Source organism: Ictidomys tridecemlineatus, chromosome 3 (genome assembly GCF_052094955.1).
Source record: "Ictidomys tridecemlineatus isolate mIctTri1 chromosome 3, mIctTri1.hap1, whole genome shotgun sequence".
Lineage (NCBI taxonomy): Eukaryota > Metazoa > Chordata > Mammalia > Rodentia > Sciuridae > Ictidomys > Ictidomys tridecemlineatus.
In genome coordinates, this window is record NC_135479.1 from 208,377,513 (window position 1) to 208,440,511 (window position 62,999).

General features: G+C 43.9%; 1 protein-coding gene across 6 annotated transcripts; it reads right to left on the bottom strand.

The window, feature by feature from the left end:
* Positions 1-29,407: 29,407 nt before the first annotated feature.
* Positions 29,408-53,209, bottom strand: Setd4 (SET domain containing 4). Of its 6 annotated transcripts, none has more exons than XM_078044603.1 (11): positions 53,128-53,209; positions 50,727-50,831; positions 45,759-45,854; positions 43,896-43,933; positions 41,508-41,596; positions 39,569-39,998; positions 38,145-38,319; positions 36,417-36,498; positions 35,195-35,275; positions 31,736-31,859; positions 29,408-29,627 (listed from the first exon to the last, which is right to left on the bottom strand). In XM_078044603.1, the coding sequence occupies exons 2-11, from the start codon at positions 50,797-50,799 to the stop codon at positions 29,448-29,450; spliced, it is 1,368 nt and encodes a 455-aa protein (XP_077900729.1). In that variant the 5' UTR covers positions 50,800-50,831; positions 53,128-53,209; the 3' UTR covers positions 29,408-29,447. The 6 variants fall into 6 exon arrangements, with proteins under 6 accessions (XP_077900729.1, XP_077900724.1, XP_077900727.1 ...); XM_078044598.1 differs by lacking the exon at positions 53,128-53,209 and adding an exon at positions 52,540-52,705; XM_078044601.1 differs by lacking the exon at positions 53,128-53,209 and adding an exon at positions 52,364-52,495.
* Positions 53,210-62,999: the final 9,790 nt, after the last annotated feature.

Genomic DNA, 62,999 nt, shown 5'->3' on the forward strand with positions numbered 1-62,999 from the left:
TCAAATAACACATCCAAGGTCATACAGCTACTCACATGGCAGAATTGGAAATCCAACCCAGGTTTGACTGATCTCAAAACCTTTCCCACCTCTCACATCCCTCTGCTCCCTCACCTCACCCTCAAACCTCCTCCTCTGCCATGGTGCCTCTTCCATCCTGCAAAGGCGTTAAGTCAATTGTGAAGATTTGAGAACTGGTGCAAGGATCTTTGAAAAATGCATTAATTGCATATTAGACATCCACGTGTAAGAATTCAGGAACTACTTTGAGTGCAACTGGAATAGAGAGATGAGAACTAGCAACCAGGAAGGTGTGAGGGAAGGCTTCTTGCCTGTGAATACCATTGGCATCTCTGGGCTTGTGAAAATGGCACCTCCTTGGTCTTCATCCCCAGAGATTCCAATCCTCTGCTTCTGGGGTGAGACTCAAGACTCAGCTTCAACCAGCACCAGCTGATTCCCAGGTAGGCATACCCTAGTAAGAAACGAGGGCAAACTAATGATGGGAGGGTGGCTGAGTCAGGTTTTTGTAACCGTAACAAAAATACCTGACACAAACTACTTAAAGGAGAAAAGATTCATTTTGGCTCCCAGTTTCAGAGTTTTCAGTCCACAGTCGGCCACCTCCATTGCTTTGGGCCTGAGGTCAGGCAAACAACATGGCAGAAGGGCATGGCAGATGAATGCGGCTTACCTCATGGCAGCCAGAAAGCTGTTGGGGGGGGAGGGGACACCAGACATGGTCCCCAAGGGCACACCCCCAGTGATCTATTTCCTCCAACCATGTCCCACCTGCCCATAGTCTCCACCACCTCCCAGTGACTAGTCCCTTCAGTTCTCAATGGATTAATCCACAGATGAGGTCAGACCCCGAGATCCAGTCACTCCCCCAAAGCCCCACCTCTGGCCATCATTGCACTGAGAAACAAAACTTCAACAACACATGAGATTTGGGGGGAATATTCCAGCTCCAAACCACAACAGAGGGGTTTAATAAATGTAGGAGAGGGCTGGGGATGTGGCTCAGTGGCAGAGCGCTTGCCTGGCATGTGTGAGGCCCTGGGTTTGATTCTCAGCACCACATATGAATAAATAAAGGTCCTTCAACAACTAATAAAAATATTTTTTAAGTAGGAGAAAGATGCTTGTGTTCTAATGTTATGAGAAATGGAAGAGAAGACAATGAAGTGTGTCCAGGGTGACTGCTAAATCTACTTCTCTGTTTTTGAAGATGTCTTTGTCACAGGAAGAGAATATTCTGGAAGAGCTAGGCAGCTGGTAAAGGGAAGGGGAAGGGGGAGGGTGCCTCCCGCATCACTAAGTGGCAAAGTACCAAACTGAGGCTAAGGCTTAAAATAATTATTAATACTTGATCTAAGGTAAGAGTAAGGAATGAAAATAAGAGGAAAGAATGCACTAAGTCAATGTTATTGATTTACACTCTGAAAGAAATGCCAGAACTATTATTTAGATGTCAAAATAACTCCAAGAAGAGGACAAGGCTGTTTTGATAATTTGAAACCAAATACCTGCCTTCTTTGAGATGAGGCTTTCAGACACAGAGCCTCCGTAAATCCCACTGCGATGCTCTGAGCAGGTCATATTTCCTCTTCAAAGGTTACACCATGTTAAATTATATGCAATTTCAAAAAGAACAAGTCCTTGTCCTGCTTTGAGTTCCCTTCTCTTAAAAGCATGTTTTGACTCAGATTAATTTATAGCCCAAGGAGATTTGGAGAAAGGAAAAAGCCTTGAAATTGCAAGTAAAAATAAGTAAGAATTCCGGTGGCTTCTTAAATATCAAGGAACTTTGTTTTGGAACTAGGACCGGATTAGCAGAGTTTCAGGTAAATGGATGGACTGTGGGATTTGCAGTGACCAGCAAACACTTCAGGGGGAAAAGTCGAGCTGGGCATGTGGAGTGGCCTTAATGGAGCTCACCAGGAGATAAACTAAGTTGCTGACCAGGGGAGGGTGAGGCGGGAGAAAAGAAAACGAGACGTTTAGTGGTGGCACATATAATGAGGCTAAGGAGCGGACACTCAGAACCATGGAGGGTCAGCAGGACCCCGGGAGGCCTTTACTGCAGGTTTGTGGACCGAGCTGTCGCCCAGGCGCACCCTCCTCTTGTCAGCTCCTGTCATGATATTGGCAGACATTCTCATCTGGAGTATTGTTTCTACACTAAATAAGACTTTAAAATGTGGACTGGGGATCCAGCTCAGTCGGTAGAGTGCTTGTCTTGCATGCACAAGGCCCTGGGTTCGATTCCCGAGCACCAATAAATAAATACATAAAACTTAAAAATAGACTAAAAGCATAAGAAAGTCATCACTTATGATAGCCAAGAGGTGGAAACAACTCCAGTGTACATCAAATGATAGGTAACTATAATGTTATATATGAACACAATGGGATATGTGCAGTCATACACGTACCTAGGGTAATGATGTCCATCTCATTCCACCATCTTTTGAGCCCCCATACCCCCTCCATGCCTCTCCCTTCCCTTTGCCCAATCACAGTTCCTCCATTTTTCCCATTCCTGCACACCCCCCCCATTATGGATCAGCATTCACTTATCAGAGAGAACATTCGCCCTTTGGTTTTGGGGGATTGGCTTACTTTGTTTAGCATGATATTGTGTACAACGAATCAAAACGTATTTTATTGTCATATATACCTAATTAGAATTAATTAATTAATTTTTTTAAAAAAGAAGTGCTAGGGCTAGGGCTGTAGCTCGGTGGTAGAGGGCTTGCCTCACACGTGTGAGGCACTGGGTTTGATCCTCAGCACTACTTAAAAATAGAAATAAATAAAGATATTGTATCCATCTACAACTAAAAAAATATATTTAAAAAAAGAAGAAGAAGAAGAGGATCCAGTCAATGCTACAGTGTGGTGGTTCTGGTTTTGGTTTGGTTTGGGTTTTGGGTCTGGGCATGCATGGAACTCAGGGCCTCCCAAGCACGTCCCTTACAACTGAGCTGAACCCCCAACCTTCTAATTTTTCTCTGTCTGTTAGGAATCATCATCATTTAAGAGCACTTCTTTATCTGATCAACACAGCTGTTACTAAGGACCGCTGGGGACCCCGGGAGAGTCTTGGAGGCTAAGAGTACTAGAGTTGATTCACCTGCCTTAGAAGCCAAAAGTCTTCTTGACCTTCACAGACTCACTTTGATAATTCAATTTCTAGCAACATTTTATTATTCAGATACAAATTACTAAAAGGAAAAGATGTTTTCAGTGGGATAAGTGTTGAGTATTTGCAAAGTGGCTTTGATCTGTTGGGGGCATTTTCTGAGTCCTTGAATTTTAAGCCCAGGTCCAACACTTATTGTCTTAGGACATCTGTTAGTTTGTGAGGGCCACCACAGCCAGATGTCATGGGGTTGGGCAGTTTAACAACAGTCACCGACTTTCTCATAGCTCTGAGGAGTGAAGTCCAAGATCAAGGTGTTGGCAGTGTTGGCTTCTCCCAAGGATGCTCTCCAGGGCTTGCAGGTGGCCACCTTCCCACTGTGTCTTCACAAGGGCATCCCTCTGCGCCTGTGCACCTGGTGTCTCTCCCTTGTGACCAGTCATATATGAATAAGAGCCCCACCCATTTAATAAGTTAAATGAGGTCACAAGGGTGACCTCATTTAACTTATTATCTCAGTATGTCTCCAACCCCAAATACAGTCACATTGGGGATTTAGGACTTCAACATGTAAGTTTTGGGGACAACACAATGCAGCCCATAATAAAGAACATCCCAGAAACATTACAGAATCAAGCATTAGAACTCTGTAGAATGGGGGAGGAGTTTAAATTACCCTGTTATAACCTGAACTATAACATCAAGATATGCAAATGACCCTGAAATAATGAACTATAAACTGAATATGTAAAAGACACTGCATTCATGGGAAGGACTGATGCTATCTCTAATCTCTACTTTCTAGTATAATTAAAAGGGACTTCCACACAATCAGAAACTCTTAGACATGCATTTCATATCCAGATGATAAAATATGTACCTTTGAAACCACCTGTAGTTAGCTTCTGATGGGGAACAATGTAGATATAGCATTTAATAAATAAGAAACGAGGGTTTTTCACTTTAACATCCTTATGATCTGAAAAAACCACTGCTGCTGCTAAACTTAATAACAGTTACTATTTAAATAAACAATGAGCCCATAATTCGGAAGGCACTTAATCCAAGATGTATAAGATGTGTCCAATTCATCAAATGGGACCAGCTGATGGGGATTTATGGTTTCTGGTGCTAAAACATTATTGGCCTTGGTACTCCTCATTTTTCTTCGTCAAGGTATTTGTATGAAACTCCAGGAGGGCTGGCAAATATCTGTTTTGCAAATAGGATCATGTAGCCAAGAGACAGTTTTAAAGGAATGGTCCTGGAAACAATCCTAAATTGTGTTAAACTATATGGATGCTACCAATTCAGACAGATTAATTAACCCCGACTGATAGATTTTTTCTGAACTTCAACGTGCCCAGCGTTTTTGGCAGCTCACAACATTTCTGTCAGCCACCCCAGATCTGACACCATCAAAGTGAAAATGTGCTGGTGTCTTCTTAGCCTAAATAATACCATCGGCTCAGATTTCCGTTCATCTTTTCACTATTAGTTTCTCTTTCCTTCTAGTATCAGGCTACTTTCTTTTCTTTTTTTTAATTTTTAAAATTTGTGCTAATTATACATGACAGTAGAATGTACTTTGTTACATCATATATAAAAGGAGTATAATTTCTCACTCTTCTGGTTGTACGTGATGTAGAAGCCCACGGTTGTGGGATTTTGTACAACTATGCTTTAACCCAACATGTCCAACCTCTGTGAAGGTCTTCTTTCTGAACTTCTCCAGTGCTGGAGAGCTATGGTGATGGTCTGCTAGCAATTATAAGCAGAGTGGGATGAGAGGGGGAAAGTGTCCAGCCGGGAGGGAAACAGAAGAAGGAACCCCAGCAAAAGCTGTCTGTAGAAAAGATTTGCATACTTAGGATGTTTTTACCACCAAGTGCCTAATTTGGCTGATCATGGCTTCAGAACTTGGAAAACACTCACTTTTAACACTCCTCTCAAGGGAAGAACCATGGCGGAGTGCTTCCCGCCAGTGACACTGAGGGATGGAAGGACTTCCACCGACCCTACACTCTCCAGGGTCTTTTCTGATTACTGTTCCCAAATGATTGACCTGCAGAGCAAAATATAGAAACATCAGCTACGGTCTCCTATGACTAATGCCATGGTAGGTAACTTCAGAAAGGAAGTAAATATGTAAAAGACACTGCATTCATGGGAAGGACTGATGCTATCTCTAATCTCTACTTTCTAATATAATTAAAAGGGGCTTCCACACAATCAGAAACTCTTAGACATGCATTTCATATACAGATGATAAAATATGTACCTTTACAGGTAGTAGTGGGCAGTGTGAAACTCTGTATTCATACCAAACTCGAGAGAGGAAGCCACATGTTCATTTGATGTCGAGTGACCATGACAGGGTTAAGAGTGCCCCAGCCTGAACAGACTTCAGACAGGCTCATTCCTAACTCCTGTCCCCAATCTCTGTTTCTTAGAACATGTCCTTTAGAAAACTTACAATTGTAAATTCTCTGTCATTTTGAAATATGCAAATCTTTTTTTTTTTTTGGAGCCTCTAGACAATTTTACAACCCAGCGATTCTTTATCAAGTCAATGGAAGCCATCCCTTTTGAAATGTAATTATCAAGGAAAATAATGCCCTACCTTCTGGTCTTTCTGGGAAGGCAAGAAAACCTTATGGGTGCCAATTAGCAAACACAATGGCCTGAACATGGAGAAAAACATTTGCAAACTCAGGAAATAACACTGTATTCTATGCATCCTATTGGTCAACCTGCCCACCACCATCCTCTTGTTGTTTTTCACAAGTTCACCCTATTCCTTCAAAACCGCTCCTGCTCTTTGTTTCAGCAGAGTCTCCCCAGTACTGGCCTCTCTCTCCTATGGCAGGAACCTATGGCAATACAATTTTTGCTTTGACTGAGTATTTATTCCTCTAACTTTGATCTTCTTGAAGAAAAGTGGAAAGCTCTTTTCTCTCGGCTTCAAAGAGTTACTTACTTCACAACTAACAAAGGTTTTACAATTTCTTCATGGAAAAAATATCCATTTGATATCCATTGTGAATTGCTGGTAAGCTGTTTGAGGTATACATAGAGTCATGTGTGTCACTTGATGATGGGGAATGGAAGAAATGTGTCATTACTCAATTCCATCATTGGGTGAACTTCATAGGAATGCACTTAGACAAACTGAGACGGCTATGATGTCACTATGTGATATAGTCTTCTGAGATCACCATCAATACACGGTCCATCCATTATTGACCAAAATGTTGTTATGTGACACATGACTGTGCATATTAGTTTATAGAGAACTCTGAGGATGTCAATCATCATCACTGATTACCGATGTTCACTGGGTTTTGAACTGAAACTGTGCTGGGTCCTGGGGATACATTGCCACATTACAAAGCTTTTTCTTTTGATTTTCTCCTTGTGGTGATCCTGGAGACATCCTTCTGCCAAGGAGACAGGTGAGGATTAAAGGGTGAGGAATGTGAGGACACAGACCCAGGGGATATTTACCTTCCTGCATTTAAGAGAATGATTTTGCAGCAAGAGCTGTCCACCTGAGGAAGGCTGCCCAGCCTTCCTCATCCTCCCTGTTGAACACCAGGTTTGTTAGGACTAAACCATGAGTTTTCACAAGGGAGGCCCTGCCTCTTTCCGGTACCGAGTGAAGTGTGGTAAGGAAAAGGAAACTCAGAGCCAGGTCAAGATGACCCAGTTTCCAGGTGAAGATATCCAGGACAGAGTTCTCTGGCCTTAATACCTGTGTCAGGCTATGGAAACAGCCACCTGACAGGCTGCCCATATTCCAAACCAGCAGGAACACATCCTAGTAGATCTGGAAGCTCAAAAACCATGTCCATTTCAAAGGAAGACTCGAAGGTCAGCTGTCCTGGACCTCTCCAGGTGATCCCCTGGGGCTGAGAGCCAGCAGGCCGAGGAACTCCCCAGCGGTGCGGCCCCCTGGCCTGGGGCCAGGTGAGAAGGAGGTTCAGGGGTATTCTGGCAGCAAACAGCACCAAGGGAGAGAGAGCAGACCTGACCCAGGAATAGTTCCTAAACCCAAAGAACCCACTACAGCAGTGTCCCTCTTAGCCAAGTTTTCGCATCCTGCATCCCGTCATCAGTCACAGTCCAGAAATAATAAATGGAAAATTCCAGAACTAAACAATTTGTAAGTTTTAAATGGCACACCAATCCTAGTGTATGATGCCATCTCTTAACATCCCACTCTGTCCTACCCAGGACAGGAACCGTCCCCTGTCCAGAGTAGCCACACTGTTTGGCTGTGACTCAGTTAGTAGATATCTCGACTTTGGCAGTATCTGCAGCGGTGCTTCTCTTCAGAGGACCTCATTTTACCTAATAATGGAAGAGAGGACACATTCACATAACTTACTCCAGGATATGGTTATAATTGTTCTCTTTTGCTGTACCTAATTTGTGAAGCAGATTTTATCATGGGTATATATGCATAAGAAAAACAGCACATGCAGGTGGGGTTCTGGCCATGTGCTTCAGGCCTCCACTGGGGAGAACAGCCCTCCAGGAAAAGGGGAGGCGGCTGTGGCAGGGGAGGCAGCCTGGGGAAGACGAGCAAACACACAACCCGCTGCTCACACCCCAAAAAGCCACACAGGGACGACACCAGGCAAGGCCATTGGAGCAAATTTCTCTTTAAATTTGTCTGAAGGAACGAATTTAATTCTGTTGGGTTTTTTTAACTTAAATTGAATAAGACTAAAATTTAAACTGGATGAGACTAAAAGCCACATATTCCTCCAATCCCCAGTGGGAATTACATTTTCTCATTAGTGTAGGTTAAACCGAGGACCCTGCAAAGCTGTCAGCATCGACTGGGCACTGATCTCCCTGCAGTCCCCACTACAGGACTCTGTCACCGCTGTCTGTGTGTCCCTGCTCTACAGATGAGGAGGTGGGAGCACAGGGTGCATATTCCATGGACAGAACTAATAAGAACTAATAAGTGGGGCACCAGGACCCAAGGCCAGGGGACCACTCTAGACCCATGCTTGCCATCCACACTTCACATGGCCGTGGTCAGACACAGCTATGGGAAAGGCTGCCCGTGAAGATTTCCACAGCAAGTGAAGCTGCCTGATTTCTAAGTGGCTTGTGCCCAGCGACACAAACTGCCCTCGATACTAAAAACGATTTTAAAAATGCCTAAGAGCAGCAGCAATAATTAAAGATGAGATGAGAACTATTAAGAGAAAAAGAAAGTTGGAAGAGATCTCCCATGAGAGTTGTATTTTTAGGGAAAGAAAGAGAAGGAGAAGAATGATTTTTGCTTCCAATGACTATATCCAACTCTGAGGTTTGATTAAAGAAATGACCTTGAACCACAGCAGAGAATAATAAAAGACAATTTCCAGTAAGAATGCCAGTTTGAATTAATGATTTACTTTTTATTTTTAAGCTGAATTCAGTAGAGATTTACATGCATTAGGTTAAAATGATTAACATTTGAAATTTGACCTTGAAATAATCTTTACATTGTAAATTCTTAATGATCAAAACAATGTTCTCAGTGATTAAAACATATTAGTAATTAATTATTAAAGGAGAATAATTGCAAGTACATAGTCCTAAAATCTCAAGGCTTTTAAACCATTTGTACAAATGACTGGACATTTTTTTTAAATTTGAAAAAAAAAAAAAAACTCCATCTGATTCTCATTTTCGTTGTCAATGCAACAACAACAAAAAAAGTGCGTCTTGTTTTTCTTTGTCTCCCAAGCTAGAAACATAAGCAACTATCTCTGATCCCATCAAAAGCCAAAGAAAGAAAAATAAAATTGTTCTGTATAAATCAGTAACATTAAAAAACAGCTCAGAAACTTCTTAAATAAGGTTAATAAGAGGTCAGCAGTTTAGATCATTTTTTAAATCACTTTGTAAAAATAGTTTAATAATCTATAGATAAGACATGATCTCTATACTAACAACTTGAATTATGTTCAAACTTCTAACAGGACAGGAGGCTCTACCCAGCAGACAGGATCTGCCTGAATCCTTTCCTGGAGCAATAAGGTTTCAAGAAATAGTTACCACACATGCTGTAGAAGAAAAAAATACCAAACAGATATAGGTTTCATTTTTCAAAGCAATCTCTCCCAACACCATGGCTCTCCTTACCTTGATGTTGTCTGGAATAGATGTTTCAACAGAAGGAACTCAGAATCCATACAAGGCAGGGGCAATTGTGGTTTCCACTGACCAAGGTTGTCCCAGGACCAGAGCAAGGACCCATGAGACATGCACTGGCCTCCCAAGGGCTGACCACATGTGGCCAACTGTCAGGAGGAAGACAAACATGCATCCCTTAACTCTCCCAATCCAGCCCTTGTCCATGAGAAAGTGTCCATCTGAAGTGTCGAAATGTAGCAGGGAACAATGGTTCACACCTGTAATTCCAGCTACTTGAGAGGCTGAGGCAAGAGGATCACAAAAACAAAACCAACAGCAACAACAAAAAGTTGGGAATGTAGCTCTCATGGGGAAAAGAGAAAAGGCAATTTGCTGGGGGCATTTGATCTGTCATTTCCTGAGCTATCAAACATGACTTCTCACAATTTCTTTTCTAATTATTATCATATTTTTCTAATATAAAGGAGCAATACTTGAAATATTACTGCATTCATTTGCTACTAACAGCTTAAAGCAACCCCCATTGTTCCCTCCCCGTTTCTGTAGGCCAGGATCCCGCACATTTGAACTGAGTTCTCTGCTCAGAATCTCAAAGGGCTGAAACCAACTCACCATCCAGGTGCATCTCCATTTGGAGGCTCAACTTGGGACAGATCCATGGTTGTTGGCAGGATTCACTTCCCTGAAACCATGTGACTCAGGTCCTCATTTTAGTGCCAGCTGGTAGCTTGGGACCCTGGTCAGCCAGAGACCACACTCAGTTCCTAGAGGTTGCTCTCAAGTGCCCGGCTCCTGGTCCCCTCAGCAGGCCCCTCAAACTTCAAGTCTATCTGCAGGGAGGATCGAGTCCAGCTAAGGGCCCACCTGGTAGGCCAGGCCCGTGCAGGATCATCTTTCTCTTGATTAAAGCCAGGTGACTTAGAACCTTAATCAGACCTGAAAAGCTGCTTTATTTTTATCCCACAATAGATTCATAGTTCCATCCACACTTAAGATGAGAGGGGGATTATACAGTTGGCCCTCGGGATCTGTGAGTTCCACATACAAGGATCCAGATAAACATGCATCAAAGTATTTGAAACAAAAATCGCATCTGCACTGAATAGAGACAGACCTTTTCTTGTCATTATTTCCTAAGCGATACAGCATAACAAGTATTTACACAGCATTTACGTGGTCTAAAATATTATAAATCATCTAGAGATGACTTAAAGTATACAGGAGGATACCTGATATGTAAGTGTCTCACCATCTTATAGAAGAGACTTGAGCGTGCAGGATTTTGGTGTTCACGGGGCGTCCTGTAACCAATTTCTTGCAGAGAGCGAGGGAGGACTGTAGAGGGTGTGCCCACGAGAGCAGAAATAGGGAGCCATCTCAGAATCCTACTGGTTCTGTCCCTCTGGAGACCCTGGACTAAGCCACAAGGTTTCCGTGTCAGTTATGATTCAGGCTCTCTGTCCCTGTCTATCCTTCATTTTAGCCTCCTTCACACAGGGCCAAGACCTTAACCCACAGAGGGTTTTCAGTGCTTGGGGCAGCCTGAAGGGCGCCAGCAAGCTGTGTCCCATGTCACCTTGAGGCTGTGCTTGGTTTACTTTACATAGGCGCTAGCAGCCATTGAGCCCCTGCAGGATGCTTTTCCGCAGGCACAATTGGCGACCTCAGGCCAGATGCCATGAAAAGAGAAGAGGACGAAGACGACAGGGTGCTTCTACAGCAAAGGAGCTGGTGACGACAACCACCGGATGTCTGCCTTCAGCTGCATGTACCTGAAAACCTAACCAAAGAGTGTTCAAGCACTAAAGAGGCACAGTACCTCCCAAAAGAAGTCTGGAGCCAGGCATGGTGGCCCACACTGTCATCCCAGTGACCGAAGAGGCTGAGGCAGGAAGATCGCAAGTTCAAGGCCACCCTCAGCAACTAGGTGAGACCCTGTTTCACAATTTAAAAATAAATTAAAAAGGACTGGGGTTAATGTAACTCAGTGCTAAAGTACCCCGAGGTTCAATCTCCAGACCTCCAAAAAGGAAGAAAAGACGAAAGGAGGAGGAGGAAGAGAAGAAAAAAGGGGAGGAGGAAGAGGAGGAGTGAGGAGGGATGGATGAAGAATAAGAAGTCTGGAGACGGAAAGGTTGAAGAGTTATTGAATTTCTCACAAAGAACATGGGTCCTTTCCTTCTTTCTGCTTTGCCATCCTTTTGTTGTTGACTTGGAATCGCTGCCCTCCTATGCCCAAGGAGGCTGCCATAAACCCAGGCATCACATGAGCATAACAACATCTAGAAGAACAGATGAGAAAAGTTCCTTCTCACTTGCCTCTTTATATTTTAGTTAAATTTTTCTGCAAACTATAGTGAAAAACACCAGTACTTCACAAATTGCACAAAAAAAATAAGAGGAAACACTTCCAAATCTAGGCTAAGGTCAGTATTTCCCTGATATCAAGACAAAAGATATTGCCAGAAAAGAAAAATTATACAACCAATACCTCTTATGAATATAGATTTTTAAATACTCAACAAAATACCAGCAAACTGAATCCAAAGCAGTATATGTAAAGGATTAGGCACCACAACCAAGTGAATTTACCCCGGGAGCACAGGGCTGATTGACAGGAAAGTCAGTCAATGTAAAACACCTATTAACAGCGTAAAGTACCCAAACCACATGGTCAGACACAGATAAAACACTTAACAAAATCCAACAGTCTTTCATGATAGAGACACTGAACAAACAGGAATAGAAAGGAGCTTTCTTTACCTGATGAAGGTCTTCTACAAAAATCCATAGTTTATGTCATATTTTTCAGTGTAAATCGACAAATTACAAGTGTATTTTTCTATGGATGCAAAGCAATGTTATGATATGTATATAAAATGGAGGATGATTAAATCAAGCTAATAATCATATCCGTCATCTCAAATACTTATTTTTATGGTAAGAATATTTGAAATCTACTCTTAGCAATTTTAAAATATACAGCATTCCGTTGACCAGTTTGCCGTATTTTACAATCCCGAACCTATTCCTTCCATCTAACTGAAGCTCTGCACCCTCACTACACGCCCCACCCCTCCAGACCCTGCTAACGGCCCTCCTAGTCCTGCTTCCAGGAAGCCAAGGGTTTTGGAGTCCACATCCAGGCAGGAGCTGTGGCCTTTGTCTTTCCGTGCCTGGCTTCTTTCACTTAGCATAATGTCCTCCCTGCTTCTGCAAATGATGGAATTTCCCTCTGTTTTAAGACAGTATTCCACTGTGTGTACCTCCCACATTTTCTTAATCTGCCCGTCCACTGGTGGACACTTAGGTTGTCTGCTACTTGGCTCTTGTGCATGGTGCTACAGGCAACGTGGAAGTGCAGATGTCCCTTTGACCTGCTGACTTTGGATCCTTGGGATATTCACCCAGGATTGCCCATCCCAAGACAGCTGTGTTTAGTTTGGGGGGCATCCTGTAATCTGTGGCTGACAATGGCTGCACTAACACAGTCCCACCATGGTGTGCCAGGGTTCCCTCTTCCCACCTCCCGGCCACCACTAGTCACCTTTCACCTTTTGAGGACCGCCCCTCTGACACAAGTGAGGTGACATTTCATGGTGGTTTGAACTTGCATTTCTCTAATGACGACTGGTGCAGAGCCTTTTTTATCTATCTTCTGGCCACTTGGATGTCTTCTTTCAGGAGGTCTACCCAGTCCATTGCCCAGTTTTAACAGGGCTGTTTACCTGTTTTGAGTTCTTTATGTGTTTTGCATATTAACCCCTTACCAAATGTGTGACTTGCAGATATTTTTCTGCCAAACTCGACACTGTCTCCTCACTCTGTTCATCGTTTCTTTAATTAATTGATGAAATGACATTTGTCCATTTTTGCTTTTGTGGCCAGAGTGGTTGGGGTCAAATCCAAAGATCAATTCAAAATGGATCAAAAGTCCTAAATGTCCACATTAATACAGTGAAACTCTTAAAAGAAAGCATAGATGTAAACTTTTGTGACCTCCAATTAGGCAATGGTATCTTTGACATGACACCAAAAAAACAAGTCATCAAGGAAAAACAGATAAATTGAACTTCATCAAAATCAAAACCTTTTGTGCTTCAAAAGGACACTCTCAGGAAAGCGCAAAGTTAACCCACCGAATGGAGAAGATACTCGCACATCCGCATCCTACGTGTCTGTCGCCCAGAACACGGGTGGAACTCTTGCAACTGAAGAACAAAAAGACAAGTAATCCAATTTTTAAATGAGCAAATGACTTAGACATTTCTCTAAGGAAGATTCACAAATGGCTGATAAGCAAATAAAAATGTGCAGGTTATCATTAATCATCAGGGAAGTGCAAATCAAAACCTCAGGGAGGTGGTACTTCACACCCACTAAGAAGGGGTGATGACAAACGAGTGCAGTGAGGTCGTGCACACAGCATACTGCAGGAGAGGATAGATGAAGATCAGCTGCTTTTAAAAACCATGTGGCAGCTCCTCAGAACTCCTCCCCGAGTTTACACCCAAGAGGACGGAAGACACACATTCACACAAAAACTGGCGTAGAAATGTTCATAGCAGCGTCATTCACAACTAAAAAATAGACACAACCCAAATGTCCACCCTGAGTAAATAAAAGATGCCCATGTCATAGAATACTGTCCCACAGAAACATTAGTGAAGTTCTGGTATAGTTTGCAATAAACATTGTGCTGAGCAGGAGGGTCCAGCCGCAGGGGGCCATACACTGTGTGATTGCATTTCTATGAAAGATCCAGAACGGGCCAATCCAGAGAGACGGAAGGTAGATCTGTGCTTACCAGGGGCTGAAGGAGGGTGCAGTGGGTCAAAGCGGCTCAGGATAAGGTCATTTCTTTGGGGCTGATGAAAATGTCCTGGGATTTGATAGCAGAGAGAATGGGACAATTGGTGAATATACTAAAAACCACCTTGTTGGACACTTTTAAATGGTAGATTTCGTGACATGTGAATTACATCCCAATACTGGAAAATCCAATGAGAATTTGAAGTTCCCAAGAATGTTCTCAGAAGGAAATGGTGGGGATGAGAGGGGACAGCGAGAAGGGGCAAGGGGGTGAGAAGCAGGGACTCCCAGGGAGGCGCAGTTTCACAAGGATCCAAAGGACCTGAACACAGAGCCACAACTTGAAGCTGATGCTGCTTAAAGGGGTCCCTGCTGTTCCCGTCATGAGACTGAAGACACAACAAGCTCAGGGGACATGAGGGAGCCTGCAGCCATCCAACCTAGTGTGAGCATGTCACAGGAGGCTACCCAGGCCTTAACACCCTCGGCAGCTTAGAGCCTTAGAGACACGGGGTCGTGGGGCCTGCGAGGAGATGATGTCCTGCCCGTGCACACGCCTCTGAACTCCACAGTTGTCGGGGGAGGAGGGGATGGAAGGAGGATCATGGGAAGGAAGCCCCCATCACAGCGGGGGCAAGGGGCAGCTGAGAGGGGCCCTGGCAGAACATGGGAGGAGTGTAGAGGCTTAATAGGAACTGAGACCCAGAAGACAGGAGAAGGCAGTGGTCAGGGCTCCACCGAGGGAGAGGGACCTGGGGAGAGGTTGTGGCCAGAGAGACGCAGGTTGATGGGAAGACGCTGGAGGAAGAGAGTTCTGGGCAAGAGAGCACAAGAAGCAGACTTCTTTACACAGCACCGCCACCAACAGCACGGCCGTTAGTTCAGAAACCCACAGGGGTGATGGGGGATGAAGAAAAGACAGACAGACACACAGAGAGAGAAAAAGCTAGGGCCAGGTGGGTAGCCAAACCCTGGTGGAGTCTGACTGACTCGGAGGTAGCTCAGCACGTTTATTACACAGGTTTTGTCATCCAAAGGTTATTTGGGAGAAAGTTTCAAAAAAGTAGACAGACTTGAAGGCCAAAGTGAAACTTGGGAGACATGGAGGTCATCTTGTTATGCCCAGGATCCTCTGTCCCTGGAAGCTGGTGCCTGAGCTCAAGGGCTTGACTGACACAGCTGCACGCCTTAGCACACAGCCTTCTCAGGCTGACATCACCATAGCAACCGGGCCATCTTCACACAGGAAGTTCCCAATGCAACACGGCCACGAGACAATCGGAAGACACGATTCAAACCACCACTCTCCACACACCACCATGAAGTATGGCCACTTAAAGACAGGGATGTGGGGGCTGGGGTTGTGGCTCAGCAGTAAAGCACTCGCCTAGCACGTGGGAGGCCTGGGTTTGATCCTCAGCACCATATGGAAATAAATAAAATAAAGGTACCGTGTCCAACTACAACTGAAGGAAAAAAAAAAAGACAGGAACGTGTTCTGAGTAAAGTTTCATTGGGCAATTTGGTCACTGTGTGAACATCACAGAATGCACAAACACAAACTGAGATGTCACTAGGCAGCAGTATCTTATGGGATCCTCATCTACATGCTGTCATTGAATGAAATGTCATTACACAGCACATTCTTGGGTCCCTTTAATACTCTTGGGGAAGAGAGCTCGGTGGTAGAACCCTTGCCTATGTGCAAGGCCCTGGGTCCCCTCCCCAGCACCTCAAAGCAAAACAAAATTCTCATAAAGATGGAAACCCTGTTGGCACTGAGCTCCTTCACAGCTCACTGCTGCCCAGTGAGCCACACTGCATCAAAGATGTGAAGGCAAAACTCCCAGATGTGCCTCACCTAACCCACTACAAGGGCGAGAAATCAATCTGACTTCCCAGATGTGTCAGGTGGACAAAACAGCACAAAAAAGACAGGTGGAATGAGTTCCTGGTGGGCCAGAATGGAAATGAATCCATTACTTCTCAATCCTAACTGCATTTTGTTTCAATTCAATGTTTCTTTACAGTCGCTGAAAAAATGTCAGACTCTTTACACATCCAAAAGTCTCCATGTCGTATACCTTCAACATCAACTTAAAGAATATACAGGACATTGAGTTTTTCTTCTGTTGTCAAAATATAAAGCCTTATGCTTCATATGGAAAAAAAAAACAAACGTGATGCTATTTCATGTTTCCATGAAGGCTTCCCATCCTAATTCTAGCACATTCTCCGTTTCTCAATGGGCCGCTACAGAAAGCTCACCTCAAAAGACCAAGAGGGTGCAAGCTGCCCCACTCCTACCCGCACAGACCTGGTAGACCCCAGAACTGCTGTCTATACCACCAGCTGTCACAGGAAAGGCCCTCTCTGCCTCATCTGCCTCCCTGACATCTCCTCCCCAGAAAGAGCAGCCCTGGCCCTCTTCCACTGCGGGTCGTCACCACCATGCTCTGACTGCGGAAGGCCCTAGATTTTCAACATGGAAATAATCTTGCATATTGAGATGGATCGTAACACCATCCTGGGTATCTATGATATGTATAGCACAGAACAATGTGTTATGATAAAAATTTAACATCACTGATATAAAATCAAATTTTTCCTTCTGTAACTTAGCATGTATTAAATATTATCTCCAAGATAATGTCACTTCTGACAAGCTTTCTTGAGTTATAAAAAGAAAATTTGGGTTATAATGAGGAGATAATTAGCCAGCTTTCCATCCTTTTCTTCCCAGCCCCAAAATCCTTGATACACAGATAATAGGGGTGGGAGCTACAAGTTGTTCACTGCTTATGAAGTGAGCTTTTATCGTTGATGCTGTTTGGCTTTTAGATTTATTCTGAGATACAGTCTTTTTAAAAAATTTTTTGTAGTTATACATGGACATAATGCCTTTATTTTATCTTTTTTTTTAATGGGGTTCTAAGGATTGAACCCAGTGCCTCATAAGTGTTAGGCAAGTGCACTGCCAATGAGCTACAGCCCCAGCCCCTCTAAGATACATTCTTAATGAGAAAGACATCAAGGAATGGACAAAGAATGTGTAAATACTGCATCACTCCTGAGCAAAGTCAGTATGTGCATCAGCCAGCTTTCCATTACTATAAATGAATGCCTGAGATAGTCAACTTAAAAAGAGGAAAGGTTTGTGTAAGCTCACAGTTTCAGTCCATAGTCAGTTGGCACCATTGCTGTTGAGGCTGTGTGAGGCAGAACATTGTGGGAGGAAGTGCCTAGCAGAGTGAACTGTCTCCTCATGGCAGGACTCAAATGACAGAAAGAGAACTGGTGTCCTGCAGTCCCTTCCTGGACACACCACCAAAGAACTCAGACCTCCCACGAGACCCGCCTCTTCAATGTTGCCCCACCTCCAGGTCTTGTCACACCAACATCCAGGCTTTAAGGTCACGGGCCCACTGGGGCCATTCCAGATCCAGACTATAACCATGTGCTGGGAACTGCTCAGTCAGACTCCCACAACTCTTTACTGTTTCCCCAAAATCACCATTTAGATTTCCTATCATACATACATCACAAGAAAAATCAGACCGTTTGAATTTGACAATGTTCCTTTTGAGCCACGGCAGCCATCTGCAGCTCTGGAGAATCAAGGTGTCCTACTGTGTCCCTTCATTCTCAGAAAGCTAAAAAAAAATCTGTGGATTCCGCCTGAGGTAATATTTATTGGAGTGCATGCTTACTTCATTATCTGTGGACTGCAGAACTATCCTAACCCTAGCGCTCTCCACTTCTCAGTGTGTGAGTGTATGTGTGTGAGTGTGTGTGTGTGTGTGAGTGTGTGTGTGTGTGTGAGTGTATGTGTGTGTGTGAGTGTGTGTGAGTGTATGTGTGTGTGAGTGTGTGTGAGTGTATGTGTGTGTGAGTGTGTGTGTGAGTGTGTGTGAGTGTGTGTGTGTGTGTGTGTATGTGTGAGTGTATGTGAGTGTGTGTGAGAGTGTGTGTGAGAGTGTGTGTGTGTGTGTGTGAGTGTGTGTGAGTGTGTGTGTGTGTGTGTGTGTGTGTGTGTGTACTAGTTATTGAACCCAGGGATGCTCTACCACTAACCTACACCCCATCCATTTTATTTTTTATTTTGAGGCAGAGTCTTGCTAAATTGCCCATCTGGCCTCAAACTTGGCATCATCTTGCCTCAGCCTCCCAAGTAACTGGGATTAAAGGCAGGTACCACCACACAGAGCTTTCCAATATTTTTTTTTAAAAAAACAACAACATGTTTTTAAATAATCAATATTTTTTTAAGAAAACTATTCCTTAAATACATTTTTAAAATAATTTTCAATGATGACATTAGCAACATCAGCCTTTTGCCTAAAAAGGACTAGTTTTTTACATCATTACATGGCTGCCTTACTCAAAATGGGGATAAATGTGTTCATGAATGTTAACTGGAAAAAAGCAGTATCATTTCCTTTATTTCCCTCCCCTCACCCTGAAAAAAAAAAATCTAAGTCCTAACTCCTAGTACCTAGGAGTACAAGTTCTTTTGGAAATAGGGTCTTTGCAGATGTAACTAATAGACCTTGAAGTGAGATCGTCATCCTGAGTGAACCCCAACCCAGTGACAAGCTGTTGCAGGAAAAAAGAAGGAGAAGCAGATACAGAGACAGAGAGAAGGTGATGCGACCACAGAAGGAGAAACGGGAGTGACGTACCAACCAGCCAAGGAACACTAAGGACTGATTCCGGCGACCACCAGCAGCTCCAAGACGGGCACAGAACAGATTCCCCCCCGAGCTTCCAGAGGGAGGGTGTCCCTGCCCACATCTGCATTTCAGACTTCTGGCTGCCGAGATTGTGAGAGAATAGGATTCTCTTGCTTTAAGCATCAAGTTTGGGGGGTTTCTTAGCCAGCCCTAGGAAACTAATAAATGCGTGTTGGCAGAGAGAAAAGTGCCTCCTGGTGTAGGTCATACTTGCTCTGGGTTTCACGAGAACCAAGGGCAGCATCTCTTGAGCAGCAGCCAAGCACATCCACGCGATGATCCAAAAGAGGTTGTTGGCCACTTGGAGCATGCGCAGTGTACTCACCTGTGGCCACCAAACACAGGCAAAGACCAGCTGGGTCCAACCCAGAGACCAAGAGAAGGAGCTCTCCAATGGCTGTGCTCTGGCCCCAAGCAGACAACAGGAGCTACCCAGTAGAGTGTAAGGCCACTGCTGTAGGGTCCAGTCCTCACTTACTGCATGATGTCGAATTCTTTCTGCTCTCTGGGCCTCAGTGGAATCAGATGGGTCTAACCTGCTGGCTATATGGTGTCTGCACCACAAAAGCAGGTAGCTTACAATCGAGATGGCAGGAGAGGGCATTGCACTGGCTACCACCATCTTCAGGCATATTTCCACCCAGAAAAATAGATATTTTTTTATTGGTTGCTCAGAAGAATAAATATTGTCATAGAAATGCACATAAAATGCTAAGCTTGAAGTCATAACTCAATAGACAACAACCTGAAAACCCATGAAAATTTATCAGAGAGCCAATAAAAATAAATTACGGTCATGTGTTGAAAATGGCTATTCATGGGCTGGGGTTGTGGCTCAGTGGTACAGTGCTCGCCTGGCATGCATGAGGCATTAGGTTCGATCCTCAGCACCATATAAAGATATTGTGTCCACCTAAAACTAAAAAAAAAAAAAAAATAGATATTAAGAAGAAAAAAATGGTTATTCATGTGCTGTGGTTACTTCTCAGGTGCAGTCTAAATTTCCCGTGAAGTCCTACTTCCTGCAGGGACCCCCCTCCCCCAAACAGAAAGGGGTTGGAAGGCTAAAGAATGCAGACATATCATGTCTGCAGGAATCATTTTTTCAAAGATCAAATGTAAGATCTTCTTTCAACACAGACAACTGCTTTGAGAGTTTGCATTTGGGCAGCCTCAGCACAGCCCCCTGTGCGGGCCACACACTCCTGACAAGCACCACGTGGGTGTGAGTGGTTGTAAGAAATAAAACAGTGGGGGAAACAGGGCAGGATGAAAGGGATTTTTTTTTTCTTTTGGTCTGCTGAGAACTGACTGTAAGTTACACGTGCAGGAGGGAAGGCCCTGCTTCCTGACAGCGCGGAGCCCGTGCGGTCTGGACTTCTAAGGTGACTTTTGTTTGACAGTAACAGGAAGGAGAGACAAAACTCAGTTTTCACTTCTCTTGAAAAGGGAGTCCATTCTTTCTTCCCCCTTCACACACACACAAAAAAATGTACATAAACAAAGGAAGGGACACTGGGTCCTGTTCCCCATCATTCTGCACAAGATGAGCTAATGGGTGGACACGGGTCTGTGAAATCGGCCAGCCAGCCCGCTGCAGCTGCCCGCAGCTCCCTGGCCTCTGCGTGAGCCGTGGGCAGGTCAGAACTAGCTGTGGTTCCCTCCTCTCCTGGGGCCCTCCTGTCCCTGAACCCCAGATGCCTAAGACAAAGCAGAGGCAGAGTGGGTCCCTGCCGTGTTCCCAGCTTCCTTCCCCACACCTCGCACCCTAAGACTCCAGGGAAACTCCTCCCTGGACTCGGCCTCCGTGCCTGAATGGGGACAAAATGCCCAGGACTCAGAGCAGGTCTGCCTCCTTCCAGCCAGTGGCATTGGGCAAAGAAGAGGCGTTGCCTACTGACCCACTGATCTGGACTTTTCTCATCTACGGGGAGGACAGCCGCTTTGCCAGAGGATGGAATTGACTCCTGGATGGTAGGCATCGCAGACGGTGCTGGCACTGCCAAGCACTGCCAAGTAAACACCACAGCCAAGTCTGCTGGCCTGGGGCCCTGCAGCCAGGGTTGGGCAGTGCTGACACCTGCGGCAGCCCCAAGGCTTTCTACCCACCCTGCACCTGCAGATCTGCTTCTTCCCGATGGCTGTGAAACTCATAAGTGTGTCTTGGGCCAAAGGGGGTTCGGTAGCCCAACACCCCTGAGGCTCCCAGCATGCCAGGTCCCACCACCTCACCTGGCACTGCCAGAGATTGTTTGGAACAGTCACATCCCTGAGTAAAGGGGCAAACCAGTCACATCTCTGAAATCCAGGCCTCGTGGGTCCTTCGACCAGAGCACAGGCCCACGTCACCCTTAGGAGATGCCATCTCCAGCAGCCCCTTCTGTCATGGGAGGCACCCCCAGTGGGGCCATGCAGATTGCTAATCATCTCACTCAATGGCCAAGATACTAGTAGGGTGGTCCCTTGGTATCTGCCGGGGATTGGACACAGGACCCACCCCATGGACACCAAAATCCACAGATGCTCAAGTCCCTTACGTAAAATGGCACAGTCCCTTCATAGAACCACACGTATCATCTGTAGACACTCACGACACCTAGTACAACGTAAGCACTGTGGATATAGCTGCTCTCGTGTATGGTTTAGGGAATACTAACAAGAGAAAGGTTTGTAAATGTTCAGTACAGGCACAATTTTTTTTTTCAAATATTTTGATCCACTACAGGTGGAACCTGTGGACAGAGGACCCACTCACTGTGTGGCAGTGTCTCACCACACACCTCAGGCTCAGCTTTTCTAACTTTCATGTTCATGGGAAATTGTTCCCAAGCAGATTCTGATTGGGTGGACTCGGGGGCCTGAGATCCTGCATCGTCGGAAGCTCTGAGTGCCTCTGACGCTACTGTCCGCAGCTCCCCCTTTGAGGAGTGGGGTTCTAAGCAAGCAATCCTAGCAAGGGGGGCTCAAAGTGCTCATTTTGCTTCCTGGGGACATTCTGGGGGCAGACACCTTTCAACAGACTTCTACCCTGATAAATGATAAAAGATGGAGCCTAGCAGTTCCCCACTGCCAGTATTTTGCTCCTACTGGTATAGAAACATTGCCGTCTGAATAGGACATTTCCACTCTAGAAAAATCCCAGTCATTTCCACGAGAGCCCTGGCTCCCAACCAGGCCACCCGGTGGCTACCACAGCAATCAAAATTCACTTGTTATTCCAAAGGGAATGGTCTCAAGCGATATCTGAATCCCCAACACACCACCAGAGTCCCCATCAACTCCAAGCAGATAACCATAATTTATAATTTTCTCAATTCTCACAATTTAAAACTAAAACTTGGATGTCATGATAAGGGCCTCTACCAGGGCTCTGACTTATCAATCTCCAGATCAAGTCAGAGAGAAAATATACCTCCAGTCAAGACAAAAGCAGTAAGGGGGGGGGGATGGGCGGGGGGCGGGGGGAAAACCCTTCATAGGGGCTTCCTAGTCTGCAAGCTAAATTCTTTGAGATACAACAGATAATAGAGGCACTGACAAAAGAAAGAGGAAAGAAAGCAATGTAAATGAAGCCTTCAGGAAGGATGTAGTGCTAAGTCAGCCACATTGGGGTCTGCAATCTCACAGCCACCTGTGGACAGAGGAGCCAAGGGTACCCTGGGGACTGCCCACTCCACCTTGAAGCTCTGCCCCCAGGTCAAATATGCACCTGCAACAGTGGATAGGCCAGCCCCCATCCATCAGCAGAAACGGATTCTTTCTAGCTATCCACCAGATGCACCACTTTCTCACTTGAGACACTTCTAGCAGATGAGGAGCTCTTTCTTTGTGTGGGTATTTGACTTTCATGCCTTAAACGGAGTTCCCCTTTGCTTGCCTGTCACATAGACTTGTGTCCACCTGCTGTCAGCGATGACAGAAACTAAAACCTGCTACCTGGTCTGAGAAAACTCCAAAAAACAAAGTGCTAAATAAACCCAGTTACTTGTGGCAGGCAGAGTCATTCCGAATCTTATCACCTGCCCCTCCTCTGCCCTGACCTTGGAGCCTCTGGCCCTACCTGGCCAGGTCCCTTCCCTGGTAGCTGTCACCTTGATCTGAGGTTTATCTGCCTCTTCCAACTGCCCGCAAGAAACCATGCACACCTGAATTTGATCCCAGTAGTAGCACAAAGTTGCTTTTTCCCTGTTGGGATCCTGCTATTTGGAAACCACCACCACCACCCACCCTGCACCTCTATCTCAGGGGAGCCACAGCAGTCCTCTTGTGCCATCTAGTGTCCGAAGCTGGAAGTGACTCGAGCACCTTGCAAAGTCTGGAAAGACTCAAGAGACCCACCTGATACTTTTCAGGCATAAACCCACTCACTTACAGGTGTGGCTCATTTTTAACGGAGACTCTTAGGAGAACTAAAGGGCACTGATCATCTGTTGTGGGCTGGGCATCTCTATTTCACTGTATTTGCTGAATCAAATGAGAAAACATTTGATCTCTGGACTTATCTGTACACATCAATGCAGCATAAAATTGCATAATATAGGAAGGGACACTCTCTATCCTGCCTCCCCAAACTGTGGTAACTGAAAACCTTTGAAACCAGAATGTTTCAGCTGGGAGGAATTAGAACAGCTTGCTCCTGCATCCCAGAGGCTCAGAAAGGGAACTTTGGGGAACAGTTATTACCCGGGAGCTCTGAACCGCCCCACCCCCCAGTGCCCTGGCACACTCCAGACCCCACCTCAGGATTTTTCAGAGTTCCACGTGTGCTTCCAATGCACAGCAAAGGCTGTGAACCACCATCTCGACCCAGAGATGGAGATAATAAGATAGGTCTGGGGGATAGGGTTATGCCGCCCAGTTCACACCCCCACCCCCACATGGCTGAGGCTTGGCCTGCTTCTTCGGTGACACTGTGAACTCCCTTTTACCTTAAAACAATTTAGTCTCCCTTTGTGATGAGTGCAAAGTTAGAACTGGAGCTATTTACTGTCCCAGGAACTGCTAGGTAGTATCTCTGCAGCCTGATCTTTGGTGTATTTTCAGAGTGGGTTGGGCAAGGCATTCAGGTTTTGAGCAGCTTCCTCGGCACCTGGAGAAGCTCTCAAGTTCTAAGGGACTCACAGGTCAGCAAGATAGCCCCTCCCCCAGGACAAATTCCTCAGAAATGGGAAAGGCCGGCCTGGCCCCACCACTCAGCCCATCTCAGCCCTCTAATAAAGCCCTGTCCCTTTGTGACATATGCATTGCTGTGACAAGGAGGGGCTGTAAAACTGAAATGGGGCTGTTCAAGGTGGGGCTCCCGGGAGAGGGCATGGCCCCTTGTGAGAGGCCTTGCAAGCCTGTGGGGCAGCTCTGCCCGAGCTGGATGCCCTCACATCAGCGTGCACAGAGGTCAGTAAAGCTGCTCGTTACACTGCAAGAACAGTCAGAGCGAGCAGACTCAGGGCTGGGGCCATCCTGTACCCCCCATCCCAGTGCCCTGGCACACTCCAGACCCCACCTGTACCCTCCACTGCCTGTCTCTGAAGGCAGAAGCAGGTATCACTGACTCTCCCAGGTTCTTATCCCTGCTGTATGATGGGGGGCAAGATGCTTCAGGGTCTCCACATCTCATGTAAGAGGTGATGCTCACCCCACATAGCTGCTGTGAAAACTAAATGAGGAGCCGAGTGTGATGGTGAGCCCAGCAGCTTGGGAGGCTGAGGCAGGAGGATCGTGAGTTCAAAGCCAGCCTCAGCAACTTAGCAAGGCCCCAAGAAACTCTGCGAGACCCTGTCTCTAAGAAAGATATTTAAAAGTGCTGGGATGTGGCTCAGTGGTAAAGCACCCTTGGGTTTCAAATTGGTATCCACCCCTCCGACAAAAAAAAAAAAAAAAAAAAAAAATACATTAAATGAGTCTGGACACAAATACAGGGGAAGTCCAGGGAGGAGTTGACAATGCTGCCCCTCTTCTCGGGTGTGGCCTACCACCCCTTCCTCCATCCACGGCTTTGCTCAAACTTTCTGGTGCTTCAACAGAGGATTCTCATTTGGGGAACTTTGAGGCATCTGGAACTGTCTGGAGGGAAGATACAGAAGGGAAAGTCCACTGAGTCGGCTAAAAAACAGGTTCTGATAAAGCTCTGGCCCTGAGCACGTTTCTCAACTGGTTGAGGCTTCCACCATGAATTGGGAAGGTCAGAGTGGAAGATCTCAAGAACCTTGTCCTCAGTCCTCTGATTTAAAGGTACTGAGAGGTCTGGCCTTGATTCCCGGGGTCTCAGGGTAAGTGTGCCTAATGCTACATATCAAGACGCCACAAAAGCACCAACTAAAATCCTGGGGCTCTTCCCTGCCTTCTCTACTCAGTGGTTTGTAAATTAGCATGGAGCTGCTCTGCAGCGCACATGATCAGAGCAGAGGCTCCACCTGCCTGATGGGGTTACCTCCACCTCACCCCACATGGCTCTGCACTTGCCTACACATCCCTGGGCGCCACTTCCCACTGAGTTGTCTAAAAAGTGTGGCTAAAAATTCAAAAAGTGGGCTGTTGTTTCTTTTTACTTTTTTTTTTTTTTTAAAAAAGACAAGGTCTCATTGAGTTGCTTAGGGCCTCACCAAGTTGCTGATTTGAACTTGCAACCCTCCTGCCTCAGCTTCCCAGGCCCCTGGATTACAGGCGTGTGGACTGTCATTTCTTCAGACAGACTCCCAACATGTTGATAACTTATTTATCCAAAGCAGGCCAAGATTGTGCAGGGAGAGCTCATTAATAAGCAGGACCGCACCCCCTCAGCCCTCCCGACACAACCCCAAGCCAGCCAGTCCTGCCTACAGCACTCAGGCACCCCTCACCAAGGCTGTCTGTGGCGACACCAAGAGCAGGAGGCTCACCCCCCCCCCCTGCCACTCAGCTTGGTGCCACCTCAGAATTCCTGTTCCAAAATTTACAAAACCAGAAGGATGTTGCCTTGATGACCCACTGTGAAGCTAAACGAGGCGATACATGGAACGTGTGAGGTTCTGGCCTAACATTGCCATGGCTTCCTTCCTGAAAGTGAAAAAGTGGTGTAACTCCCAGGTGCTAACTTAACTTTTTTAAAAAACATCTTTATTGAAATATAATGCACATAGCTTAAAATTCATCCAGTTAAAGTATACAACAGTGGGTTTTGGTAGTTTCACAGAGGTGTGCACATGTCACCACAGCCAATTTCAAAACATCTCCAGATACCCCCCATCTAGAGTGACCAGCTGCATTTGCGTGGCCCCCGCTCACCAGTCCTAAACGCCTAGCAGGACATTTGCTGTCTGCAGACGCGTCTCTCCTGGGGTTTATATAAATGAGATCACCGCTGTCTCTCATGGTGGCACTCTTCCACCTCCATGCCTCCAAGGCTGCCCTCGCTGCCGCAGTGCTGGCACTTCCTCCTCCAAGGGACGTTTCATGGTGGGCCACGTTCTGCTCATCCCGTCATCCCCAGTGGACATCGGGGCTTCTGGCTTTGGGGAATGATGCTGCCATGGACATTTTTTTCTAGACAGTTTTCAATTCTCGTGGGGACACCTACCCCAGGAAATATGTGTCAAGTGGCGCTGGTGGGTCACAAGGTGACGGCGTGTCCTTCTGAGGAGCCGCCAGACCCTCTGCTGAAGCAGCTGCACCATTCTGCATTCCCACCAGTGAGGAGGAGCCTCCAATTCCCCACCTCTTGGACACCACTATTGCTATCTCTCATTTTGATTATGGCCAGAAATAAAGTAGAAACTTTATATTTATTAAATAAATTCTATCTTTTAAAATTCACATGCAGCCTAATATTGAAGCTCTACAGAAAGAAGGAAATTCAAGTTATAAAAATGATGAAGACAGAAATGCCCTCTGGAAGGTGGAGGTGACCAGCATCTGGGAGCCGATGGCTCTGCCAGGGGGCGCAGGCACGGTGTGTGTGGTGTGCTGGCTTTGTGATGTGCAGGGCCTGGTGCTGGGTATGGGGGACACTGGCTGGGCTGTAGAAAAGGGCACCAGGCCTCCTTCTTCCCTCCTAATGCTCTTGTTCCCTTTGGTTCACATGTGACCTTCTGGATCCTAAAGGGAAGTTCTTTCCCAAGTAACCCAACCTGTGGCACTCGTGACAAAGCTCCTAAGTTCAGCAGTCAACCAGTCAACCAGTATGGGTCCTGCTCTACCTTCCCCCTGGGCAAAACCTACGGCCTAACGTTCATCTGTCACACAGGACAGGGTTGCTGTCCACCAACGGAGGAACTCGGGTAACTTCCCTTCTTCTGTACCTTGGCAGCCCTCAGAGCAGTGCCCATGTGCTGCAGGGAAAAAGCCGTTTTCACAGAACTGCACTCCAACTTCCTAAAGGTCACTGCCAGTCCCCACCTTCACACAGAAGCACTTAAAGCCCGCCCCCCCCCCCCCAGGAGGGCCACAGCTAATTTTAGCTGAAGGATTATAAGAGGAATGCCTGGAATCAGCCAGAACTTTTTGGTGTCTGTCCCCTCAGGCCAGCTGAGCAGTGGAGTTTTACCACCCACCAACTCAGTAACCCAACACCAGCAAGGGATGGAGGGCTTGGGAACCTCATGCCTGCCTAAGGCACCTGCATGGAGAAAACCAAAAATGAAGAAAGATTATAGGGAGGTTGGTGGAGGGGCCGGGGGCCACTGGGTAAAGGGCACTGTGGGCTGGCCCTCCCACTCTCTGCGGGGAGAGAGGCTTGTGCCTTGATCATGGTCTTTTTTTTTTTTTTTTTTTAGTTGCAGTTGGACACATTTATTTATTTATTTATTTATATGTGGTGCTGAGAATTGAACCCAGGGCTCTGTACCCACTCAGTGAGCACTCTACCGCTGAGCCACAACCCCAGCCCATTGATCATGCTTTTATGAGAACAAGTCTAGCAGGTGCGGGGCAGGGCAGAGGGGGTTCCCCTGGAAACAGTGGTTTTACCCTGTGGACCAGAGATCATCCCACAGAGGCCAGAGTACTTGACAGACGTCTGCGATTTCATATGTATGCCAGGCACTGCCTTCAAGATAAAAGTCTTATGCTACCTTTCTTCAAATAAATGTAGATCAGTTGTAGCTGATAAAAAGTATCTTTCAATTATAAATGTGTCTGAGAAGTTGCTTTTTGTCATTGTATGTTTCTTTTCCTAATGACCCAGCAAATAATCACCAAGCATTATTTGCAAAGTTTTTAAGCTTTAGGAGGGCTTTCACTTTGAAAGGTATAAAGGAAGTGATGTATTAGGTCCAAAAGATCCCCCAGTAGTGACAGAAGAAGAAATTCTGGAGTAACACAGGAGTCGGCAAACTTCAGCCCACTGCCCATCTTTCTGAATAGTTTTCTAGGAGCACAACCATGCAATCTGCTTATACATTGATCTACATCTGCTTTGCAGTAGAGTTGATCCTGAAAGCTTAAAACGTTTACCATTTTGCCCACTAAAGAGGGAGTGTTCTGACCCTCAGTACAGTGGATCATGGAAAATGCCACAGCCATTACAAAACAAAATCAACACAAACTGTATACGCAATCAGGGAAATAGGTTCAAAACGGAATCCTGAAAATGTTGACCTCTGCCCGCCTTCCGAGGAGGAAGCCATTCGCTTGGTTTTGCCGGGTTCCACAGGAGAAGGAATTGGCACTATGGGGAAGGAACGCTGGAGGGAAGAGAACGGGACTGAGTGGAGTGTCTGCTGGGGCATCCCCTGCACAGGCCACGCCACACCTCTGTGAGCCCTGGCTCTCCAACTGACACCGGAAGGCCCATAAGGCCAAGACAAAGAGCTCTGGGGGCATACTCCCTTCTCCCCCCCTGGACCTAAAAGATATTAAAAAATAAAACCAAAAGTAAGGACAGGGACCAACTGTCCCCCACTGAGCCCCAGCTACACAACAGCTCCCCCGGTGAAGGCCTGCCCAGGAGAGATGGCAAGGAAGACGGACAGCTGCAGGCCAGCCACACATCCTCCTCCTGATTACTGAGTCAGCCTGCCTCAGGGGCCAGGAGCAGGCGGGGGGAGGGGGGGGTCTGTCCTCCTGGAGACCCTGCCTGCCCCCAGGAAGGCTTCTCAACACCCACCCGGTGCTTCCACACACAGAAGGCCTGAGGAACCCTGGCTGGGGCCCACGGCTGCTTCTACCCCCACACCTGCCACCACCCACTTGCCCCTTAACCTGATGGTATCAGAGCATCCTAAAAGCACAACTTCTTGGCCTCTTCCCTCTGCTGAGTCAGAACAAAGCAGGACGCACAGTGACGACCACACACAGAGCCAGAGCAGGGCTGGCTCCAGCATGGCTCCAGCTCCCTCGGGCCCTCCCCGCCCCCTCCCCTTGGCACTGCTGTTCATTCTGTAGTGGATGAAAGGTGCCACTCAGATGGCGCATGTGTCTTCACTCCCAGCTCCCGTTCCCAGAACTCTTCTGCCCCTGCAGACGTGCTCCACACCCCAGGAGCAGCCCCCTGAACACCTGATCTTAAAAGCTCAGTGTTTCCAGGGGAAGGACTAAGGGCATGGGCTAGAATACAAACCACTCAGAGACTGCAAACAGCTGAGAGAAAATCCGTTTAATCCAACTTAGTTTAAAAATGCTTAAGTCACACCCACCACAGGAGGCGACCCCAGGCGTTCGGGGGAGGCCAGGTAAGTGATGTGGAGGCTGGCGAGGGTCTCAGCGGAGGCCTGGAGGACCTTCAGCTCTTCCCGCCACAGTGTTTCCACCAAAGCCAGCTGGCTTACCAAAGACACCTTTTCATCCTTCATGTGAGAAACCTGAAAGTGAGTTTTAAATTATTTTTTACTATAGTAAAACAGAACATAAAACTTGCCACTTTAGCCATTTTTAGGCATATAGTTCAGTGGCACTGCGTGATTCCCAGTGTTGTACAACCAACACTACTATCCCCTCCGACTCTGCCACCCCAGACATATCCTGTGACCACACATTAGCATCCTTAATCCTCGCTCCCCAAAGCCCCTGGTAACCTGCTCTCTACTCTGTCACTCTGGATTTTGCCTGTTCTGGAAGTAGAATCTACATATATCCTTTTGTGTCTGACTTTTTTCAGTTAACACAATGTCTTCAAGGTTCCTTAAAATTGCTTTTTATAATCCTAGTCACATTTTCATATAAATGAGCTGATTTCTCACTTAAAATACTAAGTTAAAACATAAAAGAAAACCTATTAGTAAGAAATCATGTGATCAATTTTTATCTATTTAAATGTATAGGCATAGGGGCTGGGGATGTGGCTCAAGCGGTAGCGCGCTCGCCTGGCATGCATGCGGCCCAGGTTCAATCCTCAGCACCACATACAAACAAAGATGTTGTGTCTGCCAAATACTAAAAAATAAATATTAAAAATTCTCTCTCTCTCTCCCTCTCTCTCTCTCTCTCTCTCTCTCTCACTCTCTCTTTAAAAAAATAAATAAATGTACAGGCATAGACACTGAATCCATCTGAGTGCCCATTATAGACAAATGGATAAAGAAAACATGGAGTATGTACATAATGGAACACTACTCAACCTTAAAAAAAGGTGCAAATCCTGGGGGCTGGAGTTATAGCTCAGCAGTAGAGCACCTGCCTTGGACACGTGGCACTGTGTTTGATTCCCAGCACCACATATATAAATAAGCAAATAAAATAAAGGACTATCAATAACTAAAAAAAATTTTTTTAAAGGTGAATATCCTGTCATTTGTGACAAGGCAGACAAACATTACACTAAATGAAAGACATTATGTTAAATGAAATAAGCCAGGAATAGAAAGACAAAAATTATAAGTTCTTGTTATATGTGGATAGAAAAAAGTTGGACACAGAAAAAGAGGAGAATGGTGTCAGAAGATGCTAGAAGTGAGGGACGGGGGAGACACTGGTCAAGGGATACAACACCCAAGCTAAACAAAAGTAGGCTCCAGAGACCTTCAAAGTCACCTAGCAAAGATCAGAGATCTACTGTACAGCATGCTGACTGCAGTTACTGACAGTATGCATCCTTGAAAATTGCTAAGAAAGGCTGGGGATGTGGCTCAAGCGGTAGCGCGCTCGCCTGGCATGCATGCGGCCTGGGTTCGATCCTCAGCATCACATACAAAGATGTTGTGCCTGCCAAAAACTGAAAAATAAATATTAAAAAAATTCTCTCTCCCTCTCTTTCTCTCTTTAAAAAAAAAGAAAAAGAAAATTGCTAAGGAATTAAATTTTAAAGAGTCTCACAACCAAAAAAAAGTATGAGATGATGTATATGTTAAATAGCTTGATTAAGGCATTCCTATATGTATATGTGTATGTGTGTGTGTGTGTGTGTGTGTGTGTGTGTGTATAAGAATATCTCAAAACATCATGTAGTACAACATAAATATATGCAATTTTTAATCAGTCAATTAAAAGGGAAAATTTTAAAGGCGTAGGTACAAAATCAACAGTAAAATCTAGCATTTACAACATTTTTTTAAATACTTATTTTTTAGTTGTAGTTAGACACAATATCTTTGTTTTATTTATTTATATGTGGTGCTGAGGATCAAACCCAGGGCCTTGCATGTGCAAAAGGTGAAGGCTCTACTGCTGAGCCACAACCCCAGCCCTAGAATTTACAACATTTAAGACATAAAACATGCTCTTAAAAAGATCTACTGTCAGGCTGGGATTGTAGTTCAGTGGTAGAGCCTAGCACACATGAGGCACTGGGTTTGATCCTCAGCACCACATTAAAAAAAAAAGAAAGAAAGAAAGAAAGATATTGTGTCCACCCACAACTAAAAAATAAATATTTTTTTTAAAAAAAGATCTACTGTCTTTAATAACATGTATAAGACAAATAACTTCACAGTCACAATGCTTAAGAAAAGGATGTCATATTCTAGAAACGTACCCTCTGAAGCATAGCAGAACTCTCCTCTAGGAGATGATGGCATATTTTCTGGGCTACATCCAAACTTGTCTTCTCATTTGCATCTGAAATTACTTCTCCAAGAAGAACTTTTTTCCAGCACGTACTAGAACCAAAATGTTCAATAAAGTAATTTCAGCAGGCTCTTGAGAAATAAAGAGCTTTCACACTGCAAACAACAAACTCCCCTCCAATTCTTCCAGAGCATAATTAAACTCCTTCTAAAAGCAGCTTCCCTAAAACCTTCACACCATGGGCAGTTCCCGTGTGGAAGCAACAAGGTGCACAAAAAGGAACAGCCAGGAAGAAAAGGCAGGGGACTGTGTGCTCCTTGCTGGCTGAGAGCAGATGTTACCATCATCACAACCCTGTGTCTGGGACACGGTAAGTGGAGTCATGCCCACCAGCCAAGGGAATAAAGCAGGAGACAGAGGAGGAAGGGAGAGACAGGACAGGGAGCCAGGTCCACAGCAGAAAGGCCAAGAGGACTTGGGAGCTAAGGCACTGGAGTCGTCCTACTCTTCAACTGACAGTCTTTCTTGCCGGGTGACAACTTGGAACGCACTTCACAAAGCAAAATGCTCAACAGGTACAGCCACAGCTTTCTTTATGTGAAAGCCACTCTGCTTAGACACTCTGCAGGTCTGCAGGAGTGGAGCTCAGTGGGCAGATGGGGCTCACTTTCTGAAGGCAGAAGAGTGTAGGTGAGCTAGGGCAGGACACTGAGCTGGAAGGGGGCAGAGCCAAAGCCACACGTGAGGAAGGAGCACCATCAGGGAGAGAGGGGATGGAGGGGCTGACTGGGAAGCAGAGATTCTGGAGAATCGGCTGACAAGAGAAGGTAAGAGCGTGCAACGTGCAAGTGGACATAGACACAGCCAGCTAGAAACTCAGAACAGCAACAAGACCCGACAGGGAAGAGTTGTGACGTCTGCAGAGTCAAGAGACAAGGCTGCGCCTCAGGAACAGAGTGCTTGTGACAGAAAGCAGAAAATTACCATGTGCCTGGACAGTGTCCTGTGCATGACCACCACCTAATGTAATCTTCACAATTACCTAACCCAAGGGAAGTGAGAACTGGCTGAACAGAACAAGAGGGTGGGAGGCTCGAAAACCCCCAGCAGGCAGAAGCCCACCACCTGCTTTTCCTGCACTCGGAGGGAAGAAAAGAGGCCTAAGGATGACCTCTGGAAAATGTCCAGTTGCTTTAACTTTAGGCTGAAATGCCTGAAAAGGTCTCATATCTGGCTTGTTCTGAGAAGGATTTAAAAATACTTGCATGGTGACAACTTGGAACGCACTTCACAAAGCAAAATGCTTTTGCATGGGTCTGCACAAAACAAAATAAATGTAAAACAAACTAATGGGAAGAACAAGTCAAAGGAAAAACTAAAGAGGAAAAAGACAGTATTGTCAGGAATGAATCAGGATGCCTGTACATTTGGAAGGACCACAAATATTCCCAAGCTTTCTTTTATAATGAAAAGAAGGAAACATATCAGTAACAGAACACACCATCTGCTGAGAGTGAAAACACCTACAGCTGACCCTTGACCAACTCAGGAGCTGACGGTGCTTGCCTGCCGCAGTCCAGCTGCAGCATAATAAGGGGGGGGGGGGTGTGACGAATAACTTCTGTAGATTGATACAGCAGGAATGGAAGCCGTTTATTGTAGGACAACAGAGGTATTTATACATTTTGCACAGCTTATCTTAATTAGCATAAACTAGATACATCAGTCAACCAATAAGGAATCTCCACACTTGATGGCTTGCTTTTGTTACTTCTCAAACCACTCCCTCTGGCATTTTGCCAGGCACCATCCAGACTTGTTTAGGAACTCTTAACATTCCCCTGGCAAAATACCACGTGTTATTTTGACTTGTCTACAGACCTTAACAGGTGCTGACACCCAATTAAAAATCCACATATATATATATTTTTTTTTGGTACCAGGGATTGAAGCCAGGGGCATTTAACCACTGAACTGTATCCCCAGCCCTTTTTAATTTTTATTTTGAGATAGGGTCTCTTTAAGTTGCTTAGAGCCTCACTAAGTTGTTGAGGCTGGCTTCAAACTTCTGATCCTCCTGACCCAACCTCCTAAATTGCTGGGATTACAGGTGCCACTGTCCCAGCCACAGATAACTGCTGACTCCCCCCAAATTTAACTACTACTAGCCTGCTGGTGACTGCAAGCCTTAACAATAATATAATCGATTAATACATATGTTGTGTGCTGTGTGTATCATATATGGCGGAAAACACACAAGGGCTGGGAAAAATGGCTTTTACTGTGATACATAACTTACTGCAGAGACAAATGCTCAGGCAGAGATGATCAGCAGAGTTTTAAGCAGACATTCCAAACATCACAATAGCAACAGGAGGGACACAAAGGTATTACAGTAGCACAATATTCACTACACTGAATTTTATGCAGTTAGGATTTAAAACTGCATCTTTCTGATATGTTTGTGCAAAAATTTTGATAAAATTTAACTTTCTGTATATTTATGGTGGCAAATGATAAAATGGACTATTATCTATACATACTTGATGTTTTCATGACATAGCTAACTTTTTCTTAATTTTTAAAGTAGTTGTAGGCTATGCAATTCATCTGCAAGGTTTTTCAAATTACTGCAAATTTCCAAAAAATTCCATGAATAAGGACCTGCACAGTGCAAATCTGTGCTGCCCATGGTTGAGATCGTCTGTTTCCCAAGTTCCTACAGGAAGAGAAGAAGGCAGCATCATGCACAGCAGGCCACACTGAGTGAGCACCAACTACATCCAGCACCGTGCTAAGAGCAATTTCTAAGCATTATTCATTTACTCCTCAGGCCTCACCGTCTTCAAGAAGTCCTCCCTCCATGCAGGGCAGCAGCAAGATGAAGGCTGCTTCCCTGAGGAGGCCCCAGGCTGCAGCAGCCCTGTGCTAGGCAGAGCACACCCAAAGGTGCTGACAGGAGGCTGCTGCGAGGGGCACTGACAGCTTCACAGGACTGCGAGGCAGCCTGCCGGGGCTCCTCCACCTGTCTCCCCATGGAAAACCCCAGGGCTCTCTAACATAGCTTCTGGGTCTGCCCTGGCAACTGACAGGCAGGGCTGTGTGAGGAGCTCTGCTGCTCCCAGGAAAAGCAGACCTACTCTTGAGTCTTGATGCTGAATGGTGACACTGCTCACAAAAGCCATCAGGTCACCAGCAGAGAAACACAAGAGTTGAGAATGAAAACTTCCAGAGCCATGTACGTGATTATGACTCTAAAACCAGAATCCAGAAATGGTTGAAATGGCAAAATTCGCCCTGGATGAGTCAGTTACATACAGAATGGCCTTTCTTTTTTCCTCTGTTTGGGTATTTAAATAAAAGCCAACACCCCCAAATTGTGTCTAGGTTGTGACTACAACTTCAGACCAATACACGTGGAACTTACAATTTTTCAGCTTCCAGACATAACAACTTAAGAGCTGTGAGTAACCTCCAAGATGGCCCATCCCATCCAAATGTCAAATTTCTAAAGTAGAAAAACAAAGACATTTCTGTCATTTCAGTATTTCATGACACCATGACAAATGGTTGATAAGCCAAACATTTTTTAGAGCATTTTTTAGAACATTGTTACCTATGATGTTGGTCAAAACAATACTTAAGAATAAATACTTAAGAGTACTTAAGAATAAAGTCTAAGAAACAAAAAATTCTCTTTTTAAATTCTTTTAAAGAATAAAAAGCTGCCAGCGCTCATCTGTAATCCCAGCAGCTCAGGAGGTTGAGGCAGAAGATCGAAAGTTTGCGGCTAGTCTCAGCAATTTAGCTAAGCTGTAAGCAACTTATTGAGACCTTGTTTCAAAATAAAAAATAAAAAGGTCTAGGGATGTGGCTCAGTAGTTAAGCACCCCTGGATTTAATCCCTGGTACAAAAAGAGAGAGAGAGAGAGAGAGAGAGAATGAATAAAAAGCTATTCTTCCAATCACTTTTAGTAAGAAGCAAAACTTGGTTAAGAGATGCACAGGACAAAGTTCATAGTGATGAATGATGGAAGAATCTGGATGCTACCGCAGCCAGATAGCTCTCACTCATCTGCTATGTGAGAGCTATCTTAATTTTAAACCTTAATTTTATCCTCAAAAAAAATTTGGAAGGGAGAACCTAAAGGCCTATCTACCCATGTAGTGTGGAACCACCAAACACACCTTCCCCAGCACCTGTACCATGATGCTGGTGACTGGTTCTACTGAAGGCCATCCGGCCTTGCCACAAGGCAGAGGCTGGGGGCTCTCTTTTAATACAGTATTGAATAGTTCAAGTTTTTTTTTTACTTATTTATTTTATTCTTTTCTTTTTAATTGTAGTTGGACGAAATACCTTATTTTATTATTATCTTTATCGAACCCAGGGCCGCACACATGCTAGGTGAGCGCTCTGTCGCTGAGCCACAACCCCAGCCCCTCAAATAAGTTTCTTTAAAGTGTCTTAGTCCTGTGTCCTCTCCTCCACAACAGTGAGCACCACTTTTCTGCACACAGTAAGTGTTCAACTAACACCTACCAGTGAGCTGATGGAGTTAGGAGGTGTTTCATGGAAAATCCAACCTCAATTTTTTCAAGAAAACTTCCTAAAAGAGTAATTTCAAAAGGGAAAGGGAAACACTTACTCTATAAAGCCATGATCCTTTAGAATGGAAATCTTTTTGTTCATCTGTTTATCAGTTGATGGAAGATATTTAACAAGTGTATCTGCATTAAAAAAAATTCATACAGAAATTTAGGGTATAATTCACACAAAAGTGTATATTCCCTCTCCATCTGCACTTACTTTCCTTCCCATTAGGATCAAGTATAAACAGTTTTTCCTAAGTCACACGAAGGAAATCTACTTTTCAAGTCCAGTTCACTGAGATCATTATTTAGTCCCTGAAAAACTGTAAGAATTCCAAGGCCTCAGGACAGAACACCCACAAGCTGAGTTCATGTTCCCATTAAGTCAATCAATGAACAAAACCAGGTCATTAAGACATGGTAATAACTTGGAAAACCACAACCAACCAAACACAGGCTCTGTAAAAAACATGAGAGAAGTCTTGTAACAAGAGTTTTTAAAAGGCAGAATTCAAATAGCATAATAATGACTGGTTGCAATTACAAAAAAAAATGCAAATATGTAAAAATTGACAGTTATTTGGAGAATAGGACAGGGTAAGAAGGGTTTTTTCTTTCTATGTGTGTAGGGCCTAGCATATATTAGGCAAGTGTTCTACTATTGGATTGTACCCAAAGCCCTTTCTTTATTTTTTAACAAAAATGTGATTTTTCTTCAAATTAATTTATTTGACAACTATCATTTCATAGCCATCAATATTAAAGTTAGGAGGATTCTGAAACATGAGCCAACCTCAAAGCAAGTTTTCCAAGAGACTCTGCAAGGCCCAATTTTAGTTGTTTTATTTATATTTTGAGGAGTATTATTAGTCTGTGTAAAGGATGCAAAGTATAACCTTCACCATTTCTATGTCCCTTTCAACTTACACATGACTACTTCAAATTATCTACTGGGGAAATCTCTAGACATTTCTTCATGACCTCCAAACCACCACTACTACTTCAGAAGAAAAACAAAAATCAGCCTTCTATGCACTATTTCAAATACTAAATTTGGAATTTTCACATCATAATTTAATGACTAAATTATTATTTTAAAATATTATCATCAATGACAATGGCTAGTTAGCAGACGACAAAAGAACACAAGTGAAATCAATTTTTTTTAACCATGGCATTAATCTCCAAACATAGGATTACATATTACACTTATCTCTTTGATTAACACAGTATCTTAACATTTTCATTCCCTGCTTTCTAAACCTATCTTCAGTAACAAGGCTTCAGTACAAATATTTCCATTTCCTTCGATCTAATAATACTATGCTTATCTCCTTAGAAATCTTCCTTTCCTTTTGCATTGTCCAATATGGTGGCCACTAGTCAGAAATGGCTTTCAACCACTTGAGATGTGGCTTGCCTTACTAAGGAATGAATTTTAAATATTCATTTAATTGTAAGCAATTTAAATTGAAACAGCTCCATGCACCCAGTGGTCCCTGTATGGACAGTGTAGGTCTACGTTTCTTCCAGTATAGGCCTCTGACCTCGTGCAATAAAACTCTGCTCAGTTCTTATCCACTTTATCAACCAAAGCTTTGCTGTTTTGAGTTCAATATTGAAACTGCACAGTTAGAAAGAATAGGGCTAGCTCTACCCAGGATAAAGTAAATGATGTGTAGGTATGTTTCAATGTTTTACTATTTTTAATAAAACTCAAAATAACAACATATCCAAGTGGGACAAAAAATTGTCTTAATAACAAAAGCAAAATTGATTCCAACCTCTTGAGACATAAACACAAGCGTGAGGATTGCAGGGGGAAACAAAGCCATACTCCAGCAGCAGCCGCTGGTTGTCGTGTGGGCCATAGCAGATGAATACCTCCTCGTGCTTTCTACAACCGGAAGCTGTTCTAATTTCATAACAACGAGTCTTCTCATTAAATGCTGCATTTACCTAGAGTGGAAATTTGTTAGAGATTATTTTAAATATAAAACTAAAAAGCTGAGCTGTGGCCTCTGTCATAAGTTATTTTTGGGTAATCCTTTAAAACTGAACTAACCATTCTTAGAAGCTCAGGAACCCAGGCCACACACTCACAGGCAGCAGTTCGTGGTCTTCCTATAGTAGTCTATAAAATCACTGCTTTGAAGCATATATGCACCAAAAGCCCCATCAAAATAAAGTCACACCAATGGGTAGTGACTGAGTCCCTAAGTTCAGCATCCTACGGCACTACACACGCTGGCATTATTCGTATATATCAAAAGAAACACCCCTCTGACCCCTGACCCCTGTGGGTCACACTGTGGAAAAAGCATCTTTCTGTAACAGTAATAATCGGACAGGCCAGGCATTGTCCTGGGCCTAAGCAAGCACAGCAGGCCTTCCCAATCTCCTCTCACTGGCACCTCTGATGTCCTCGTGGACGCATGTCACATAAAGAGAAGAGCACAAGCAGAGCCAGCCATGCGCCTGCACAGTGCATCCCTCGTGCACCCCTCACCCACAGGCAAGCCCACTGATGAACTCCTCTCCACCTGAAAGTCAGCCCTTTACCTCACATACCCATTTACCCTGCAGACACACCCATCTCCCATACCTGCCACCAAGGGAAAGAGGGTATCTGTGACTCTGTGGCTATCTCCCAAAGTAGGATTCTTCATGATTTCCTGACTCCTCTCCCCACAAATATTCATCTATTTAATAAAAGTTTACCAAACATCTATTATATGCCAAACTCTGCCCTAAGCCCTGGGGTTCCAGAGAGAACAAAAAGTCCCCATCCACAAAGATTTTGGTGCTTAATGCAGGAAGGAGGAGTCCCTCGTGATCAGAGCAAAGGTTAATGCTCTGACAGCTGTGCCACCAAGTGCAAAAGGGATGGGACAGGAAAGAAGCTAGACCTCGGCCCGGTCTAGAAGGAGCATGAAGGAAGGAGGACTCGAGCTGCTGGTAAAGGTAGCTTAGAGGATGGAGCCCAGGGCTCCTGAGGCCTGGACAGCAAAGCGGAGAAATGGGGCAAAGAAAAAGCATTCCAGAAGGATAATGGAGTCAAAAAGAAAAACCCAGAATGGATCCCACAGATTTCCCCGAAGTCAGCTACACTTTCCCCATTGGTCTCGCTCACTATTCAAAGTCCCAGGTTCTACACACTGAAATCTTCCTATCAAAACAGACATGTGTCACCATGTCAGCTTCTCACCTGGACGTGAGGGCTGTGATTCAACAAATCCAGGTATGGAGCAAGCGCACAGGTGTCCGGCTCTGCAGAAAGGCATTCCTGCTTCCTAGGCCTCAGGTACACAGCTCGGGTGTTGACAGTGCACCAGGCCCACAGGAGGGCGCTGTAGCTGAAGATGCTGTCAATGGGCTCTGCAAACAGAGGCTGCAGGGAAGAGAAAAAGTCTCTGGAGGAGGTGAAAAGCTTCTGCACATGGGCTCGCTGCTCTTCAGTCTTTGCTTTTAACGCTTTGGGTAGAAGATTCACCACTTCTGGCTCCAAACAAACAGGGCAGGTGTAGGTCTTGGGTAAAATCTGCAAGTAAGGCTTCCAGAGAGACCGGTCCCCAGCATGCCTTTCTGACACTAAAAAGGTGCACAGAGCCAGCAGAGGAGAGGGACGAGGCTTCCACCTTGAAAAATTAAGGTCAGATTGAAGGAGTTACTCTGACTTGAAATATGGAATAAGCTAAGTACTTTGGTTTGCTGCAGGGAGAACTGTGCTCCAACGGTCGACACGCCCTATGCTGACTTAACACCCCAAGAGCCGTCTCCTTCCTTAAGGCTCTTCTCCAAAGTACATCCTGGCCAGGGACCTCAAAAAGCCACATTTATGTGTCAGAAAAGCTGACTCTACAGATTTCAGGACTGTTTACAAGATTTTTTACATGTTTTTGAAAACAAAAATCAATAAAACACCTCTTTGCTTCCAACTTTGTTCTCCTGTTTGAAAGCTTCTGCCATAAGCCCATTGGTTTCACCTGGATAAGGGTATAGAATACAATGGGGAAAAAAAATGGTGGAAAAAAAAACCTAGACGTATACCATCCAATATAGGGACCATAGGTATATGTAGCTGTTTATTTAGAATTAAATTAATATTTAAAATTCAGTTCCTTTGTACAGTAAGTCACATTTCAATTACTCAAAAGCCATTTCTGCCAGTGGCTACCATTTTAGACAATGCAAAATAAAACACCTCTGTCACTGCCCAGCATTCTACAGGATGGCACTGAGTGAAATCATAATACACTCACTAAACTTACGTGCTTTGTTAGAAATTACATAATTTTCATTAAATAATTACTGATAAAATATCTCATGTGGCATGAATGTGTTTAGAAAAAGTTATCATTAATCTTTTAATATCCAAATATCCAGATTCTTATATTGAGATGCATTCCACCTAAAACTAAAGAATGAATGAGAAAAGGTTAACCCTAAGGGCAACCTTGCCCGCAGTCAGCCAATACAAAGATGCAAGGGCGGGTGCCCAGAGCTGTCCTTAGGATTAAGCAACAGCACAACCTTTCAACCCATAATGTAGAAACTCCTTCCGCTGAGGTGCACCCAAACAAATGCCCACCAGAAATGAGCCAGAAAATACTCTCAGCTTTCTTAACTCCCACTTCACCTCCTCTCTATACCTAAAGAGAATTAATTAATTCTTTAATATTATGAAAGAATTAATTAATTAATTCTTTCATAATATTAAACCTCTTCATAGTTGAGGAAGAATTCAAGCACATAAAAATAAGGGTTAAACTAAAAGAAAGGGTTAACTAACCCCCGTGGATACCTACTATGACCAAGGGAACAACTGCTACCTATCAAGGCACTTGACTGTGATTTACATATATGGTCCCACTTAACCTCCACTTTCTAGTTAGGTGATGGGTCAGGACTCACACCTGTGTCCCCTGCAGTCTATTATTAAAGACTTCAAAATGCAGTTTATATGCAGGAAGAATAAACTTCTAGGACAGAATATACCTTTCAATTTGCATTCAATTGAGTTCAGATATTTATCTGCTAGACAACCATCTGGATCCTACTGAACTGTGCCTTGGATAACACATTTGCCATGACAAAGGCATTCAGGAGAAGCACTGGCACCAGATCAACATGATGTGGCCACTTACTTAGTAATGTACACCCCTAAGTAGCTTCGAATCACTGTTTCCGTGGTGAGCAGGCAACTCTCAGGCAATGAAATAATCATCTGTCCCTCCTTGCCAAAAAGAAAATAAAGTTTAGGACACCAGTATTTTGGGATGGACTTGTACATATTGTGAAGTCACTGATCCCGCAATCATCTACCCAAAAGCCCGTACTACTCGCCACAAATAAGCCCAACAGCAGGCTCACTCCCAATTCCCTGAGTCAGCAGATGAGTCTGCTCGAACACTAGTTCAACAACCACACAGAATTAAAAGTTCAGAATGGGAATGACTCCCACCTGTCAAACCGGCACAGGAAGGAAACATGGAAACACTTGAAACCATATAGTTCTTCTAATTTCTTATGTGAGGAACCAGTGATACCTGGGGGCACAGGCACAAACCACTCAAAAAGTTCCATCCAACAAAGCTTGGCACAGCAGCATGCTGCTTAGTTTCAACTATTCAGGAGGCATAGACAGAAGGATCAACTGAGCCCAGGAGTCTGGCACCAGCCTGGGAAACATAATGAGACCCCTTTTTCTTAAAAAAAAAAAAAAAAAACTATCCAGTGAAATCCAAGTGAGCAGGCAATGGCCTAATCTCTGAGATCTGTGCCAGAGAAGGCAGCCCAGCACACAGATTCTCATCCTACCACTTGCAAAAGTGTATATTGCAGTTTCTCTTACTAAGATACAACCACAGAGAGAAAAAATGAAGACAAAAAGTAACAAACAGGCACTGGACCCTGGAGACACTGGTAGTGTACAACATCATGGAACCAGTAACAATCACCAAATAGAGCACTAAGAAGCAGATAGAAGAGCCTGCCTTCATTTCAACCAGCATCAGTAATTTAACCAGTCAGTAAATTATCTCAAAGCTCTTTGGGTTCAATTTATGGTTTCTGAATCTATAAAGCAGGTGATCAGTGTAGACATCCCATGATCTTCTACTTTAAAAAATAAATAAATAAAACATTCTATATCTTGATTGGTAAATATCTCTTTAACAAATAAATTCTCCAGGCTATACAGTTAAGATCTGTGCATTTCACTATATGTAAAATGTCTCTACTTTTTAAAAAGTTTAATTAAAAAGTCACAGTTGAAAGTACAAATGAAGCAACTACCAATTATTGTTTAATAATTTCAACAAAAACTACTTATAGATACTGCTATATATATGAGAGGTCTATTTCTTCTACTCAAATTTTGCTTCAAATAAGTCAAGGCATAATTGACTTATTATGCCTTTCTGAAAATATACAAAATATTGCGCAACAATGTGAATATACTTAACAGTACTGAACTGTACATGAAAAATGGTCCAAATGGCAAACTAAATTTTATATATCTTACCACCATTAAAAATTGAAAACTAATAAAAATACAAAAGCAGCACAATAGAATTACAACATCGAAAGGTATCGTTTTCTTAGCTGAGTTTAAAACAAATTAAATAAAGGAATTAAAAATAAATTTAGGGTCGGGAGGTGTAGCTCAGGGGTTGAGGGAGGCTTTGCATATAAAAATACACAACACCAAAAAAAGAAAAAAAAAGTTTAGATAAACTTAAGGTAAAGGAAACAATTAATTTCTAACTTTAAAGAAAAGCATGCGTCACATAATGCTCTAAAATATCACAGAGAAAAACTAAAAGGGACCTAAAGATCATCTCCTTATTTACCAGGTAAGGAAACAGAAGCAGGAAGGACTGGAATCTCGTTGCCAATCCCAGAGTTGGCAGCAACCCCTGGATCAGGCCTTGTCCCCAACTTGCTCAGGCTCTCCTCCCGTACCACGAACAGCACCCCTCACGCATCTACAATATGACCTGATTTTTAAACCTTGATGTGGTGAAGCATTAGGAGAGGCCTACACCAAAATGACTTCTCTCTTTCTTCTCCTAACAAAGTCCCATTTAAAGAGCAAGGGGCCAAAGAAAAGGCAGCAGGTTTTTCCCTCCCAAGTAGCCGCCAGGCGGAGCATCAGAACACTGGCCAATGGGGGCGGGGCACTGGGAACATCCTTCCAGGGAGGGTCCCTGCACTGCCTTTCCCCCTTGCTCCCTCCTTTTGCTCCAGGAGCCTAGACAGGCTTGGGAGGGACCAAGAGCTAGAAGGAGACTGAGCCTCTGAAAGCCACAGGTCTGGCCCCTCTAGGCTTTATTAAATGATAGCAAAATACACTTCTGCACTGTTTTTAAGCACTGAGACACTCGGTTTTGTCTTTTATATGAAGCAAACTTAACCCTACTTGACGGAATCGTAAGAGAGAAGTGAAGTACTTTTGATTCACTTGATTTGAACCACAAAAACAAAGCACCAAAATCTGTGTTAGGTTTCAAGGACAAAAGAGAAGTTCTCACCCGCAGGGGTGTTCTGCTCATCAGCCCTCTTCCTGTACCTAGGAAAGCAAACATGGAAAAGAGGTGAATATCTTCAACTGTATCTTCAAGGTCCTAGAGAGCCCATTTTGAAAGAAAAATGTGAATGAGCTCCAAAATTACAAAAAGCTGAAGATGGGTGTCCTTAGCCCTCCACTCCCAAGGGAGAGGAGGTCAGGAAGCTATTCTAGAAAACATCATGAACTCCTTATGATATTATAATCAATCTGATAATGTGGCTTTCACAGATCATTCTTTGACTCACAAAAACAGAAAATTAAACATTCTGTTAGAGCTGGCAGAAACCCTGATACAAAACAACTAGGTCAAAGCTGTCAGAACCAAAATGGAGTTAACTTGTGCCGTGAAGGAAGGGTCCTCACACTTGATCGCCTGACAATAACAACTGTCACAAAAGATTCTGCCACAACCACAACCTCAAACAAAAATACTTCTGTGAGGATAATTGCCAGCAATTGTCTGTTCAACCCTGGAATGATGCCACCCTTGTTATTGATCCTTACAGCCAGCAAAAATTGTTCATTTATCTTACCCAAACCTTCTCGTTCACCTTTAAAAACCCTTATCTTCCTCTGCCTCCCTGGACATGCCAGTAGTTCACTATGGCCTGCCATTCCTGATTACACTGTTTTGGAGCCCCTCTCTGTTGTTAACTCAAATCAAGCAATTTAGTCCAAACTCACCACATGTGGCTGATTCTTGGGGAACAACATATTATTGCACTTGGCCAGAGGCACACACGGAAATCATCTATCTTGGGAGACACAGAGGAACTTATTTTGCTCAAAGTCAAATTAAAACTGAATTATAATGTTAATGGCCAGAGGAAGCATTCACTAACATATACTTTTACATTTTCTATAAGGTAAAATGTCTGTATCCTGCCCTGTGATATAGAATTTCAGGGCCCTTCTATCACACAACTCCTTCTCTGTACTGTGGCAGACCCCAAGTCCCTTTGAAGGGCATCCTGGTGTATTCTACCATTATTTCTAGCCCACCCATGGGCACAGCAGGGTATCCTTGTATGCAGGTATGCACTAATAGCAAGCTATCCAACTTCTGTGACAGAATGTTCCAGAAGAAAATTACAACCTAACCTCCACAATGAGCTCTTCAATTCCCATATCAGAGGTTAAAATGCCTCAGCTCAGGTGACTGTGCAGCCTGTAGCACTGATCAATTGGCCATTCACCAGCTCCTCCTCCAAGTCACTGAACTGTACACCTGACACCAAGCTGAGGGACAATATGGACTGAGGGCCCTCCCTCGCCTACAGAAAACTATGCCAACTCACTGGGGCCAGGGATAATCCCATTAGCCTGCATGCTTGAAAAATCCCAGGAAACCACCACAGGCAAGGTGACCAGCACACGGGTCACCCAGTATCTTTCCTATGATGCCTAGCTAGGCATTCCCTGCAGGTCAGGGTCCAGGGCACCTGCACTTCCACTGAACAGACAACTAGATTTAGTGCACAGGAGACCCAGAGTCACGGCACTGGTCCTGTCAATACCAGAGAACCTGGCTCAGTTGAATTTGTAGCTCCCCTCCCACAGGTGTGTAACATATCATAATTGTGTCTTTTATGTCCCTGTCTAAGACTTCATCTTATTTTTACATTCTCATTCTCCTTTTCCTTTTGATTTCATCATTCTGTCATTTCCCTTCACCTACCACGTACATTTATATTTACAACAAGGTGAAGCACAAACAGTGTAGACAAGTCAAGAAGCCCACCACCCAGCAACAGATGTACTGTCAGAGAGCGCTCCACCCACTCCCATCTGAGAGAGGTCAGCAGAGCTGAAGCACAACTCTTACCTGGAAAACGAGCAGGAGTTAAGTTCCTATCTTCAAACTTCCTGTTTTTCAGCCACTTCTTTAGCTCTATAAATTCAGACTTGTAGCTCTCATTCACTGGTTGGGAGAGGAAAAAACATGCTCATTAAAATTACTATATACTAAGAACACCTATAATCAAGAATATCAGACGGACTGATCATAAAAGGTTTAACATCAACTAAAACAGAAAGACCATTCACTATATGATCATCTCCATAGATGCATAAAAGTATTTCATCAAGTCCAACATCCATCCTGATAAAAATTCTAAGCAAACTAACACAAGGAAACTTCCTCAGCCCAGGAAACAATATCTAACAAGGACACAATGGTGACAAACTCAGTGCTTTCAAGACCAAGAGAAGCGTATCTCACCTCTCCCTTTTCATCAACACCAGTATACATGGCAAGAAAAACAAACCGAAGGAATGAAACAGGGAAAAAAGTAGTAAACCTGTCCTTATTCTCAGAAGACATGAGCACCCATAGAGAAAATCTAAGGGGAGTCTACAAAAAAGCAACCAACTAGCCAGGCATGGTAGCACACACCCAAAATACCAGCTACTATCGAGGCTGAGATGGGAGGATTGCAAGTTTGAGGCCATCCTAGGCAATACAAAGAGATAGAATCTCAAAACTATGAAATATAATAAAATACAAATACCAAAATATTATGTTGCAGCATATCAAATCAATTCATAAAAATTCAATGGTATCTCTACATATGAGCAATAAACAAAAATTAATATTAAAAATATCATATGAAATAGCATCAAAAAATATATAATTCAAGAACCTAAAAAACAGATAAATCTAAAAAAATGTAGACCTGCACAATAAGAACTTCAAAATATTATAATTAAAAATATATAAATAAATAGACTCTTATAAATTGAATATTATTGCCCTCCCAAAATGAGTATGTTAGAGTCCTAGTCCAACAGTATTTGAAGATGGAGCCTTAGGGAGTTCAGATTATGAGGTCAGGAAGTCGTGAGGGTGGGGACTTTACCAAGGAATCCCTGCTCTTACAAGAAGCAAAGAAAGAGGACTGAGGGTGTAGCTCAGTGACAGAGTGCGTTTACCATGTGTGAGGCTATGGGTTCCATCCCCCAACACTAAAAAGGAGGGAGAGAGATGGTCTGCCATGTGCAGACAGTGGTGATGCAGATGGTCACCAGCCAGAAAGACAGCACTCACCAGGAACCAAATCAGCAACACCTTCACCTGAGGTTTCCCAGCCTCTACTACTAAGATATAAATTTATATTGCTGAAGCCCATTCTATGGTATGTTGTTATGGTAACCCAAGCTGATAAAGACCAAGAATGAAATAGATTCTAATCAAGTTAAGACACATATGGTACACCCTAGAACAATAACTAAGGAAATAATCCAGAACAACAAAATGAAAAAACAATAAAGAAATGAAAACAGTTCACTAGAAAATGCTGATTTCATACAAAAGAAAACAGTATAGAAGAAGTACTGGAACAAAAGCAAAGATAGGCGACACACAGAAAACAAAATGCAAAGTGGCAAATGTAAATCCACATCTATCAATAACACCAAATGTCAGTGCATTAGGAAATTTGGGGAAAAGCAGAGTTTGGTAGGCTAGATAAAAACAAAATTCAAGTATATCCCGTCAACAGAGACATTCAGATAATGCAAGTAAAGGATAGAAAGCCCCAGAGGATGCACAGCACCTAGGGAACAGAAGTGACTACTCCAACAAAAGACCAGAAAGACTTTCAAGCAAAAGTCAGTAGAGAGAGACATTTATAACAATGAAGGGGTTCATCCATCAGGAAGACATAACAATTACACACAGATAGAAACCAAACAGCAGAGCCCCAAATATTGAAGCAAAAACTGGAAGAATTAGAGGGAACAGTTGACAATTCTACAATAATCACTAGAGACTTGAAGATCCCGCTCTCAATAATGAGTACTTAAGCAGAGGATCAACAAGGAAGGAGAGAGAGCACAAGGACCCAGCAGAATGGAAGGAGAGCTGCTAAACACCTTACCCACAGCAGCAGAAAGTGCATTTCTCTTAAATGCACAAGAAGCATTCAGGATAGATCACATTACAGACTAACAAAAGTTGGCAAGCACATGGAAAACTGGGACTCTCACAAACTGCTATGGAAGTATAAAACATACAATCACTCGCCCATGCTGCAGTTTCTTACAAGTTAGACACACATTTGCCACACCATCCACCACCACTCCCGCCTATGTAGTTATTCAAGGAAACAAAGGCGTAAGTCCATGCAAAGACTTGCACACAAGTGTTTGCAGCAACTTCACTTGCAATGGCCCAAAACACAAATGACTCCAGTGCCCAGTTTGGGGGAAGCAAAACTTGAGCTCTACAGTAAGGGTCTGAGGGTCTGCAATTACTCTGGCAAAAGACACACTACCAAGAAAATAAAGACAGAATTTTATTCACCTGTACACACAGATATTCACAGAAAAATGCAACTCAAGGAGGTGGTTAAATTGTGGGGCTTCTGTACCATCTCATTAGGGTACTTTGGTGGGGGAGAAGGCACTTATGGGGAAATGAATGGCCTTAGAAAGACACAGGCCCTCAGAAGAGATGAGAAATATGATAGTCTTGTGATGATACTTATTAAGGTGACTTCTCATCCCAGTGCCAGGTTCTCATCTCTAGTGATAGGAATCAACCTTCTCAACTTCCAAAACTTCTGGGCAGAATCATGACCAGTGAACACCACTCAGAGGCTTTGATTTTAAACAACAAGTGAATGAACTCAAGGAAAAAAGAAAAACTTACACATATACAATATATTATACATCCTTCCATCATCAACAGGATGAACAAACAATAAAGGCATTCAACAATAAAAGAGAAAGAACAAATACAAATAACAATGTGAAATTATTTCAAAATTAAATAAACCACATTTTTAATAACAGGACACACTGTGTGACTCTAGTTACACACAACTCTATAAAATGCAAACTAATCCATTGTGACAGCAAGTATTTAAGAAGTTACTCAAGATGTGGGGTACAGAGGGTTCAGTCAGGGGTGGTAGGAAGTGATTATTAAAAAAAAAAAAATGGAGGGCCAGGGTTGTAGCTCAGTGGTAGAGCGTTTGCCTCTCATACGTGAGGCACTGGGTTTCATCCTCAGCACCACATAAATACAGGTATTATGTCCATCTACAGCTAAGAATATTTTTTAAAAAATGGAAATTTTATAGCATAATGACTTCATTTATGATACACATACCAAATTATACACTTTAATTACACAATGTTCATTATGAGAATTATACCACAGTAAAGTCTTTTTTAAAAATGCACAGGCATGGTTGGGGCTGTAACTCAGTGGTAGAGCACCTGCCTCGCATTGTGAGGAACAGGTTCGATCCTCAGCACCATATAAAAATAAATAAAGATTATGTCCAACTACAACTAAAAAAAAAAAATGCAAAGGCATAAGCCTTCCAACGTACATAATCAACAAACAAGGAAATAGATCTTGTGGTAAGAGCAATAAATTAACAAGCATAATCATTTTTTATGTGTTTATTTTGAAATGTGGTAGCACTGTGTTGCCTAAGTTGGCACTGAGCTCCTGGGCTCAAGTGGTTACCCACTCAGCCTCCCAACAGCTGGAACTATAGGTACCCACCAGTATGTCAGGTTAAATGAGAAATTTTTTATTTTTAGGTTATAGTTGGACACAATACCTTTATTTTATTTATTTTTATCTGGTGCTGAGGATCGAACCCAGAGCCTCGCACTTGGTAGGAGAGTGCTCTACCGCTGAGCCACAACCCAGCCCTTAAATGAAAATTTAATGAGCAACTTTACACACATAAATACACACAGATAAAGACACAGCTTTATGGTAGCCTCTATGAAAAAATATACACTATATTGCTGACTCTCAAAAACTAGTCCGGTTTGGAAACAAGAGTTTCATGAGAAAGCTTGGAAAAATATTAGATCCTCAAAGAAGAGTACACCTAATAAGGATGATTGCAAAGACTAATGTCAATGACTAGTAGAAAGAGCATTTTCAAAAATATAGGACCTCAGCTCACTTCTGAGCACAAGAGAGAAGGCAAACAAGCTGGGAGAAGGAAAGGAGACGTTCTAGGCTAAGGAGAGAGAGAGGCAGAGCTGGAAGTGTGGGGCCCCAAACAAGGTGAGCAGAGATGACGTATTTCCAGGATATCGAGCAGCCAAATTGGAGCTCCACTGGTGAGAGACACGAGTGCCAGGCAGGAGGTGAGATCTCACACAAAAGGCATGAGGATCCCACCACACACCTAACCAAACAGGCAACACAGACACAATCCCTCAGGAAAGTTGCACCAACAGTGACAAGTAGACAGCAAAAAAGGATGGAGGCAAAGGAGCAGCGGAAATCATCCCAGGGGCAAAGGTAGAATGGGAACAAAGCTAAGAGAAATTTAGTTGGCCACAGGCTATGGAGGGCCAAGAAGCTTAAGGAGGCAGCAATTGCCTCAAAATGGTGCTGACATGCTTGGGGTCAACTAGGAAGAGTGTAACTAATTTTATACAGAAACAATTTACATTTAAACAGCACTTTTAAGTTGTCCAAGCACTTTCACATACTGTATCTCTTTCAGGCTGGTTACATAGATTGGGAGTGATGAATTTACACCCCCACTTTTATACCCTACACGTAACTAAGGTCATGGCAAGCCACAGATCCTGGGTCATCCCAGAGAAAACTACTGAAGCAATAACTGAAATATATTCATATAGTCCCCAGGCTTGGAAAGAATACAAGAGCACCATTAAAAAAAAAAATGCTCTTTAAGAAACAGTACTTTGGAACAATATCTATCTACATGGCTTTGAGAAAAGCTATGTACATCACTGGACGCTAGACAAAAAGGAGTTCTGTTTTACTAATAAAAAAACAAAACCATACCTCCTCTTGATTCAGAACTTCTGAGGTGTTTTCGCCTCCTGATCCGGCTTGTTCTCCCTCTTCCCTTCTGCATACTAAACTGGAGTTTCTGTGTAGGTGCCCAGCCTAAAATACAAAGCAGGTCTTTCTCTTACTTTCCAGCTGCATGACAGTCACCATCTTTGCACTGCTGAATATGCAAACATACATTTGGGTAAGCTGTTTCTCTAATGTGCTTTTTGTTCAGGAAATGTTTGTGCCATGAGCTAAATCAAGATCTCTTCCAAAACGGAGACCCCATCATATGGGTCCCTCTGAAACAGTTTCAGCTTGACACCTTAGTGAATGTTGATTAATGACAGAAAACTTCATAACTGATTTTTTTTTTTTTTTTGGTATTGAGGACTAAAGCCCTTTTTTGTATTTCATTAAGGCAGAGTCTCAATAAGTTACTTAGCATCTTAACTGTTGCTGACGCTGGCTCTGAACCAGAGATCCTCCTGCCCCAGCCTCTGGAGCCACTGGGATTACAGGTGTGTGCCACCATGCCTGGCTCATAAACAGGTGCTTTGGTGACCTGTAAGATCTCTATTGTTTTCTTACAATTGCTTATATTTTATCATTACCTCATTAAAAATTTCCATTGGAAAATCACCTTGAAAGGGCAACATAGTTAGAATCGGCTCTGTGCAAAAGACTTTCGGGCAATGATGCAAATACCTTATTTCTGGACTGCCCAATACAGTGGTCCCTGACACATGTGAATCTTGAGTACTTCCAATGTGGCTACTGAAACTGAAAACAGAATTTTTTTTTTTCCTGGTACAGGGATTGAACCCAGGAGAACTTGACTACTGAGTCACATCCCAGCCCTATTTTTTATTTTATTTAGAGACAGAATCTGAGTTGCTTAGTTCCTCTCTATTGGTAAGGCTGGCTTTGAACTCCTAGGATCCTCCTGCCTCAGCCTGCAGAGATGCTGGGATTACACCGTGTGCCACGGTGGGCTCATAACTGATTTTATAAACGAGTGCTTTGGTGACTTGCATATCGCAGTCGTAACCAACATTTACTAAAACACCAATCTGAATTAACCATATTTAGAACACGCAGAGCTGTGAAATTCCTGTTCCGTTAAAACTCTTCGACCAATCAAAAACTTCGCTTTCAGTGGCGAAGTCCTGTAATCCCAGACAATGAGAGGACACTGGCAAGAGAATCACTCATTTGTTCGAGGCCAGCCTCACCAACTGGACCCCCATCTTAAAATTTAAAATAATAGCAATAAAAAGCGCTGGGGGTACAGCGCCATGGTAAAGAATCCCTAGGCTAATACCCAATACCAAAAAAATGTGTAAAGTAAAAAATGCTGTTTGTCGTAGCTAACACAGTCTTGCAATTAACATCTTTAAACAGGTGTTTGCAATAGATCAGGGAGAAAACACAAGTCAAAAAAGCAGACAAGCCAAGGTGGCAAGACGAGGAGTGGCTACTAGAATTTCTACAAGCTGCTTCGGTACAAGCAGCGCTCCGCGCCCCGCAGGGCTTTCCTCTAGGGCTCGGGGTGGCTCGAAGGCCCCCTGCGCACCCGCGACGCCGGGCCACCCTCCGGCCCCCGACGCGCTCCTCCATGCCCGCCGCCTGCGGGGGACACCCACCGCCAGCGCCCGAGCCGCACGCCCAGGGAACAGCCCGCGCGTGCGCACTGCTGGGACGGGCGGCGGCCACGCACGCGCGTCTCCGCCTACGCCCAACTCAAGAGACACCTTCCTGCAAGCCCCAGCCGCCGCCACCCGGGCAACGCGCAGCTCTGACCGGAAGTCCCCCGGCTCACCCGCAAGCTCGCCACGGCCTCTGACATTGCACGGGCCGAGGGTGACCCAACCCGCACTGTCAGAGACTGAGAGCCACCACGCCCGCCTCTGGCCCTCGACCGCCCAGACGTCAGTCACTCGCGGAGCCCCGCCCCTTCCCGTCGCCGGTGTGCGCGCATGCGCAGCTGCCACGACTCGCCGGTTGCGCCCAACCTTGACCGCTGGGTGGGTGCTCGGTGTTGCGCGGGCGGCTACGACCCTCCGAGGAGCCGAGCTGCCCAGGCTTGCCCTGTGCTCCACTAGGACGCAGCTCCTAGGGCGCCCCTCGCCGCCCGCAGGCCCTACCGGGCTGGCGCTACCTGCTCCCCATACCGCTCCTCTCCTCCCCCCCCACGGCCGGGACACGGTCTCGCGCGTCTCCCCACCTGTCCCGCCCCCGCTCTCTGCCCAGCTCCAGACCCGCCTTGCAGGAGGATTCCAAATAATCCACGGGGATACCATTTCCAGGAGACGGAGCTCCATTTCTACCCACCACTTGGATGTGGGCTGTGCTTAGTAAACGGATTCCTGAAAGTACAACGTGGAACAGGGTCTGGGTGGGAACTAACCTGGCAAATACCGCCTTGGCCCGGTGGTCAAGGCGACAGCATCCGGAATAAGTCACATAGACAGCATTTCCCTCCTGTATTCCTCCCCAAACCCATAACTCGCGTTCTTCCTTGAAAAAAAGAAAAAACCAACCCCAGGATTCTTAAAATATCTTTTCTGTCATGAAAACCAAACTCTGACAAGCTGTCATAAACGAGAGAAAACCAGAGAGACATGACCATTAAATGCAGTGTGGTATCCTGGAGGGGATCCTGGAATAGAAAAGGGATATTAGGAGGAAAACAAGTGAAATCCAATAAGGTGTGGAGCTTAGTTTTTGCAGCTGCTTCAGTATTGATTTCTTGTGACAAAAATACTACAGTGTTAGGTTATGTAGATATGAGCAAGGTCACTGGAAGGGACAGGGAAGATAAGCAGACCAAAGAGAGGGATCCCAAAATCTGCTATCAGAAAGGCTATAACCAGTAGTGGTCAGAATTATTGGGTCTCTTGGCAAACAGCACACCCACGCTGTCAAACAGGTCTCGGGCATGCTCCCTAAACTGCAATATGTTCAAGATAACCCTAAACAAATTATCAAATAGCATTCTAATATAATTAGCATTGCAATCCCCTCCTTGCCATTGTATACATATTGTAAACCTAAGAAAACTCTATGGCAATGTAACATGGAAAATTGACAAATAGGACAAATAGGATGGTGGGAACAAAGGGTTAAGAGAATATAAAATGAGCCTACTTTGCCAAAAAGCAATCTACCTGCAGCCTTGCCTATCCTGAGGGGTCAGGAAATGTCACATTCCTCAACAAACTGAGGCAGGGGGCCAAAAGCCTGGCAGTCAGTGTAGATAATGAATGATGGGGGTTGAGGAGATGAAGACTGGTTATCACTGGGTTTCTAACAGCTAACCTCCTGGACAGCACTTCCCAACACAAGGCATTACCTTCTGTGCTGCTCCTTCCTGCCCTTAGGTGCTTATATGGAGAAGAGAAGGTGGTGGAATTCTGGGGGTCTATAAAAGAGCAAGATACATCCACTCCTACTGGCACCCAGCTTTGGGCCCCATTTTCTCCTCCGAAGTCTGCTACCTTTGTCCCTCTCTTAAATAAAACTTGCTTTCTGCCTGTGGCTTCTTGGGTGTTTAATCTGCAACAGTGGGGTGGAGGTAGGGGTGTGGCTACCAGTTCCTGATCTCCAAGACTCTTATCAGTATCACAGTGTTTGATTCAGGAATTTGTACTTTGTACATCTCATTTTACCACATGCAGCAAGGTTGCTGAGGGGGTACACTCCTGACTTAAGGGATATACATTTCAGTAGAACAGGGGGAGAATTCATAACACAAAGCTCTTTTTAGAACATTTTTGAAGGAAGTGTGGTCACGGACCTAATGTCAAATTTTGCCTAGAATAAATAGTTTTTTTGCAGCTTGAACATTTCAGGAAGGTGCTTATAGGTGGGGTGGAGGACTAGGCTCCTCCCTGGGACAGAGCCTTGAGCTGTTACAAACTTCCTTAGTGTTTAAGTTGTTTGAGGTGAGGGCTCAGGTGGACTTTATAACTAGTGGTCCCTTCACCTTCTGAATATAGCCCTCATTGCTCTAAGGCTTATTTAAAAAAAAATGTTTTTTCTCTCTTCTCCCCTCTTCCCCTCCCTAACAAGATTAGGGGGACAGGATTATATTTTCTTCTGCTAGTTGTGTTGCCCTTGAACATACCCACTTCAGGAAGGAGACGCCTGCTGAGGATCTGGGAAATGAATATCTCCTAAATCCATCAGGGCACCCTGGGACTCCTTACCAGAACACACCTGGAAAGTAACCCTTGAATTTCCTTTAAAACTAACTCCCTGTCCTTCCTGATCTGGAGAGTCACAGCCTTTGGGATAGTCCCCTGTTTCTCCTTTGCTAGTAATGCAATAAACATTTACCTTTTTCTCAAAACCATGTCCTCATTATTAAATTGGCATTGATTGGCACTGGGGACAGAGACCAACCTTTGCTCAGTTACAGAGTTTCCTGGGGCAGCATGTGAGCTCTTTGCCTGTCAATCACTTGCCAATCATGTGGCATAGGGACAGGGGAGGAACTAAACTCAAACCAGATTGAACGGAAAAACAGACAACCCAAATCCAGGGCTTCCTGCTCTCTTGAGACGGATCAATCACTCCTTGTTCTTTGGACTGTACTTTTGTATTGCAAGATAAAACTGTTGTGCTTATTTACTCTATGTGCTCTGTGTCTCCTGACTGAAATCCAGGGTGGATCTCCTCTCTAATCCAACATACTCTGCTCTGAGAGTGTATTCTTAACTTTTTAAATAAACTTTGCTATACTTTTGCTTTTTTTTTTTTTTTTTTTTTGTACTGGGGTTAGAACCCAGGGGTGCTTTACCACTGAGCTATATATCCCCAGCCCTTTCCACTTTTGTTTTGTGACAGTATCCCACTAAGTTGCTGACTCTGGCTTTGAATTACGATCCTCCTGCCTCATTCAGCCTCCTGAGTACCCAGCTATTTTTGCTACTTTTCAAATCTTGCCTTAAGTCTTCTCTGGTGGGAACACATAATAGAGGAATAAAACTGGATTACCAGTAACAATAGTGGTAAGATATTAATAGAAGAAGCCAAGTTAGAGGTGTACTTTAATTCTCTGTATTACACTTGCAATGTTACTCTACATTAAACAATTATAAACTTAAAACTTAAAAAAAAAAAAAATGTGTGGGCTAGAAATAGATGTTTCCAGGCATGGAACTGTTAAAATAAACTGATAAAGTTTTTAAGGAACTAACTTTATTTGAGCAGAGATTCATGAGTGGGGCAGGATGCAACTGGAATTCCTTTTGATCTCTACTTGGAAAGAGTACCAGGAGGTAGCTTTTATAGGATGAACATGAAAGTGTAATGCCAGATTCGTGGGGCCCAATAGACCTCCAGGAACCAAATCCGATGCAATCACACAAGAGTCTTTATTACAAGCTTGAGCCTGTAGTCACAACCATTTCCGATGCAGCTGTCCCGAAGAGTGAGTCCTGGTCTTCTGTCCAGTGAGATTTTATAGGTTTTGGGGGGATACTCTATGGGTCACAATATCACACAGCAAATCATTCCATACGGCAGGAAAATCAAACAACTCTTAACATTGATTAACACATTCACTGGCGGGAACAAGTTGGGTAGGGGTGATTGGTTAGTACAAGAGGGGGATTCCTTTGAACTGACTGGTTTAGGCCAAGAGGGGTGTACGTGCTAAACTACATGGTTTCCCAACATGTTATCAACCACCATAAACTACTGAGGGGTCATCTGGCATCCCTGGTATTTTCCCTGTCTCATGCTGATTGGTGGTTGCCAGGTGGGTTGCTATGGGTCTTCACCTAGCCTAACTGAGTCAGGGACACCTGGTGCTGCAGATCTCTCCTGTTATTTACAGACAAACAACTCAGCAGGGTGGGTATCTGCCTAGAAAGGCTCTGTGGGTTTTTCTAAGGACAAGGGTCACGCCCCCTTCCTTAAGACAGGCCTTGAGGTAGAAGCTGCTGTTATTTATTTATTTTCAAAAATGGAGTCACATCAGTTTCTCAAAAGCAAAGCAACAAAATTGAATTTTAACCACAAAAAAAAGCCTTATTTGAACTGTTTCCATGGGAAGTTCAAGGAAATACAACTAAAGCCCAGTTGATCACCTGTCATTTTCTTTTAAAGTGTGTGTGTGTGTGTGTGTGTGTGTGTGTGTGTGTGTGTGTGTCGCCCACACGCATGCACATGTTTTGCTGGTAATCTACCCAGGGGCTTGAACATGCTCTTATTAACCACTAGCCAATGTCCAGTCCTCGTGTTCTTTTTCATCTCAGTCAGATTTGGGTTTATATAGGAATCCAGGGCATTAGATCTATTTCAATCTAATGGTCTTTCATTTCTTTTCTTTGTTAGTTGGTTGGCCCACTTAATTACTGTATTTAACAGATTGAGACTTGGTGATGTCTTTAAAGTTCAACCCTTTTTCTAGCTTTCCATATTACCATCCCTGATGTAATTGGCTATTCAATACCCCTTCTGTTTTGTTCTCTCATGATCTCAAGGTAATTGCTACAGCTCTGGGTATCACATACACCTGCCCCCTAGACAACAAGAAAAGCAGCATGGAGTCAGGCGCAGTAGCGCACAACTGTAATCCCAGGAGCTCAGGAGGCTGAGATAGGAGGATCATGAGATCAAAGCCAACCTTAGCAAAAAGCAAGGCACTAAACAACTCAGTGAGACCCTGTCTCTAAATAAAATACAAAATAGGATTGGGGATTTGGCTCAGTGGTCGAGTACCTCTGAGTTCAATCCTCAGTACCAAAACAAAAAAGAAAAGAAAAGCAGCATTTAAATAAGAACTTTCTTGTTATGAAGGTCAAAAATAATGTATGATCCCACTTGCTACATAGGAACTGATAAGGTTCTCTCCTTTGCTGAGGGCCATTACCAAGTAGGAATGACGCATCGAAATTTCCTTGCCAAGCGTACCCCATGCTGCTTAGAGGACATTCGATGGGACATTGCATGCATACTTTAATAAGGTGACCTTGCTCAAGGACCAAGGCAGATCGCGTTTAGAGCTGATCAGGTTTGAGGAAGTAACCGGCTCCTTGAGTTTAAGGCGTTGCCAGTTTAAGATAATGGGTTTTAGGGAAGTTGGAAGTTGAAGATTATTGCTGGGATTAGGGTGTTCCTGCTGCTTGTTCCCGTTGTTCTCGTGAGATTAAAATGGGATTTGGAGAGAGCCTCGTGGAGTAGGTGAAGTGTGCGGAGACGGGAGAACGTGTTTGCCCCTGGACCTGTGTGGAGGCGGTGTGAGAGCGGGAATAAAGAATTGCTGTTTGAACCTACAAAGCTGTGAGTGCCTCGTGATTCTGGTGCCAAGCCGAGACATTGGCCTTGGCACTCCTTGACAGAACTATAGCCAGATTCCTGAGTTAAAACTTGTTCTATAAAACTACAGACACTCAGCACAAACAATTTTGTCCATCTATGTCCCCACCTCAAACAACTTAAACAGTAACATAGTTTCTTTTTTTTTAAGAGAGAGAGAATTTTTTTAATATTTACTTTTCAGTTTTCAGTGGACACAACATCTTTATTTTACTTTTATGTGGTACTGAGGATTAAACCCAGGGCCCAGCGCATGCCAGGCGAGCATGCTACTGCTTAAGCCACATCCCCAGCCCCTAACATAGTTTCTAACAGCTCAAGACTCTATCCCAAGAATAAGCCTAGCCCCTATCCCTTTTAGCACCTTCTTGATAATGTTCAAAGTTGCAAAAAAAATTTACTATTGATTCTAGACAACACTTGACATTAGGCCCCTGACCACCCTTAAAGAATGTACTAAAAAGGGGCTGGGGTTGTGGCTCAGCGGTAGAGCACTCGCCTAGCACGTGCGAGGGCCTGGGTTTGATCCTCAGCACCACATAAAAATAAATAACTAAAATAAAGATATTGTGTCCAACTATAACTAAAAAATAAAATATTTTAAAAAAAGAATGTACTAAAAAGATCTTAGTACTATGAATTCATCTCCTGTTCCTCTGAGATATATCTCCTGCAAGGCAGGAGTATACTCCTCAGAAATCATACTGCATGTGGTTTAAATGAGATGATCAAAGTGTAAGTCCATGAATCAAACACATATTGCCATAGAGAAGTTTTCTAGTTTTACAATACTTAAGGAGGGGGGGGCGGGGACAATGTGAACAAACCTTACGGGCAATACCAGAAAGACAAGGTATGTTAACCGCCCAGCAAGGTCCAAAATTATTCAAGTCCATATGCTCAGGATGGAGGCAGGCCTCCTTGCAAAGAAATATCTGATTAAAGTATGAGATGAAACGGAGTAACACTATGGAGAAGCTGGCCTGACCACCACACATGGATCCTCTGTGACACACAGGGCACTCCCAAGAAAGATGTTGGTGCTGGTGTGGACAAGTCAGGCAAGGAAAGGCCCGACAGCTTCATGATTTGGGGTTCAGCGATAGTCTTTTCCAGCATGTTTTCACAGACACCACGAAAGTGTGTTCTTTAAGACAAATTAAAAATTTGTTTTAAACCAATAGATAGTAAAGATGTCAATTTACTCCACAAGTTGATAGATGGGATGAAAGTCTCTCTCCACACAGGAGACAAGATCCCACAACTCTGACTCTCACCACCCACGCAAGTCTCCCAACTTAGCCAACCGCAGGAAGAAGGAAGATCCAGAACCTCACCCTGCTCCTTGGGTTTATTTCTCAGACGTTTGGAACCCAGACAAAGTGCTTTGTGCTGGGGTAGCCCAACAAACAAATCAGAACCCAGACCCAGAGCTGGGGACATAGCTCAGGGGTGGGACAGACCCTGGGTTCCAACCACAGCACGGGAAAAAGAAAAACAAAGCAAAAGAAAAACACGATAATAATAAAATATAGGGGTGGGGATATGGCTCAAGTGGTAGCACGCTTGCCTGGCACGCATGAGGTACTGGGTTCAATCCTCAGCACCACATTAAAAAAATAAAAAATAAAGATGTTGTGTCCACCCAAAATGAAAAAATAAATATTAAAATAATAATAATATACATAACCAAAATTAGAAAGAAAAAATATATAAAAATAATTGAGAGGAAAAAAAGATCCAAGATTCAAATGCCACAAAGGAAAAAAAATCCTTCAAATAGAGATCACTTTTCAGGTTTTTAAATACCATGCTTTCTAAAAACAAATGCTTGAAGTTTTCCATAGTTAGCTCTGTCAGTCCTTCATGAGTCCTCTCCTATAATTATCCTTATAAAGTGCTTTTCCCAGGTTGAAGGGACAAATGTTATGTATTTCTATAGTTATTTTATGGTTGCATTAATAAATCAGTTTCGTTCTCTGTCTTTGGAAATTATTTAGTGTATGTTTCAGGGTCTACTTTTCCCCCCTCAATCATTACTTCCTTGCCTTAGCACTGATTTTGAATGATCCTTCCATTGCCCCACTAACTCTTGATGCAACCCTTTTCATATACTAATGAAACCAAAAAGAAAACCCACATAAAATCTCCACCTTCACGCACTTTTAGTTTCTTGCTTTTAGTAGACCTTGAAAATCATGAGTTTTGCCAGGCTCAGTAGCGTATGCCTGTATTCCCAGCAACGGGGGAGGCTCAGACAGGAGAATCACAAGTTCAAAACCAGCCTAGGTAAATTAAGGAGACCTTGCCTCAAAATAAAATATAAACACGGCTGGAGATGTAGTCAGTGGTACAGTGCCCCTGGGCTAAGTCCTCGGTGTGGCACAAAAAAGGGGGGAATCATTTCGGAGGTCACACAGCTCGGCATATGTTATTAGTCTCCCACTTTGTGGTAGCGGGGACCTTTTAAGAGCAGCCAATAATGAAAACAGTGGCGGAGGTTTCCCTCCAGGGACTTAAAGGCTGCCTTTGTAAAAGCATTGGCTCTTCACTTGGGCCTCTGCAAGGGTCCATTGGGGATTTTTTCTTTCTTTTTTCTTCTTGCACTGGAGATTGATGCCAGGGGTGCTTTATCACAGAGCTATATACCTAGCCCTTCTTATTTTTTTTTTTATCATGAGACAACTTTTTGCTAAGTTGCTGAGGCCAGCCTGGTACTTGCCATCCTCCTGCTTCAGCACCTCAGCTTCTGGATTCACAAGGATTACAGGACTGTACCACCTCTCCTAACTTTATTTTGACAATGGGAAATCCACACTGCACCCTCCACTCCTGCTAATGCCATTATCTGAACATACATCCCATGAAGAGACATAAAGGTTTGATAATGCATGCTCAGAGCACGGATTACTTCAACTCCAGCCATATATGCCCTTTTGTCCAACCACCCTCTTGTTTATCTCATAAACTTCCCTAAGCCCCACTGCGGGAGTGGTAGGACTTAAGACTGGGTCAACCCTGCACCACACCCAAGTAAACAAGCTCATTCTCTTTTGCCAAAGTTGCCCCAGCAATTGGCAATGAGAAAAACAGGGCTGATGTAACAGCAACGTCTTATTAATACTTGATGGTTCCTATACTGCATTTCCTGGAGCATTTAGCCCCATTGAACTGTTAATGTCGTGTAGGGACCAGTTCTGAAAGCATAAACAAACCAGCCTGAAAATCGTGATCCAGGGCCCTCTCTCAGGCACTGCCTTTTTAATCAGCAGGCGCTCTCATGTTCCAAGCTCCTGCACCACCAGCCATCAGCGAGTGGCCCCCCTACCCAATCTAACTCAACCCACGTCCTTAACCCACGTCCTCCTGCACTGGCTCATCACACCTACAGAAGAAAGCAGGAGAGGAGAGGCCACCCAACCACAGACCAAACCTACACTCAGGTGAAGGAGAACTCGGGTGAAGCCACTTCCTTAGCCAAGTGAAAAAGACAACCCAGAGGGTTACATATCCTAGGCTTTGACTGTGTAACAAGTTTCCAACAACAACCTGGAGAAAAGGGGAGCAGATGCTTGATTGATGGGGGATAGACTGGGTTTGAGAGCAAGAGCAAAGAGTTTGGTTATACAACAGCAACAATAGACGCCCTTCTGCTCCTGGAAATGCTGTGTCTTGGGCATGAACCCTATACAATCTGCACATGTGATAAAATCAAACAGAAGTAACTGTACACCCATGAGTAAGGACACAAAACAGAAGAACTCCAAAAAATAACTTTTACATCCTTTTCATATCAATATATGTGTGATATCATACTAGATTTTGCAGACTGAGGGAAACTGGGAGACCTGTAAGATCTCTCTTGTTTTTTTTTTTTTTTTTTTTTTTACCACTGCTTGTGGTTTTATTATTACCTTAATTTTAAAAATTCATTGAAAAAAGCAAGGTTCTTCAACTTGTTGTTAAATCAACTGCCAGGAAAGTCACTTTGAAATGGCAACATAATTAGAATCTGTGTAAAGCAGCTTTGTACAAAACTCTTTTGCAATGATGAAAATACCTTACAGTTGCACTGCCCAATACCATGGTCACAGATGTGTGAATCTTGAGCACTTCAAATGTGGGAATTGAAATTGAAAAAAAAATTTTTTTCTTTACATTCTTTTGTATCCAGGATTGAATTCAGGGCACTTGATCACTGAGCCACATCCCCAGACCTATTTTGTATTTTATTTAAAGATAGGATCTCACTGAGTTTCTTAGCGTCTTGCTTTTTACGGAGGCTGGCATTAAACTCATGATCTTCCTGTCTCAGCCTGTCGCACCGCTGGGATTACAGGCCTGGTGCCCAGCTAAAAAATCAGAATTTTTTATTTAATATTTATTTTTTAGTTATAGGTGGACACAATATCTTTATTTTATTTTTATGTGGTGCTGAGGATCGAACCCAGTGCCTAATACATGGTGGGCAAGTGCTGTACCCCTGCGTCACAACTCCAGCCCCAAACAGAAATTTCACATTAATTGCAAAATTAAGTTTGCATTAATTATAACTTGCATTAATTGTACATCAATTTCAATTTAGATTTAAATAAACACTGTGGATACCTATGGGACAGGACAGAAATGAAACTTGATCTAGTCCCCTCTTCCCTAGTTGTAAGTTCCAAGGGATGAAGAAAATTCATTCAAATCACGGAACCAACTTATAAACTTTCTCAGCAGGAGTCCATTCCTTCATCTTAAAATGGGGAAAGAAAAGTACATCCTGACTTATGATTTGTGTGTGTGTGCGCTTGTGTGTGTGTGTGTGTGTGTGTGTGTGTGTAAAGGGCTGTGATGTGCCCAGGCACCTGCACACTGCAGCTCTCAGAGCCAGGTAGGATGGCATTTTTGCAAATACAAAGTGAAGTAACAGCTGATTTAGTAAATACTTCTCCATTCTCAAAAAGG

What these genes read in the sequence shown, in the direction of transcription:
- Setd4 (XM_078044603.1), bottom strand. Translation starts at nt 50,799, where the DNA reads ATGCAGAAGGGAAGAGGGAGAACAAGCCGGATCAGGAGGCGAAAACAC. An exon ending in TTAGGGGTGTACATTACTAA is followed by an intron (nt 39,999 to 41,507) that starts GTAAGTGGCCAC and finishes TAATTTTTCAAG; the next exon opens with GTGGAAGCCTCGTCCCTCTC. An exon ending in TGTCTGGAAGCTGAAAAATT is followed by an intron (nt 31,860 to 35,194) that starts GTAAGTTCCACG and finishes TTTTGGTTCTAG; the next exon opens with TACGTGCTGGAAAAAAGTTC.